At 37.7% G+C, this 72,089-nt stretch overlaps 2 protein-coding genes across 8 annotated transcripts; both read right to left on the bottom strand.

The window, feature by feature from the left end:
• Positions 1–44,103: 44,103 nt before the first annotated feature.
• On the bottom strand, positions 44,104–48,368 carry LOC136234205 (calcineurin B-like protein 7). Of its 5 annotated transcripts, XM_066023995.1 has the most exons (10): positions 48,160–48,368; positions 47,995–48,077; positions 46,543–46,691; positions 46,018–46,100; positions 45,824–45,883; positions 45,524–45,632; positions 45,334–45,386; positions 45,025–45,105; positions 44,833–44,945; positions 44,108–44,501 (listed from the first exon to the last, which is right to left on the bottom strand). In XM_066023995.1, the coding sequence occupies exons 3-10, from the start codon at positions 46,634–46,636 to the stop codon at positions 44,438–44,440; spliced, it is 657 nt and encodes a 218-aa protein (XP_065880067.1). In that variant the 5' UTR covers positions 46,637–46,691; positions 47,995–48,077; positions 48,160–48,368; the 3' UTR covers positions 44,108–44,437. The 5 variants fall into 5 exon arrangements, with proteins under 5 accessions (XP_065880066.1, XP_065880070.1, XP_065880069.1 ...); XM_066023994.1 differs by lacking the exons at positions 47,995–48,077; positions 48,160–48,368 and adding an exon at positions 47,734–47,804 and having other exon boundaries at positions 44,104–44,501; XM_066023998.1 differs by lacking the exons at positions 47,995–48,077; positions 48,160–48,368 and adding an exon at positions 47,409–47,591 and having other exon boundaries at positions 44,107–44,501.
• A 4,432-nt stretch (positions 48,369–52,800) lies between these two features.
• Positions 52,801–57,852, bottom strand: LOC136232496 (pentatricopeptide repeat-containing protein At3g49240, mitochondrial). Of its 3 annotated transcripts, none has more exons than XM_066021686.1 (2): positions 55,882–57,852; positions 52,801–53,431 (listed from the first exon to the last, which is right to left on the bottom strand). In XM_066021686.1, exon 1 carries the CDS (start codon positions 57,797–57,799, stop codon positions 55,901–55,903), a length of 1,899 nt encoding a protein of 632 aa, XP_065877758.1. In that variant the 5' UTR covers positions 57,800–57,852; the 3' UTR covers positions 52,801–53,431; positions 55,882–55,900. The 3 variants fall into 3 exon arrangements, with proteins under 3 accessions (XP_065877758.1, XP_065877759.1, XP_065877760.1); XM_066021687.1 differs by lacking the exon at positions 52,801–53,431 and adding an exon at positions 54,728–55,039; XM_066021688.1 differs by lacking the exon at positions 52,801–53,431 and adding an exon at positions 55,171–55,704.
• Positions 57,853–72,089: the final 14,237 nt, after the last annotated feature.

Raw genomic sequence — 72,089 nt, 5'->3', positions numbered from 1 at the left:
GGCATACAGAACCTCTGTAAAGACAGCAACAGGCGAAACACCTTTCTCGCTAGTTTATGGAGCCGAAGCAGTCCTACCTGTTGAAATCAAGTCGCCCACAGATCGGACAATTTATTATTGCGACACACAAAATCCTATCAACATCAGAGATGCTTTGGATTCTGTGGAGGAACGAAGAGAGAAAGCTTACATGCGAATGGCAATGTACCGCAATAGAATCAAGAAATACCATGACAGAAGAATGCGAAAAGTAATAACCAACAAAAACGACTTGGTCTTGAAAAAAGCGGATAAAATACAATCCAGAGATGGCAAAGGCAAGCTGGGCGTCAACTGGATCGGACCATACAAAGTATCTAAGAAGCTGGGACCAGCCACTTTTGAAATAGAAGAAATGAGCGGAAAGAAGCTCCCGCGCACCTGGAATCTAGAGAATCTACGCCTATATAGAAAGGCCGAGTAGTTCGAGGAAATGACGAGTACTCTTTTTCCTTTTATGAGTTTTTCCCACTAGGTTTTCTGATAAAAGGTTTTAATGAGGCTTCGATCCCGCACAATTGGTGTACATATGTAATAAACTTTTTCTCGTCATTAATAAAAGTTATTACATTCACTCAGTATGTTACAACAAAACGCGGATTCCTTACAAAAAACACATAAATGTGTTGCCTCTTAAAGAAAGGCGGATGCATGATTACGCATCACTCGCAAAAAACCTTAAGGTTAAAATAAAAAAACCTTAGGGTTAAAATCAAAAACACATAAACGTGTTGCCTGTTAAAGAAAGGCGGATGCATGATTACGCATCACTCGCAAAACCTTATGATCAAAACTTATGATTATTTTCGAAAGAAGAATTATAAGTTACGGCATAAAATTAAGCGGATAAACGAGTACTCAAAATTGCAAAAAGGGTCTGGCCACCCTAGCTATGAAGAAACACAAATATGGAGTCGGCAAAAAGACAAAGGGCACATATAAAGGGCAAAAAAGTGACAATCACACACATATGAAAACCAACAACCGAAAGAAAATATATATATCAGAGCGGTTTGTTACATGGTTTTTACATACAAACGTCCAAATATAAGTTAAGCTACGCTACAGCTTCCTCTCCTTCGCCCCTAATGCCCTCCTGGACTGCGGCAACTCCCTCATCTCCTCCGGTAGGAGGATCTACTTCAAGCGAATCCTCGACCCTTGAATCGGTAACCGCTTCAGTAACCTCTTCGGTGAGGGGTACCTCTTGCACAGGTTGAGAAACGGCTTGGGGTGCCTCTCCTTCCACGGGCTGAATAGGGATCTCGCAGCTAATCGGAGGATCCTGAAGACTCTTCCAATCTAAGAAGAGTACCTCATCCATATCAGCATCCTCGGCTTCCAGCTTATCCCACTCCCCAGTTAAATCCTTTTCAGGGATGGGAACTTTGGGGCGGTTAAGTACTAGACCCTGATGCCCGTGCTCATAAGCCGCATGAATCCGCTCCCCATACCAGTAGATGCGGGCGCCATCTTCAGCCAAAATCTCCTCAACCCTCTTCTTTTGGGCCTCCTTGAAAGCAGTTAGGTCTTCGAGGGCTTTTTGCAGTTCATCGGACTTGGCCTGAAGGGATTTAAGGGCCTCCTCCTTCTCGCCCACGGCCTTCTGACAGGTGCCCTCTAGGACCTTCACCTTCCCTTGGACATCATCATAAAGCGACTTCTGAGTCGCCAATTCCGTACCAAGACTTTCCAACTCCTGGGCTCGCTCTGCATCCCTTCGGAGAATGCCCTCAGCGAAATTGATAATCTGCATATAACACGTCTCACAAATAAAAATGGGCAAATAGAAATATGCGGTTACAATGAACACAAGATATTTGAAAGCGAAAGGACAAAGCAATAATATACCTCTACAGAACGCTTCTCGATCCCTTCCACAGCAGTAGGGAGCGATACTTGCTCGCGCACACGAGAGGCAGAGGGAAGTCGCCCGAGGACATTGCATATGGAAGATACAATATCCTTGCAAGAGAAGTTCACGGCCAGGCCGAAAGTCCTAGTCCACCATCCGCTAATATCGGGGATTGGCTGCAAGAGCATAAAGAAAAATATCAAGGAGTGGCAGATAGCTCATGAGGAAAAAGCAGCAATACGAGAGGGAGTAGATCAAGATACCTCGTGAATGGGGGTACTGCTCTTTCCTTTGGACGAGGCGGATACAGGTGCGCCGCCAACAGTAAGGGACACAGAAGTGTTCTTCTTTTTAGAACGAGAGGACTCTGTATCCGCACTTATCTTCCGCTTCCTAGTTAAAGGAAGATCCTCGGAGGCAGAAGCAGGACCTTGTGAAGCGGAAGCCCTAACCGGGGAAACCGCCCCAATAGAAGGAATCGTCCCTCCAGAAGGATCCGCCCCTACAACGGAAGCGGTTTCCGTCATCCGCTTCTTTCTTCTCGCCAGGGCTTTGGCCTCCCGATCTGCAGCGATTTGAGATAAAGGATCACCCCTGCAAAGGGTTAAAAGAAACCATCAACTTGGAAATAAAAAGTACCTTGCACAAAAACGCGATAAGGGATATAGACAACGCGATCCCCCTCGCGGTATGCAATCGCTACTCGGCTCCTTAGCATATGAAAGGCCTGATCGTATGTCCATACAAAAGGTGGAGTGCTCTTTAGGAACTTGATAACGGCGGATTCTTCCTGACTGGGATACCCGAAGTTCAAACTCTTTACGTTGGGTCGGCTCCAGCAATGAAGGAAGTTCAGGTTTTCCTCATTAAACTTGATAAAAAAGTAAGATCGATCCCACTCGTGGATCTTGTTCAGCTTCTCGTCAAAACCATAGTATCCGCTCTGGCGGATGAAAGTGAAATACCCCGCCGAGCTTTTGAAATGGTGGAGCTTGGAGAAGATCTTGAGCGAAAAGGGAACCTCCAAACAATCCACCAAAAATTTGTCCAGAGTCAAATCGGCCCAGCCGTTAGGATGCAGTTGCCCGGGCGCGATTCCATAACCGCCTAAGACGGAAGCAATCTCATCCGCCAGCGGATAAGTGAAGCCGCACATAATCTGGGCCACGAAAACAGTGAAGTACCCCTTTAGGTAATCGCCCGGCCCCCTATCCTCTCCAGGAATGATCGTCTCGAGACCTCGGAGCCAGGGATAATGCTCCCGCAAATCATCGATTGTCTCTTGACAAACCAGACTTCCCGACCTGTCCTTCTTGGGTAACAAACGAGGGGTTGGGACAGGTGGCGGAATCAACTTTTTGGGGTCAAAACCTAAACCCTCGTCGGTTGTATTCGCCAGATGAAGGAAGTCGGCGGGATGAGAATTACACCCAGGAGAGCTGGTTGAAGCTTCCTCAACCATCTCTTCGACCTCGTTAGAGACCTCGCGGACATAATCGTCGTCAAACGGCGCGAAATCGAGGTCTGATATGATCGATAAAAGGAAAACAGAAGCAAAAAGCCGAACAAGGAGCAAATGTGAAAAGAAAAACTTACATGAAAAAGACAACACAGTGAAGTGACGGGATTAAGAAGTCAACACCGGAAAAGAAGTAACGGAATTAAAAGGTCGACGCCGGAGAAAACGAAAGAGGGGAAATGCACAAATTCAAAAACTTTGAAATAATCGGACAAAGACGAAGCGTCCCCTATAAAAAGACCCTAAAAGGGCTCTTGCTAGACCAAGGGGGAGGCATGTGATAACCCGCGAAGCCCAAAACGGGTTATACTCATTTCGCAAGCCCAGCCCATATTAAAGCCCCATGGGCTAAGATTGGACGGGACCCGAATGAAGGAAGCGGGCACAGCGAGTAAACCGCCCCTAATTCCTAAACGGAGCGACAAGACTCCCACTCAGAACCACGTTCGTTGCCATGAAGACCATGAAAGGGACATGGCCTAAAAAGGGGGAACCGTCCTCAGAACGTGGCCCACTAAGGAGTAACCGCCCTTGGCGGTTACCCAAAAATACCTATAAAAGGCCTTAAGAATAAGGGGGAAGGTATGTTCACATTTTTTCCCACAGAGCTATTGCTAAATTATAGACTCATTCTTACAAAAACTGACTTGATCGTCGGAGAGTTTTCCCGGAGATCCTATCTCCGGTTTTGTTTTGCAGGTAACTCCGGCAAAGAACATCAAAGCGGATCCAGCAAGTTATCAAAATTACTCAGCACGACTTATCCTGGTTCGGCCTCTCCGCCTACGTCCAGTCCCCAGAATTCCTCCGGGCTTTTGAAATCCAATACTGAGCTCTTTAAAGGTAGAGCGCAAACCGTTTACAAGGCAGTTGAATATGCAAGAGTATCGTCCTCTATTCGTCTACTCAACTCCTACTAAGTGCTATAACCAAACACCTATATTTCTCTACCACTAAGCACTCAACACCGAGTACTCAGCACAACACTCTCAATTTTACAATTGATACAAATTGTTCTTTTCGAATGAAGAACACTTTAGATTATTACAGAAAATCAATCTAGCTTTTACACAAGAATAGAAATTTGGTGTAAGATCTCTTTTGGCTTTTGTGTGCTTTGTATGTATGCTTTTTGTTCTTGTTGTGATCGGCTTATGATCCAAGAATGATCATGTCCTTATATAGTTGAGGTCTGAAGCAGAAATGATTTGAATCTTTGTATTTGTCCGTTGATCCAAACGGCTCCTTTTTGAGACAAGTTCTGGTCAGCTTCAGTTTTGTAGGCCAATCCTGTCGTCTGAAATCCGCAGGCGTCAACTTTGTCTTCTTCTTGCAGGTTTCATCTTCTTGTGCCAGTTCGTCTTTTAGCTAACGAACATTTGACCCATGCATCTTGAAATTAGCTTTTGCGTAATTCCAAGGTTTCTATTATTGGTGCAGACAGTTGTCGAAGCTTGTCTTTTAGCAAACGGAACATTCATGCTATCCTGAAGATCACTCAGCTTGTCTTTGATAGCCGTTGTTTGTGATAGTTTGCTAATGCATATACTGAGTTCTCTTTTACTCAGCTTCCATGGTCAGCTTCGTTCTGTAAGACATAGTTCTAGGAAGACTTTTCTGCTTTTGATACTGAGTTTCGTTCCACTTAGCTTCTTGATCTTTAAGCTTCTGTTCTGAAGATGACTTATCTTCTCTCACGTTGAGTTCCACTCTACTCAGCTTGTGCTGTGATCTTATGCTGACTTCGCCCTGTCTTACTTTTTATTTCTATTTGTATTTATATTTATACTCATCATTGAACAAACATATTAGTACAATTAAATCAAAGCACTTAAATTTAATTGTCCCTTAATCATGGATTTATTTAAATAATTTTGTCAAATCAAAATCACGTGGAAAGGTGTTTCAACAAACTCCCCCATTTTGATGTTGGCAAAATATTTAATTGATGGAACTCAGCATTGAGATTCCCCATGATTGAAATTCTTTTTATGCTTCTGAAATTACTCCCCCGTAAGGGTTGCATCTATTGACTTGACTTAACTCTAAACCTTCTAAGATTTAATTGAGTAAAGTTAAGGCATGCTTATTCTGACTTAGTTCAGTTCTAGACCTTCCAAGATCTAATTCAGATGAGCCTAGGTCAGTTTTCAGAAGAGGTCAATATGTGGGATATGTTTTGACTCAGTTTTGATACATGGTTAGTTTGATATCAGAGTTATGGGAAACCTTTTTCAGAGCAAATGTATCAAGTCTAATGTGTACTGAGTATATTCCCTTTTTCGTTTGTTTGTTTGTTCAATTAAGACAGATCATCATAATACTTAGGTAAGCATCACATAAGATTAGTCAACTTTGAATAAAAGATGCACAGTTTTATAAATAGTCAGCAAGCAAGATACATCAAAAATACAAGTCAAGAAAAACTAGAGAAATCTAGCCAAGCTATTTCTTCCTATTGACTTGGGCAGGATTAACTTTGGCTTTTCCCTTTTGTTGCTGCTGACTACTGGATGCGCCGCCTGCTTCCCGTAAGTGGTGCTTGTTGAAACACCTTTCCACATAATTTTGATTTGACAAAATTGTTTAAGTATAATTAAAAACATATTCTAAACACACTAAGTTTAAATGCTTTGATTTATTCTACTAATGTGTTTGTTCAATGTTGAGTTAAAAATTGCTTATAAGACATGAGGATTAAAAGGCCCAAGCTCAATACAAGAGTCAAAGCCCAAGTCAAACTATTCAAGACAACTCGGCCCGTGAATGTCAAAACATTGTCGTTATGGACAAAACGCAACTCAGCGGAAGAAGGATCTAGAAGACCTTCAGGGAACAACTTCGGAACGAAGCTGCTGAGTTGATTCGACAAAGCGTACAAGACAGCAGCTGGCTAAGGAAAACTTCCAGACAAAGTGTTTCCACTTTGGGTAAAGTTCAGACAACACAGTATGCTGTCTAGTTGACATTACCATAAATGGAGAGACACTCTGCCGAGCTGACCAAAAGCTGACCGAGGACAGAAGATACTCAAATCTGATTGGCCGAGAGCTCTGAGCAAGTCAGGATGACAACGACAGGAAGCCGTTTCCCTCCAACGGTTATTTCGAAATTCGAAATGACCGATGCCTCAAGACATCTCTATAAATAGCGCCATCAGAAGCTTCATTCAATACAGAACTTGATCAAGCCATTACGCTGACCAAATTTCTACGTAAGTTCTGCAAGCAAAAAGCAAAGCAATCTTACACTAAATTTCATATCTTTTGTGTAAAAGTCTAGAGTGATTATTCAATCATCTAAGGTGTCTTAGTAATCATTGTTTAGGATAAACACTTATCATTTCTAGAGATTAGAAAGGAGAGGCTGAGTACTCGGTTATAGTACTCAGCGAGAGATTAGGATTGAGTAGAGGTATAGAGGAAGGTACTTTTGTTATACTCAGTTGCTAAGATTGTAAAAGGTTTGATGCTCTACCGTTAAAGAGCTCAGTAGAGAATTTGAAATCTCGGAACGTGTTCCGGGGACAGGACGTAGGCTTGGAGGCCGAACCTGGATAAATCTGCTGAGTAACATATTTCTAACCTTTAACTCCTTTATATATTTATTGCTTGCTTAAACAAAAACTGACCAAGTAAAGAGGTCAAGCTGAGTTGTGCGCGTTGAATATCCGAGCTCAGGAATAGACTCTAAGTGCTATCTCCTGACTCAAGTAAAGAAACTGACCTAGTCACTAGTTGACTAAGCCAGTATCTTGCTATTCACTCAGCGCCGCTGTCCAAACCTTTTTCTAACGAGAAATAAGTCTGCCCTAAGCTTAAAATTTTTTGAATAGTTCCTAACCCCCCCTTGGAACTATACTTGTAACGTTATAAGGGACCAACAATGCTGAGTTCTATCATCTTAGTCTTTCTCCCCTGTTTTGCCACCATCGGGCGGAGGAGGAACGAAGGTGTCGTTGAGAGCAGCACGAGTTAATCTCATGGAATAAGCCTTAAGTCTTTTCGTGCTCTCCCTCAGACCATAAAAAATGGGAATACCATCGTCCAAAGTATCTTGGGGAATTCGGATAGAGGCACTGAGCACACTCAATATATATTCTTGAGATTTTCCTACCCATGTGATAGTGTCAGTCAGCATGGCATAAGCTTGATGGTACATCTTAAGCAAAGCCGAATCATAGAACTAACGTTGAGTGTTTGTGTGGCGCACATGTTTGTAGGTGTCTCGAGAGTATTGCAATAATTCGTTCGTCTTGAGTTGATCAGTGTCCATCTCTTCCTTACTCAAGTTGAGTAGACGGACAGCTTCGCTAATTTGTTCGACCGAACATTGAGAAGTTGAAGAGATTAGCTCGCGAGTGCCGGTCAGCTCAGAATTCAACTTGGTAAAATGTTGATTCAACTCAGCAGAGGTAGCATAGCCCATGTTGACTGCAGAAAGAGCATTGATTTGGCCTTCAAGGGAATCCATGTGATTCACCATCATTAACTGCAGTTCGGCCAGCTTGACGATGGATTCTTGCTTGGGTTGCTGTGTTTGGACCGTTGTCATGACACTTATTAGATCTTTGAGACCCTTGATCTCATTTAGGAGCTGAGTGACAGACGAGATTGGTGGTGACTTAATATTTGCAGACCCAGCAGCATCGGCATGAGAAGTGTTCAAGTCCTGAAGAATAGTTTGAGCGGAGTTAATAATGCGACGCCCGGACTCAGTAGCATGAAGATAGGCATATGTTGCTTCAGGAATGTGCTTAGTTGCCGGAATTCGAGTGGAACCAGAGGGGCCAGCTTGATTAACAGTTGGGCTTTTACTTAGGTCAGCTGTAGGAACTGACTTCTCAACATTCTGTGATATTGGAGTGGAAGGAGGTGGATCAGCAGAGATATTGACCTGCCCAATGTTGGTTTGAGTTGGTGCAGGAGGAGGCAACTCAGTTTGAGCAGGATTTTCCTTTGCATGCTTTTTACTTTGAGCAGCTTGGACTTCGAGCTCTTGCTCGGCAGGGATTGGATTTTCTGGAGACTTGGCTTGTTCCTCAGGATGAGTAACAGAGGCTTGCTTTTTCTGAAGTTCCGTTGGAGAAGGCTCAGTGGGATTGGAGAAGAATTGGAACTGCATGTCCGAGAGATCAGTGATGGGATCCCGGAGAGGAGAATCACCCAGAAGGTCAATAATTAGGGATTTGTGAGCCTTTTTCTTAAGGCGCCTTAATTTCTTAGCCTTTGGAGGAGAAGGGTCAGCTTGGATGGAATCAAGAGATTCAGAGGGTGAATTTACCCCAAGGTCAGCATGTTCCTTTGTTGTTGGCTCAGCTTGTTCTTCAATCTGCTCAGTGCTAACTTCTTGATCATGCTCAGCAGCCATTGTTGGCTCATCATCCACTGTCTCATTTTGCTCAACATTTGCTGTCTCCTCAGTGTCAAGCTGACCTCCGAGATTACCCAACTCTTCTTCATCTTGGTCAGCAGGGATTTTCTCAAGATCAATGCATTGACTTCTTATAAAATGAGAATCTGCAGAGATGACAACGCCAAGTGGGGGTGCATCAATGGGACTCAACCCAGAAGAGATCTTCTTCTTCTTTCTCAGAGGCTGCTCGGGAGTATCCTCTTTTTCTTCTTCCTCAGGCTCAGCTTGCCTTTTGAGGTTTTCTGCTGACGTAGATTCATTCTGACTTGGCTCAGCACCAGGTTTCTTTCCTCTCGACACAATTTTCAGCTTCTTCGGAGCTGTGTTAACTTCCCTAGCTGCCTGGTCAGCTTTCCTCTTTTTATCCTGCCTAGTGCAATTAGCAGGTTTCTTTCCTTTTAGCGCATCCTGACCTTCTTCAACGGCGGCCCCTTTTCCTTTCTTGGGCACAATCGGTTGGTCAAAGGCCAGACCGAACAATACTGCAGCTGTAATCTCCGTACCCCAGACATTGATTTCCTCCACTAGGCTTACTCCATAGTCTTTGAGGATCCTGGAGATTAGAGAGCCTAACCTGAGGGTACCAGTACTACGTTGGAAGCCACCTATGAGAAAAATCGGCATATTGATAGGCCAGAAGGTCAACATGTGCCAAATGAAGCACTGCTCGAAGTTAGATGCTGAGGATGTGGAGTCGACCTTTGAGAAGAGGAAGTTGGTCAAGATGTAGTGTGCCATCTTCTGGTTCTGGCCCATGGAAGTGCTAGCTATCTCCCCTACATGACCCGCGGGTTTGCAAAACTCAGTGGGATAGTCGATTTTAGTGTGGTCGTTGGTGTTTCTGAGTTTGGCTCCGCTATTAGTCAGCTTGAGCAGTTTGGCGAGGTAGGGTGGATTGACAGAGATATCTTTCCCTTGAACCTTGGTGATCATATAATCCCTGTTATCATCAGCGGCTCTCAGATTTGTGTAGAATTCCTTTACTAATTCCGGGTAAGTAGCTTCTCGAACAAAGAATAGCTCGGTCCAGCCATTCTTAGAAATCCATTCACAGAATGGTTTTTCCGCGTTTACGAATCCCTCTGAAAACCAGCGTGAATGGTCAACTTTGTAGCCTCTTACACTGTTGTAGACCAGTGAGTACGTTCGCTCCATTGGTTTCTTCCCCTTATCCTTTTTCTGTTTCTTTTTCGATGAAAGCGTGGGGGTTCTTGCGTGGAGTTTGGTCATGCTGACCTTGTTCTTGAGACTTAGTGGGAGTCTCGCTGTATTCCTGCTGAGCAGGAGATTGTGGGTTTTCATCAGAGTGGTTGTCGTCGTAGCCGCCACCGGAGAGATTTTGGGAATCCGACATGATCAGAGGTTTTGAGATTTTTGAGAGGTTTTGGAATTTTAGAGAACGAGAGATTTGAATGCCAAAGAATTCGAGTGTAAAGAGAGTTAAGTGGGAAATCTTCCACTATTTATAGAGGTTTCAATTGATCCTATACGTTGAACTAGCCGTTTTACCTCGAGATGATCAATCGACAAAGATCCTGGCATTTATGACATGTTCGGCGTGTTCATTTTCTTCATTATTGCGATTACGTCACCCTAGGTGGCTATTTATGGAACGTGTGCTAGCATTAATTGGGCAAGTGAATTTTACTCAGTTTGTCAGAATACTGAACGTTTTGTGGTACTGAGTGCACAGATTTACTTAGAGGGTTTTTATACTGCTTTAGTAACTCAGCCTAAGATAATCACTCAGTATGTATGTCTTACTTTGCATAGGGTGACTTTCTATAACACATTTTAAGCTCAGCATGTAGAAGTTACTAAATTAGCACAAGTCACTCAGCATGGTAATCACTCAACATTCAATTAAGCACATAGTATTATTGAAGAGGATTAGACATACCGATAGCTTCCTTTAGTATGTTGAATTGTTCACGAGCCAAAGGCTTGGTGAAGATATCCGCAAGCTGTTCATCTGTTGGAACGTAGGTCAGCTTGATCTCACCCTTGAGTACATGATCCCTAATGAAGTGATGCCTTATGCTGACATGCTTCATCCTGCTGTGTTGGATTGGATTTTTAGATAGGTCAATGGCGCTTTTATTGTCGCATTTGACTTCAATTGTTTCTGTTTTGACTCCGTAATCCTCAAGTTGTTGCTTAATCCATAGGACTTGTGCAACACAGCTTCCAGCAGCTACATACTCAGCTTCAGTTGTAGACAAGGCAACTGATGACTGCTTCTTGCTGAACCAAGATACTACACAGCTTCCAAGGAAGTGACATCCTCCCGAAGTACTTTTACGCTCTAGCTTATCTCTTCTATAGTCAGCATCAGTGTATCCAATGAGTGTGAAGTCATTTGAGGTTGGATACCATAAACCTGCATTAACCGAGCTCTGCAAATATCTAAAGATTCTTTTTACAGCTATAAGGTGAGATTCCCTGGGGTCAGCTTGATATCTTGCACAATAACATACTGAGTACTGAATATCAGGTCTACTAGCGGTAAGGTAAAGTAGAGAGCCAATCATACCTCGATATAGCTTTCTATCTACAGATTTACCTTTCTCATCTTTGCATAGGACAATGTCAGTACCCATTGGGGTTGATATAGGTTTACAATCTTCCATATCAAATTTCTTTAGCATTTCTTTGGCGTACTTAGACTGACTAATGAAGATGCCGTTCTTACCTTGCTTGATTTGAAGTCCAAGGAAGAAGTTGAGTTCGCCCATCATAGACATCTCGAACTCAGGTTGCATCTGTTTACTAAACTATTTGCATAAGGATTCGTCAGTAGCACCAAAGATTATATCGTCTACGTAAATTTGTGCCAACAGGGTATGTTTACCCTTTTTCTTAATGAACAAGGTTGTGTCAGCTTTGCCTCTAACATAATTCCTGGTCAGTAGGAAGTTGGTCAACCTCTCATACCAAGCTCTTGGAGCTTGCTTCAGGCCATATAAGGCCTTCTTGAGTTTATAAACGTGGTTTGGAAGTTTTGGATCTTCAAACCCTGGAGGCTGACTAACATATACCTCCTCGTTTATAAAACCATTAAGAAAAGCACTTTTAACATCCATTTGATATAATTTAAAATTCATATAGCTAGCATATGCAAATAATATACGTATAGCCTCTAACCTAGCAACGGGTGCAAAGGTTTCACCGTAGTCAATGCCCTCTTGCTGACTATAGCCTTGGGCTATAAGTTGGGCTTTATTTCTGACTACGTTGCCTTGCTCATCTAGTTTATTCCTAAAGACCCACTTAGTTCCTATGGTATTTTGATTTCTAGGTTTTGGTACTAAATCCCATACCTCATTTCTTATGAATTGATCAAGCTCTTCTTGCATAGCATTGATCCAATATTCATCGTGCTCAGCATCAGCGAAGTTCTTTGGCTCATTTACTGAGACGAATGCAACATTCCCGAGATACTTTCTAAGCTGATCTCTTGTCATCAGCTTGTTGTCAGCGGCATCAAGAATGGACTTTTCCGAATGTCCTCTTGGAATTTTTATTTCTTTAGGTAATGTTGAGTTGTCTGGAATAGGTGTTTCTACAATATCTGCAGGAATAGATTGGTCAGCAAAGGTAATTTCGGGTTCATGTTTACCTTTGGTCAGTCTTTGTACTGATGACTCAGTGGCTCCTGTTTGGTCAGCGGAAGCTGAGCTCGGTTCATCTTCGGCGGACTGAGTTGTCTTTCCTGCAGGGTCAGTTTCATCGAACTCTATATGGACAGACTCTTCAACAACTTGAGTTCGTTTATTATACACTCTATATGCTTTACTGTTAGTTGAGTACCTGATAGGGGTATTTTACCCCTATCTTTTAGCGTGATTTACGGGTTGATTTTGGATAAAATAAATAAGTTTAATTACAAAAATAAAGTGTTTTGATAAAATAAAGAAATAAAAATAAATCTCGTACTTTCAGTTAATTTTCCATGATTTTGATTAGTTTAGAAAATAAAAACATCAAGCTAACTCGGCTCGCAAGATTTGTATTTCAGGTACGAGCTAGGAGCAAAAATCCACTCAAATACGCGGGGCATATCATCCTTTACGCGGGGCGTGAAACATGTTGTCAGCAATAATTGCCTTATCCGCAGGCACCATGTGGAATTGACTCAGTATACGCGGGGCGTATGCCACCCTACGTGGGGCGTATGATACATGTCGGAAATAATTGGCCTAATCCTGAAAGTCAGACTGCACTGTCTCCCTGAGTCAACTCTTCGTACGCGGGGCATATAACCATACACGCGAGGCGTACCAGGCAATTCCTCAATGATAAAAACTCAGAGACTCCTTTATGTGGGGCGTACTTCAGCTACGCACGGCGTAAAAGCTCCAATTCAAGCAATAAAACTTCAGAGACTCAAACACGCGGGGCGTACTTTAGCGACGCAGGGCGTGCTTGAGACAACAAGACACGGAATTGGTCCACATGCAGGAGATTTCTGACGGAATGGGCACTTACGCGAGGCGTAGACCACCTCACGTGGGGCATATCATGTGATTTCTGCACCAAATAATGTTGCTCCATACTTGTACTTTGTGAAGTTACAACATTGCCCTTGCTTGATGTCTATAAATAGCAAGCTCTTGAACTTCATTTGACCACGAGGAAACAATCACACACTAGAGAGCAAACTATACTTGTTTTGATTATTGTTGTAGTATAGATTCAGTTTTTGTAACTAAACTCTCCACCTCGAGAGCTTGTTCGGTTGTTCTGGCATTTCATCGAAGCTCCGCTCCACCATTCGTCACCAAGCTCAAGAGTTCCACCTCCATGACCTAGGAGACGGCTTTGAGTCCGGTTAGCTAGTTTCAAGGGCGGATTCTCCCCTTTTACGTGCTAATTAGCTTGTACTCTTCCTATGTACTAGGCTTGGTTGTATTCCATTTATATACATTTCATATTTATAATTTCATGATTTATAATCTCTATTTCCCTTTACGTGTTAGTGTTTGCTACTTGTTTTGATATTGATAATTGATTATTGTGTAGGAGAACGCGATTTCCGACACCATTCGGGCTATCCTTAGGGAGTTATATAGGTGTTGCCCTACCGGAAGTGACAAATCGGAAACCGTAGGAATTGACAAGCCACGGAACTTACGGGCCCTAGTTTCTAATTCCCCCGCATTAGACACGCCTTGACTAGGAATCACGTAGTCTAAGTGCTTCACGGGTCGGTCCTACTACACTTAGTCATCTTTGCAAGAGTAAACTATTATCCGTATACATTTAGAGTCGTTATTTATCGTGGTTATAACTTATCGATATTCATCCCACTTCATAGGGTTTTAGCTACACAAATCTGAGTCGCCAATAGTTAGGGATAGTGTGTAGTTGTGTCTTACTTTACCCCAAAGTAATCGCCGCTTAAATAACATACGAAACCTAGTCGTCTAATACTTGTAATTATAAATCCCGTGGATTCGATACCCGGTCTTAACCGGATTATTACTTGATACGACGGGGTACACTTGCCCCTAAGTAGTCGTAGCGTCTAGTAGAGTTAAGAGCAATTTATAAAGATCACATCCATAGATATAGAGTCCGCACTCATAATATAAATATTTCATCCTCGTGAAAACCACTACACTAGACGGTACGCCAGTCAAGTTTTTGGCGCCGTTGCCGGGGATTTATAATCTCCTACAATATTAGACAAAAACGTTTCATTCTTAGTTTAAGCATTCTTTTTGTATAAATTGTTTATATATACCTTGACTAACATTATTCTTTCTTGTTGATAACCTTTTATACTTCTTTTTACTTTATGCACACCCGATCTAAGAGTGTGTCACACCCGACCCTAAATGACCTCAATCGGTATCGGGCGTGAAATGGAAAGATAATAATCAATACTTAGGAGTCTCCAATTTATCCCAATATCATAATATCATATATATTACAATTGAAATACCAAAGTTCTAACCATAATTCTAACAATAAGCAGCCAACGTCCAAACCTCGCCTAATCGGTTGGTAACCTTCTCTATATCCTGTACTTTATCACCTAAAAACATTAAAACATTTAAAAACGTGAGACAAAAATCTCAGTAAGAAACTATCAGCTATAAAAACCAACTTTACTTAACATAGCTACATATATACGTTTATAAAGGGATTTAATCAAAACCTTATAAACTATACTCAAAACTTAAGTGTATAATATAATCATCAAACCTTATAAAATATATTCAAAACTTAAGTAGTAAACCAAAAACATAATAAATATATAATATTGTATCCATTCTTGAGTTCAAAACCTTATAAAATATTGTAATCAATAAGTGTTTTATCAAACCAACTCGTATTTAATCAAACGTAAAACCTGATATCAAAATCAATAATAACCGAAAACATAATCCAAATGAACTTAAAACATTGTATCCATCCTCGAGTTTTTCCCCTTAAGTATCAATCCATAACCACATATATAATCGAGACGTCTCTTAACATTGCCTATCCCATATGGTCTTACCCAACACTTCACTGCCATACCCAATAGGTCTTCAGACTGTGTACACAGGCCATGTCCCTCACTGAACATGGTCTTCAAATATGGAACCACCGATCCGGATAACTCTCGATGGATATAAAATCATAAAATCATAACGTGCTCAAATTTCCTTTCACAATCAAATTCCAAACTATTACATAATCATAAGTCATTTGGCTTCAATTAGCCCTTTTGTATCATAAAAATCATATTTGGACTTCAAAAATAATAACAACAATAACCTCAACAGATTTCTCAATCCAAAAATAATTCGTAATAAATCTTCAAATTCATTTTGTTCAATATAAATATATATCGAAACCAAAAACATATATGTATATATGTAAACCAACCAAATCAAGCCTTAAATCAACATAATCAAGTAAAATCCGATATTCACATAAAAGCATAATCAATAGCTTCATTTGAACCGTAAGTTCACAATAAAAAGCAAAATCATGAAAAACCCTAATTTTATAAAATTCATGCATAACCCTAAAATATCAATTTCTGAAAAATCGTTGATATATATTTATCTATCTACATCAAACTCAAAATATAGTTGATAGTTACTTACCTTGGCTACTAATTGAACCGTTCAATTCTCCTCTAAATGCTGTCTAAGACATTTCCCTCCACACACTGCCGAAACTCAAAAACTCTTCGGTTAGGACTTAGATCTATACATAAAGATGCTATGGTTTCAATTTCGAGTGATTCAGACGGTCGAATCTCCGTAAATCAAAGAAACGGTGAAGAAACGGTTCGGAATCGATAAATCTGCAGAAGAAGCAGAAAGAAGAGAAAAAGAAAAAGTAAAGATGATGATGGTGGTGGATCATACGGGAAGGTTTGGGATATATATCCCAAATCTGGCAAATATCCCTTTTGGTCCTCCATCTTTATATAATCTTTTAATAATTACCCTAAACTTTTAATTTACACCTAAACGCATCGAATTAACTCCAAATTTTTTCCTATAACACCAAATAAAAATCACATACCCCATAATTATAATATATATTACTATCTAGATATAAAGTCTAGAAATTTAGACACGGACGTGACAGAGTGATTCTCTCGTACCTATTGATCTCGAAATTGAACGTACTCTTTGTAGGCTACGTAGAGAAAGAATGGCAAACCCCAACGCCGAGGTCAACCAACCCGACGGAAACCAAAGGCCACACGTGAACAACATCCGCGGGGGCAATGATACGCGTTCGATGATGGAGATCCTTGCTCCGCATCGCCCCCAGAATCGTAATGGCATTGTCGCTCGCACGATCCCAGCCAACACATACGAGATCAAGACCGGCATGATCCAACTGATACAACAATGTGGTCAATTCGGAGGGGAACTCCATGAGAACCCCAACGAACATTTGGATAAATTTCTTATGTGTGCCGATACCTCTCGGCAAAATGGTGTTCCCGTTGAGGCTGTGAGACTGAAATTATTTCCTTTTTCATTGACAGGACAGGCGTTGGAATGGCTACACTCATTGGAGGCGGGATCCATCACGTCATGGGAGGAGCTCGAAAAGGAGTTCCTTTCCTACTATTTTCCGCCATCCAAAACAGTCAAGTTACAGACCGATATCACGTCCTTCAGGCAATTGGAATGCGAGGCCCTTCATGCAGCTTGTGCTAGGTTCCGAAAGTTGCTCCGAAACTGCCCCCACCATGACATCCCGAAGCACGACTTGGTAAGCACTTTTTACCACGGATTAACCCCCACTAACCGTGCGACTGTTGATTCCGCTGCAGGTGGGGATCTATTTCAGAAGTCAGCTAGTGAGGCCTACGAGCTCATTCATGAGCTCACAAGCAAAAGTGTGCAATGGCAAGAGGATCGGCTTGCCGGCCCATCGCGACACCAAATGTTTGCTGTGGAGAAAGAGGCTCCAAAGAGCTCCATAGCAGAAATGCATAAGAAACTTGACTCATTAATTGCCCAGCTAAGCCTCAACAAAAGTGCACAGGTCCTGATGTGCAATCACTGTGGTGGAGACCACAACGGACTCAACTGCCAAGCCGGAAGCCCTTTCATCGACGACATCGAAAGCGTAAGTTACATAAGAGGAAATCCAAGGTATAATCCTAATTCGAACTCCTATCACCACCATAGTAATAATAACAACGGTTGGCGGCCTCGGTACCAACACCCGAACTTGTCATATGGCAATAATAATAATGTGTTGAGGCCCCCATCCGGCTTTGAGCAAGAATTTCGAGAAAACGGGCTCGGGCAATCACAAGCCACGCCCAGTAATCGAAACGCTCCACCTTCCAACAATGTACACGACCAATCGGTCACGTCCTTGTTGAAGGACATATTAACCCGTCTTTCCGATAGCGAAGTGTTTTGCAGGGATCTTAGCCGCCAGGTGGCCCACCTAAACCGTCAACAACAAGAAAGGCCACTAGGAACCCTCCCGGCGAACACTGAACAAAACCCGCGGGGTAACAATCGGGTATCCGGACAAGTGATAACGCTCCTCAACAATAGGAGTTCGGACCCGTCAAGTTCCAACCCGGACATCTTGCCCTAAGCCGCGGCATATGAAAGTCGAGCTACATCGACTATAAACGTAGCATTGGTTTGAATTCCTCGAACCTTTTTGTTTATATGTATTATAAATTTTTGTTCTTTTTGTTGAAACACCTTTTCTACAAGATTTTGATTTGACAAAATCATCCATGATTAAGAGGCAATTAAATTTAGATGCTTTGATTTAATTGTACTAATATGTTTGTTAAATATTGAGTGCAAAAATATATAAAGTAAAGACAGGACAAAAGTCAGCACAAACGAAGCTGAGTAGACCGGAGCTCAGCATGACAGAATAAGAGCTGAGTGGAGTATAATTCAGAAGCAAAACGAAGCTGACTAAAGTTGAAGGCTTCTTCAGGAGCGGTTAAACAAAACGGAGCTGACCTAGAAGGAACTCAGCATGAACGACGAATACTCGAAGAGGACAAACGAAGCTGAGTGACAGTCAGGACAGCATAAAGGATCCGTTCACTGAAAGACAAAGTCTGCCGATCTCCTGCACCAATAATTGGAACCTCAAAGACACCTAAAAGACTAATTCCAAGAGTCATGGGACGTTGGATTATTGGAAACAGACAACTGGCATAAAAAGACAAACCAGACGACTAGAAGACAAACCTGACGCCTGAAGAAAACAGAGAAAGGGAATGGCGGTGAAGTCTGAAGCTGTCCAGAAATTGTTCCCCAAAAGAGCCGTTTTGATGTTAACGGTTAAGACATTTCAAAACGATCAAATCTACAGATTTCCTTCTATAAAAGGACAATCGAAAAACTTGGATGACACACACTGAAGTATTGAAAGAAAAATACAAGTGAGAAAGTTTCAAAAGCACTCAAATACAAAAAGGATCTTACACCAACTTTTCTATTCTATGTGTAAATGCTAGATTGATTTGTAATCATCTAAAGTGTTCTTTGGTTCAAAAAGGAACAAGTCTGTGATCAATAGGAATATTGAGAGTGTAAAGCTGAGTGCTTGGCTGTAAGCATTTCAGTGGTAGAGAAATCTAGGTGCTGGGTTGTAGTACTTAGTAGGAGTTGAGTAGACGAATAGAGGAAGGTACTCTCGCATATTCAACTGCCTTGTAATTGGTTTGTGCTCTACCTTTAAAGAGCTCAGTATTGGATTCAAAAAGCCCAGAGGACTCTGGGGACTGGACGTAGGCAGAGAGGCCGAACCAGGATAAGTGATACTGAGTAATTTCTAAACTCTCTCTTATAACTGCATGTGTTGTTTGCTTTATTTACTCAGCATATAAATTGCCTAAGCTGATCCTGAGTTAGTAAGTGGTGCTGAGTTAGAAGCTGACCTCCAAGAGTGTCAATTCCTAACTCTCAAGGAAACAACTTTGGTCAACATCTGACCAAAGCTGTCCTGTGATATATCTCACCAAGCTGACCAAAGGCAGAGTTAATAAACTCTCAAAATAACATCCAGTCAGCTTAATTAAAACGTGAAAAAGTTATATTAGTTCCTAACCCCCCCTTGGAACTAATTACCAAGGACCAACAAGTGGTATCAGAGCCTAAGCTCACTACTCAAAGATTTAACAATCTTGAGCTGATCCCTAAAAATGGGTGAGAATAGCACTCGGTTCCTTCCAGGAAACCAAACAACACAGATACTCCCTGAGGGACTATCAATCACTAGACCTCCCCTATTCTTTGGGTCAAATTATACATTCTGGAAGAATTGGATGAAAAACTTTATTCAAGCCACAAACATGAGTGCATGGCTTGCAATTGTTCAAGGTCCACATGTGCCATACAAAACAGTTAACGATGAGAAAATTGTTAAAAGTGAGGCAGAGTGGACAGAGGATGACCTCAGAAAGTTACAAAATAATGCTTCGGCTATAAACATGCTTCACTGTGCGTTAGATGCTGCAGAATACAATAAGATTTCAGGTTGTGAGTCAGCACAGGAGATTTGGAAGAAGCTTGAAGTAACCTATGAAGGCACAAGCAAAGTTAAGGAGTCTAAAGTCAATCAACATATGAGACTCTACGAGCTGTTTGAGATGAAGGAGAATGAAGACATCTCAGAGATGAACGCAAGGTTCACAAACATTATAAATGAGCTAAAAAGGCTTGGAAAGAACTTCACTGAACAAGAACAGGTGAAGAAAATTCTGAGAAGTCTGCCCAAGAGCTGGCAAGCAAAGAAAACAGCCGTAGAAGAAGCCCAAGACTTGACTACCTACAAGTATGATGAGCTGATCGGATCCCTGCTGACCCATGAAATCTCTATGAAAAACTTTGAAGCCAAAGAGAAAGAAAAATCAGAAGATAAGAAACAAAAATCTCTTGTCATGAAAGCTGACTCAACTGAAGCGGAGTCAACTGATGATGAGGAACTGGCCATGTTCACCAGAAAGATGAAAAAGCTATTCAGGAGAAATTATAGAAACGGCAAAAGATCATTCAGAAGAAATGATAAGTATAAAGCTGAGTCAAGTGACAAGTACAAGAAGGACAGCTCGAAATCTGTCACATGTTTTGAGTGTCATCAAACAGGGCACATCAAGTCAAGCTGTCCCAACCTCAAGAAAGAGAAGAAGGGAAGCAAAAAGGCTATGGTAGCCATATGGAGTGACAGTGATGAGTCAACATCATCTGAAGCTGAGCAAAATGAAACAGCCAACATATGTTTTATGGCAGATGATAGAGCTGACCAATCCCAATCTGAGCATGCTGACCTCTCTGATGAAACTGACCAGGAGAATCACAACAATGAGGTAACATCCTTACTTTTGCTTAGAAACGAAATGGTAAATGCTCTGAGTGACTTATATACACTAACTAAGAAGTGTAACAAAAAGATTAAGGCACTCAGCAGGCGCTGTGATGAGATTGAAGAGGTCAAGCTGAGTGACCTCCGATATCTTCTCCAGGACAACTCTGACTTGCATACCAACATGCAAATCTTACATAAGTTTGTCACGGAGGTTCAATCTGAGTCAAAGAAACTTAGAAAGGATATCACAACGTTACAGAGTCAAGAGAAGGGCTCAAAAAGAAATAAAGACCATGCTGAGTACGCAAATAATAGTCAGCATAAGCAAGTTACTAAATGTGAGTGTTGTAGAAAAATGGGACACACAAAGGATGTGTGTTGGCATAACAAGCGGACTGTCCAATGTGACTTCTGCGGAAGAAAAGGGCACACCACAAAAGTATGTTGGCATGCCCAACACAATAATGCTGACTATACTCAGTTCAACCCACAAAGGGTACCTTTTTGTGATTTCTGTGGTAAGTCAGGCCACACCATAAAAGTATGCCGTCATAAGTTAAAATATGATTTTGCACTTGTTTATACTAACAAGAAAGGACCCAAAAGAAATTGGGTACCTAAAAATGAATAGTTTAAACTACAGGTCAGCTTGACATGCGTGGAGAAGTCAAAACTATGGTATATAGATAGCGCATGCTCAAGGCATATGACAGGTGATGAAACTCAGTTCATCACACTAGAGCTTAAACGAGGTGGAAGTGTAAGCTTTGGAGACAACAAGAAGGGTAAGATAGTCGGCTCAGGTACTATCGGAGGTAACCCAACTATTGAGTCTGTCTCCCTAGTTAAAGGTCTCAAATACAATCTGCTGAGTGTAGCTCAGCTTTGCAAGAGCGGCAGAAGGGTTGTATTTGATGATACTAAGTGTCAAATACTCGAGGGAAATACAACAACAACAACAACAACAACAAAGCCTTAGTCCCGAAATGATTCGGGGTCGGCTAACATGAACCATCATATAAAACCGTGAAAATCAAGTCGTGTCAGCGACACAGATTCGCTCCCTCCACTCCGTCCTATCCACTACCATATTTTCCTCAATTCCCAATAAACTCATATCACTCTCGATCACCCTCCTCCAAGTTTGCTTAGGTCTTCCCCTACCCCTCACCACTACATCCCTTTGCCACTCTTCGGTTCTCCTAACCGGCGCATCAAGCGCTCTACGTCTCACATGGCCAAACCACCTTAGTCGGTTTTCTCTCATTTTATTCTCAATAGATGTGACCCGTACTTTTGTCCTAATTATTTCATTACGCACCCGGTCCTTTCTCGTGTGACCACACATCCATCTCAACATACGCATCTCCGCCACCGACATCTTATGGATGTGGCAGTGTTTCACTGCCCAACACTCCATACCATATAACAATGCTGGTCTAATTGCCGTCCGGTAGAATTTTCCCTTCAATCTATTAGGCATGCCGGGATCACAAAGGAAACCCGTAGCACTCTTCCACTTCGACCAACCAGCTTTAATCCTATGAGCAACATCTCCATCTACTTCTCCATCCGTTTGGATAATAGATCCTAAATACCGGAAGCAGTTCGAGGCCTGAACAACTCTCCCATCTAGGATGATTGTCCCTGCCTCCCTACTCCTACGGCCGCTAAACTTACACTCCAAATATTCTGTCTTACTTCGACTCAACTTAAAGCCTCTAGATTCTAGAGTTTGCCTCCATAGTTCCAACTTCATCTCCACTCCTTCTTTCGTCTCCTCAACCAACACAATATCATCTGCAAACAGCATGCACCATGGTATACCATCTTGAAGTGAACTTGTTAGTTCATCCATAACGATGGCAAAAAGAAATGGGCTTAGTGCGGAACCTTGATGCACTCCAATCGTAATAGGAAACTCTTCAGTCTTCCCAACACTAGTACGTACACTCATGCATACTCCCTCATACATGTCCTTTATGATGTCAATATATTTCCGCGAAATGCCTTTCCTTATTAAGGCCCACCAAAGTACTTCCCTTGGTACCTTATCATATGCTTTCTCCAAGTCAATGAAAACCATATGCAAGTCTTTCTTCTTATTTCGATAGTGCTCCATTAATTGTCTCATTAGATGGATGGCTTCCATAGTTGATCTTCCCGGTATAAAGCCAAACTGGTTTTCCGAGATCTTCACCGTCCTCCTTAGCCTTTGTTCAATCACTCGCTCCCAAAGTTTCATAGTGTGACTCATTAATTTGATTCCCCGATAGTTGGCATAATCTTGGACATCGCCTTTGTTCTTATACAAAGGGATTAAGGTACTTTTCCTCCATTCTGATGGCATCTTATTGTTTCTCCAAATTTTGTTGAAGAACGTCGTCAACCATTCGATTCCTCTTTCTCCCAAACATCTCCAAATCTCAATAGGGATGCCATCAGGTCCTACTGCTTTCTTCAACTTCATCTTACTTAATGCCATTTTGACTTCACCCTTTTGAATTCTCCGCAGGCATTCATGATTTATCATATCGTGATGGATACTTATATCTCCAACATCTTGTTGGCGATCTCCATTAAATAAGTCATCAAAATAGGACCTCCATCGTTCCTTGATATCCTTATCTCCAACTAGGACTTTCTTGTCCACATCCTTCACACATTTAACTTTTCCGAGATCTCGCGTCTTCCTATCCTCATCCGAGCAATTCTATATATGTCTCTTTCCCCTTCTTTCGTATCCAATCTTGTATACAGATCCCGATTCACCTTTGCTCTAGCATCTCGTATGACCTTCTTTACTTCCCTTTTAGCCTCTTTGTATTTTTCGTAGTTCTCGTCACTCCTACATTTCCCCAATAGTTTATAGGATTCTCTCTTACTCTTTACTGCTTGTCGTACTTCTTCTGTCCACCAAGATGTGTCCTTACCCGGTGGCATGCTACCTTTAGATTCCCCTAGAACTTCCTTCGCTACTTCCCTTATACTATGCTCCATCTTATTCCATATCGAATCTATATCTGAATCCATATTGCAAGTCCAAATATCTTTTTTGGTCATCTCATCCACAAATTTTTGTTGATTCTCCCCTTGCAATTTCCACCACTTAATCTTAGTCTCTACTTGAGGTGTTTGTTTTCTTATACATTTCCTACTTCGAAAATCTAGCACCACTACTCTATGTTGGGTTGTCGTACTCTCACCAGGGATCACCTTACAATCAATATAACTCTTTCTCCAAGCACTCCTTACTAAGAAGAAGTCAATTTGGCTCGCATTACCGCCACTCCGATAGGTCACTAAGTGGGATGTTCTCTTCATAAACCATGTGTTCATGATACTCAAGTCATAGGCTGATGCGAATTCCAAAATATCATTTCCTGCTTCATTCTTATCTCCAAAACCATACCCTCCATGAACACTCTCAAACCCATCTCGCCTAGAACCCACGTGTCCATTGAGATCACCCCCTAGTACCATTTTTTCATCCCTAGGAACCTGTTGCACCACTTCCTCTAAGTCATCCCAAAAAGCTTGTCTTATAGACACTCGAGGGAAATACAAATGAATTAATTTTAACTGCCCCTCGTGTAGAAAATGTATACATGTTAAACTTAGAAAAAGAGTTTTCTAAAAACATATGCTTAGTGTCTAAAGAGGACAACTCCTGGCTATGGCATAGAAGACTTGGGCATGTCAGCATGGACCTTCTTGCCAAATTAGCTAGAAAGAAATTAGTTGAGGGATTACCCAAGTTAAAGTTTGAAAAAGATCAACTGTGTAAAGCCTGTCAGCAAGGCAGACAAACTAAAAAGTCATTTCATAGCAAAAATATTGTCTCAACCAAAAGACCATTGGAATTACTACACTTGGATCTTTTCGGACCTATCCAGCCACTCAGCTTGGGAGGTAAGAAATTTTCCTTGGTTATTGTAGATGATTTCTCTCGGTACACTTGGATCATCTTGCTGAGTAGCAAGGATGAAACCTTTGAGATGTTTACCACATTGATCAAAAAGCTTGAAAATGACAAAGACCTAAGAGTAGCCCACATTAGAAGCGACAATGGTGGAGAATTCAAAAACCAACAGTTTGATGAATTCTGTGAAACCAGTGGTATTGACCACAACTTCTCTGCTCCTAGAACACCTCAACAAAATGGGGTCGCTGAAAGGAAAAATAGAACCATTGTCGAAATAGCTAGGACAATGCTGAGTGAAAATAGGCTTCCAAAGTACTTCTGGGGAGAAGCTATTCACACGGCATGTTACATACTGAATAGGGCTCTAGTTAGACCTATACTTAAGAAAACCCCATATGAACTTTGGAAAGGTCGAAAGCCCAACATTGGATACTTTCGTGCCTTTGGGTGTAAATGCTTTATACTTAACACAAAAGACAACCTTGCTAAATTTGATGCTAAAACCGATGATGCGATCTTTTTAGGGTACTCAACAAACAGTAAAGCATATAGAGTATTTAACAAAAGAACTCAGGTTGTGGAAGAGTCTGTACATGTTGAGTTCGATGAAACTGACCCTACAGGTAAGACAGCTCAGCCTGAAGAAGATGAACCAGGCTCAGCTTCCGCTGATCAACCAGAAGCCTCTGTGTCATCTATACAGGAACTGACTCAAGGTAAGCAAGAAATTGAAATATCATTTGCTGACCAATCTATTCATGTAGAGATTGTAGAAACACCTCTTCTAAACGACTCAACACTGCCCAAGGAAATAAAGATCCCAAGAGGACATACAGAACAAGTCATTCTTGATGCCGCCAACAACAAATTAATGACCAGAGATCAACTTAGAAAATACCTCAGCAATGTTGCATTCGTCTCAATACATGAGCCAAAGAACTTTGCTGATGCTGAGCAAGCTGAATATTGGATCAATGCTATGCAAGAAGAGCTTGACTAATTCACCAGAAATGAGGTATGGGATTTAGTACCTAAACCTAGGAATCAAAAGCCCATAGGAACCAAGTGGGTCTTTAGAAATAAGCTAGATGAGCATGGAAATGTGATTAGAAACAAAGCTCGACTTGTAGCCCAAGGCTATAGTCAGCAAGAGGGTATAGACTATGGAGAAACATTTGCTCCTGTTGCTAGATTAGAAGCTATACGTATATTGTGTGCCTATGCCAGTTACATGAATTTTAAACTATACCAAATGGATGTAAAAAGTGCGTTTCTTAATGGCTTTATAAACGAAGAGGTATATGTTAACCAACCTCCTGGGTTTGAAGATTCAAAATTTCCAAACCACGTTTATAAACTCAAAAAGGCCCTGTACGGCCTAAAGCAAGCTCCAAGAGCTTGGTATGAGAGGTTGACCAACTTCCTGCTGACTAGGAACTATGTCAGGGGAAAAGCTGACACAACCTTGTTTATTAAGAAAAAGGGTAAACATACCCTACTTGCGCAGATATATGTTGATGATATAATTTTTGGTGCTACTGACGAATCCTTGTGCAAAGAATTTAGCCAACAGATGCAAACTGAGTTCGAAATGTCCATGATGGGTGAACTCAACTTCTTCCTTGGACTTCAAATCAAGCAAGGAAAGAATGGCATCTTTATAAGTCAGTCTAAGTACACTAAGGAAATGTTAAAGAAATTCAGCATGGTAGATTGCAAACCAATATCAACCCCCATGGGTACTGATACTGTCCTATGCAAGGATGAGAAGAGTAAGTCAGTTGATAGTAAACTCTATCGAGGTATGATAGGTTCTTTACTCTATCTCACTGCCAGTAGACCAGACATTCAATACTCAGTATGCTATTGCGCTAGATATCAAGCTGACCCCAGGGAATCTCATCTAACTGCTGTAAAAAGAATTTTTAGATACTTGCAAAGCTCAGTTGATGCAGGTCTATGGTATCCAACCTCAAATGACTTCACACTCATTGGATATACTGATGCTGACTATGGACGAGATAAGCTAGAACGGAAGAGTACTTCAGGAGGATGTCATTTCCTTAGAAGCTGTCTAGTATCTTGGTTCAGCAAGAAGCAATCATCCGTAGCTCTGTCTACAACTGAAGCTGAGTACGTGGCTGCTGAAAGCTGTGTCGCACAAGTCCTATGGATAAAGCAACAGCTTGAGGATTACGGAGTCAAAACAAAGACAATAGAGATCAAATGCGACAACAAAAGTGCCATTGATCTATCTAAAAATCCAGTCCAACACAGCAGGATGAAGCATGTTAGCATAAGGCATCACTTCATCAGAGATCATGTACTAAAAGATGAGATCAAGCTGACCTACGTGCCAACAAATGATCAGCTTACAGATATCTTCACAAAGCCCTTGGCACGAGAACAATTCAACACACTAAGGGAAGCAATTGGTATGTCAAATCCACTCTAACTAAGTCTGTATTAAATAATTGTCATATGAGTGGAACTTTGAATAATTGTGCAAATGCCATGTTGAGTAAAATATCAACTCCTTACTAAACTTGAAAATGAAAAAGCCACCCTATGCTGAATTGACATATATATTGAGTGATGATACTGAGTAGGCATAAAAGCTGAGTAAACATCCTATGCTGAGTAGATAAACATATTGAGTAACCACTCTATGTTGAGTAAATACACATGCTGAGTGAGTAACGTATGTTGAGTAAATTAGTGATAGAGAAATTATCTTCACAAAAGTTAGGCAATCAATATCATGGATGCTTCGAATTCTAGCAAAACCTAGTAAAAACCCACTCGCGTAAAGAGAACCTACACGTGTAACCTCTGGCACCTTGGGAAGACGCACATTAATGGCAAATCACATGCGCCGAAGATGTCATAATTGATAGAATTTTTGTCGGTTGAACGTCCCTAGGTAAAAACGGCTAGTTAATGATTAAGGACCGCCGTAAATTTATATAAAAAGTGGAAGAATCCCCACTCTTCATTCCTTACGCCTGTAATCTCCTGAAAATCAAACTTCTTTCTCTCCTAAGAACTTCAAAACCTTCAAAAATGGCTTCCGGCAAAAACAAAACCCCTAAAACTCAAACCACAGACAAACCCACTGACCACGCGGGTCCTTCGACGGAAATAGAAAGGAAAATGATCAAGGTACATTCAAAGGTCAACAATCTGGAGGTTTTAAAATGCCGATGGTTTTCTTCAAGTTTTGTCTCGTCTGAGAAACCATTCTGTGAATGGATCGAGAAGAACAAGTGGAAAGGTCTCTTCTCTCTTTCAGGAACAACATATCCCAGGTTAGTACGGGAATTCTACTCGAATCTACGTGTTGATGCAGATGACTGTGACTATTTGGAGACCACTGTTAAAGGTCAGAAAATCGTTGTAACCCCTGCCTATCTAGCCACATTGCTAGATTTACCAGACGAAGGAATTCAATTTAGAACGACAAAGGAGAAAATACCAAAAGCCACAACTGAGAAGCTAAAGGGGTTTTGTAAACCAAAGATCATAAGGGGGAAATACCCAGCACCTGTATGGGTAAAGAACAAAAGATGGTCCACTTCATGCTGACCAACTTTATCTTCCCCAAACTCAGCTCAGCTTCATCCGCATCAAACTTCGAACAGTGCTTCATCTGGCACATGTTGACCTACACTCCGTTCAATCTTCCCGTCTTTCTAGTTGGAGCGTTCCAACGAAGTGGTAAGAAACTCCGCATGGGCTCACTCATTACAAAAATTATACAGGACAAGCAAATAGAGACGGTGAATGAAACAAGCACATTGGGAAGTGAAATCACTGCAGTCCTACTGGATGGACTATTGTATAATCAACCCTTGAAGGGATATGAAGGAGCTGGAGATGCTGAGGAAGATGAAGAAGCTGAGCAACAAGAAATTGAGCCTGAAGCTGAGCCTGCAAAAGATGTTGAGGCTCATACTGAGTCACCTGAGACAGCTCAGCCTGAGAGAAGGAAGAAGAGGAAGGCTGTAGAAACCTGCTCCAAAGACATTCATGCTGTCCCAAAGAAATTAAGGCTTTCATCAAGAGAAAAAGCTAAAGCTGACAAGGCTAAGGAGCAAGCTGAGAAAAGAAAGAGGCAAGAAGAGCCTGAGGATAAGGACGAAGAAACTCCAGAAACCCCTTTAAAGAAGAAGAAAAAGGGTAACTCCTTAAAGATAGTAGAAGCTGTCCCACTAGCCTCTACTCAACCTGAAGGTCATGGAACTGACCAAGAAAAGGAAGTTGTGGAAGAGACTGAGCAACATGTTGAACACCAAGAAGTTAATACTGAGCAGGAAGAATGTCCCAATGTTGAAGAACCTCAGGATGATACTGAGCAGAGAAAGAAAGAAAGTAATGCTGTTAAGGGACCTTTTGAGCAACCTGTAGAAGAGGAGACAGTTGCTACTGAGTCCAGTGAAGGTATTCGAACTGACCATTCACCGCCAAGAGCTGAGACACGACGAAGACTCAAAAAGAAAGCACAAAAGCAAATTGATCTCATGGACGACTTTCCCATTGATGAGCCTGAAACTGACCTCTCTACAATCCAGTTCCAGTACTTCTCCAATGAAACTGAGTCACCACCAGAAGATCCAGTGGAAAAACAAGCCTCTGTTACTCAGGATGAGGAACAAGCCAAAAACCCTGCAGATCCAATCCAAGATGCTCAAGGTAGCACACTTCCTGTCTCCACTTCACCACTTCAAGCTGAGCAGATTAACTTATCTAATCAAGTTCCACCCCCAACAAAACATGTTGATGATTCAGCTCAAGAAACCCATCAAAGTCCAGGTACCAATCAAGGTACTCAATCTGGCAGAGAACCAACTCCTCCACCACCATCAAATTTTGTACCAGCCTCTGAGTCCAATGCTGCTAAGTTTGCATACTTGAATGCTACTGAGTCTGGCCGACGGGTCATTGCTTCTGCTCAGTCCTTGCATCAAGATTTCCATACTACTCAAGCTGATGGTTACCAATCTACTCAAGCTGAGTCCTCTCACCTGACAGGTATTACTCAGCTTCTGAATGAACTTCGAGGGCTTAAGGATCTGGTTAGCATTATCACTGCGGTTCAAACTCAGCAACCAAATCAAGAACAAATTGCAAAACTGACTGAACTAGTGCTTACAATGGCCACCCATATGGATTCGCTTGAAGGCAAAATTCACCAACTGTCAGAAATCAATCCAGGGTATGTCACTTCCACTGAGCTTCAAAGCTACTTTGTTAAGCTAGCAGCGGAACTGACCACCTCGAGAGCACCTGCCAATCCTGAATCTGTTATGTCTGCTGAATTGCAAGACTGTTTTACCAAATTGAATACTGAGCTGACCAAATTAACTCCACTCGGTAATGCTGAGTTTGCCACCTCTGCCGAACTTCAAAAATGTTTCACCCAACTTCATACTGAGCTGACCAGTACACGTGATCTAGTATCCTCCTCTTCTCAGTGTACTATTGACCAATTGAGTGAGGCAGTCAGACTACTCAACATTGACCGAGCCCAAATGGATGTTGATCCCATCTCCAACACTGAACTCATGAGCTTTTCACAAGCTATCATGAAGGCAATGCGCATCAATAATGGCCAGCGCATGTTTTATGATTCTGCTCTGCTAAAACTGCTTCATCAAGCTTTTGGTCAGATCACAAGCTCCCTCACCTGCCTGAGCAAATCTCATGAATGCCTCCTCAGTATGATCAACAGCTCTCTTAGGGTTCCTCGGCATATCCAGGACGATAGTGTGCCAGTCATTGATGGCTTGGGTGAAAGCACCAAAAGGCTCCAGCGCTACTCTCAGTATCTCTCCTCCGCCGCACGGAATGAAACCTTCCTCTACAAACCCGATGATGGAAAAACGGGGGAGACAAGTCAAGGAGGAACTCAGCCTCAGCCTGCAGGTACTGCGTCTGGAAGCAAAGGAAAAGGCATTGCTCATGTTGATCCCTCAGCTCAAAGAAAGAAGAAGTAAAACTAGCTAGTCAGTGTCTAGAGACTTAGCTTCATATCCCGTTTCCTGTCTTTGAATACTTAGTTGTCTACTGTTTAGGTTAATATGTTTGTTTTTTGTTGTTGTTGTTTAAATCCAATATCACAAGTATCAATTTTCTTCCTGGTCTGACTAATCAAGGTTGACGAATGAAAAAGGTTAAAAACATTAACACTAAAACTAAACTGGGAGACAACATCCTTCCAAAACTGAGTCAGTACACACAAATGTCTTAAGTCTAATTAAATGAGATCTTGGAAGGTTTAGAATAAAGTTAAGACAAAATGAATGCAACCCTTACAGGGGAGTCATATCAAAAATATCAATCATGGGGCAACTTATAACTGAGTTCCGTAATTATGTATTTTGCCAACATCAAAATGGGGGAGTTTGTTGAAACACCTTTTCCACAAGATTTTGATTTGACAAAATCATCCATGATTAAGAGGCAATTAAATTTAGATGCTTTGATTTAATTGTACTAATATGTTTGTTAAATATTGAGTGCAAAAATATATAAAGTAAAGACAGGACAAAAGTCAGCACAAACGAAGCTGAGTAGAACGGAACTCAGCATGACAGAATAAGAGCTGAGTGGAGTATAATTCAGAAGCAAAACGAAGCTGACTAAAGTTGAAGGCTTCTTCAGGAGCGGTTAAACAAAACGGAGCTGACCTAGAAGGAACTCAGCATGAACGACGAATACTCGAAGAGGACAAACGAAGCTGAGTGACAGTCAGGACAACATAAAGGATCCGTTCACTAAAAGACAAAGTCTGCCAATCTCCTGCACCAATAATTGGAACCTCGAAGACACCTAAAAGACTAATTCCAAGAGTCATGGGACGTTGGATTATTGGAAACAGACAACTGGCACAAAAAGACAAACCAGACGACTAGAAGACAAACCTGATGCCTGAAGAAAACAGAGAAAGGGAATGGCGGTGAAGTCTGAAGCTGTCCAGAAATTGTTCCCCAAAAGAGCCGTTTTGATGTTAACGGTTAAGACATTTCAAAACGATCAAATCTACAGATTTCCTTCTATAAAAGGACAATCGAAAAACTTGGATGACACACACTGAAGTATTGAAAGAAAAATACAAGTGAGAAAGTTTCAAAAGAACTCAAATACAAAAAGGATCTTACACCAACTTTTCTATTCTATGTGTAAATGCTAGATTGATTTGTAATCATCTAAAGTGTTCTTTGGTTCAAAAAGGAACAAGTCCGTGATCAATAGGAATATTGAGAGTGTAAAGCTGAGTGCTTGGCTGTAAGCATTTCAGTGGTAGAGAAATCTAGGTGCTGGGTTGTAGCACTTAGTAGGAGTTGAGTAGACGAATAGAGGAAGGTACTCTTGCATATTCAACTGCCTTGTAATTGGTTTGTGCTCTACCTTTAAAGAGCTCAGTATTGGATTCAAAAAGCCCGGAGGACTCTGGGGACTGGACGTAGGCAGAGAGGCCGAACCAGGATAAGTGATACTGAGTAATTTCTAAACTCTCTCTTATAACTGCATGTGTTGTTTGCTTTATTTACTCAGCATATAAATTGCCTAAGCTGATCCTGAGTAAGTAAGTGGTGCTGAGTTAGAAGCTGCCCTCCAAGAGTGTCAATTCCTAACTCTCAAGGAAACAACTTTGGTCAACATCTGACCAAAGCTGTCCTGTGATATATCTCACCAAGCTGACCAAAGGCAGAGTTAATAAACTCTCAAAATAACATCCAGTCAGCTTAATTAAAACGCGAAAAAGTTATATTAGTTCCTAACCCCCCCTTGGAACTAATTACCAGGGACCAACACTTTTCTCTTCTCTTTAATTCTTCCTTTTTGAGCTATTGTTTCACATTTTATTTTCGCTTGTGTTTTAATTTTTACTTTCATTTTTATTTTTAGCTAAAAACCAAAAGAAAAACAAATCCCACAATAATCCAAATTTTTTTTTAAGGTACGCGGGACGTATAACCCCCTACGCCCCGCGTATCTTAAAAATAATCCTAATAAATGCCATGTAGAGGACACGCGGGGCGTACCCTAGGGTGCGCCGCGCGTACCCTCGGGGAGTTGTGAATCACAACTCCCCATGGCAGCTTTTTCTTCCTAACCTCCCATCATTTCTCTTCCCCAAAAATCTTTCCCACTTCTCCACTCCACCTCTTCTTCCATCCAATCAACTTCCATCCTTTCAAATTCAAATCCTCAACCTCCCTCCACAATAAATTTACATTAACTACCCTCTTAATTTCAAAATTAAAACCCCCAAAAACATTAATTAAACATAAAAACCATAAAAAAACATTAACACCTCATTAATAACATCATAAATCAAAACTCCAAAAAAAATTCAATATACCTCTAAAAAAAACCGAAAAAGATTTTTCACATTCCATTTTACGCGTGGCGTACTCCCTTGTACGCCCCGCGTCCCTGCCTTTTTATACCATCAAAAAGGGCAGGAGGTGCACTACGCGTGGCGTACCCCCATGTACGCCCCGCGTATCGCGCCCCTATTGCGTAATTTACGCTCAGGAGGTGGGATACGCGTGGCGTGGCCGCTTCACGCCGCGTGTATCCCTCCTGGGGATTCGAGTTTTGCTTGGATCCCCACTTCCCTCCTATATATACACCCTCCCTTTCCTCCTTTTTCTTCCTCACTCATTCCCCAACTCTTCACAACACTCATCTTCTACTCTTTCTATCTCACATTCCACCATGGTTAGGAGAAAGAACACCGCCGATATGCGTCCCCCACGAGCCACTCGTGCCCGTACCGGCCGCACCCAAAACCAACCACAACCACAACCCGAGCGGAAAAGCACACCCCCCTTCACCCGCCTATACCGAGCTCCTTTTCACCTTCTCACCGAGGAGGAGGCCACCCGGTATGAAGACCTTTGTGCCGCCACCATCATGGAGCTACCCTATATCCAACGTAGCGTGCTCGATCAACACGATCTAGGCACGCCTTTCGAAGATCGTCTCCGTGCCGTCGGGTGGTACGACATCTACAGTAAAGAATACCACGTATACCCCTCCTTGGTTATTGAGTTATACACCACCCTCACCTCCAACAACGTCCCCGGGGCCGCCCTCTTCAACTTCTGCCTCCACAACCGCCCCTTCTCCATTGACACTCAATGGCTCCAACACCATTTCACTTACCAAGCGGAGGGGGGCACATCCCATTGGCCCGACGGTGCTACCGCTCATGAGTTTTGGACCTCCATCACCGGGTTTGAGGACTATGATATCTCCAACCTCCGCCCATCTCTCATCCGTGACCCTATCCTCCAACTTCTCCACCGCTTCATCTCATTTTACTTCTCGGGGAAGTCCGAGTCCTCTAAGGTCAACAAGCACAAACTGTTGGCCCTCTACTTCTGTGCCAATGGGCGCACCTATGACCTTGCCTATCACGTGGCTGCTCACCTCCACGCCACACCCATCCGGACATGGGCCAAGCTCGGGTTCGGTCACCTCGTCACCATCTTCGCCCTCTCCACTCTCGGCTCCGGCGCCATTGAGCGCCTCCCGCGCCTTGTGCCTCGGCCGTTGGATAAAAACGCCTTTAAATCCTTAAAGCGTCCAACTTCTGGCCCGGGCGAGACTTCGGGGGCGGCTCACTCCAATGCGGAAGGGGACTCGGATTCAAGCATGGGTCTCAATTTCAGTCCTCCACCCCTCCACGACTTCAACGCCCTTTATGCTCGGTTGGATATCTTGGAGGATAATCAACGCCGGGATCGGGTTCATTATGACTCCCAATTCGCCACCCTCAACACCCGCTTTGACTCCATCGAAGCGCAACAACGGGAGGATCGGGTTCATCTCGATGCTCGATTTGATGCCCTCACCCACTCCTTCGCCTCCTACTTCAACCTCCATGGCAATCCTCCTCCGCCTCAACCATAGTTTCCCTTTTTATGATTTCCTTTATCTTGTGTTTTCGTGTTTATTTTAATTCGTTTTATTTTCGTTCCTTTTGTTTTAGTACGTTTTGCTTTCTTGTACTTTTGCTTTTTGTTTTAATATCTATGTAATGTCTTTTTATAGTTTCCGTTCATATTTTCTGTTTTAATATCTATGTGATAACATTCACGCAGGGCGTTCTCACCTTTACGCCCCGCGTGATCACCAGTTTCCGTGGTTCCCAGAGTTCAGACACTCAGACACGCGGGGCGCCCTGTTCCTGCGCCCCGCGTATTTGAGTCTCTGACTCAAAAAGCAATAAAAACGCTGCCCTACGCGGGGCGCCCCCCTAGGCACGCCTCGCGTAGGGCCCCTGACCACTAAGGGTCTTCTTTTCCTTCATTACCTTTATTTTTGTTTTTGTTTTAACTTCTTTTTGCGACGCCCTTGGAACAGGCATCATTTTAAATAACGCGGAGGGCCGTGCAACCCCGTACCTTCAGTTTGTTTTGCACTAACAAAAACAAAAATAAAAATCAAATAAACAACAAAATAATTAAACTAATTTATTGATCCCTAAAATTTTTCCCGACACACTAACCTCCCTCGGAAATTATTTAAATGTTCCGTTGTTTGTCCTTAAATGTAAATACCGTCGGAATACAAAGGATCGGTTTTAGTAAGAAATTTTAGTCTTAATTTTGAAGTTAGGGAATTTGTGCAAAGCTTAAGTTAGTACTAAACTAAGGCATTGAGTCTTAACCCTAATGTTATCTCCATAATGAATTTTGAAAAGGCAATAAAAACGGGATAGTTGAGAATTTAGCGAAGACTTGATAGTACACAATTTAAACCCGAATCTTTGTGAGGTATTTTTTGAGCCTAAAGGAGTTCATACGAGAACTCTAATTCCTTCACAATTTTTTTTTCGAGAGCTTTGACTTCACTCGACTTATAGAATTTGCATCCAATACCGGGTTAAGTACACTTATTTTTGGTAAAAAGGCAATAGATGATAAACCGAACCCACTTAGGCTAATTTTTCTTAATTTATTTTTCTTGTTTTCATCAAACATTAGGAAACCCCTTCGAGCCTATTAACCAACTTTTTTTGTTAATACCCTTTTAACATTTAACCCTTTTTCCTCTTGTTCGAATACCGACAAAACCAATTTGCACCCAAATCACTCGGAAAAAGTCACGGCCTTAACAAACGAGCACCATAAGCCTTCAAAATGTTGTTTTTGTGTCTCTATCAAAACAAAGGATACGATAAAAATAAAAAGGCATTCTCAAGCTCCACCCGAGCAATTTTGAAGTATATTTTGAAAAAATCGCCAAGGCCGAAATAAACAAAAACACGGTGCAAACACAAAACGGTATTTTCGAACTCGAGTTTCTTTAAACTAACCACTAAAGAAGCCACCCACATTACAACCCCCTCCGGGTTCATTTTTAATATTGCCTAACCATATTTTAGGAGGAAAAACCCGGATGAAAATGCAAATTCAGCATGATCTCAAGTAAGTGCAAAGAAGAGTGTTAAAACACCGACCCACCTAAAATTGAGCGTAAGAGCGAAATCCCTTGGTGAGGTACTATCAGGTTCTCAAAAGATATTCAACCCCCGTTAATATTGCCTATTAATCTTGATCATGGAGGTTTCAAACAAGTTTCGTACTCAATTGTTTGCGTAGGTACTTACCGAAACCTTTGCATAAAACCATAACTTTGAAATCACGCACTTGGCAAAACCAACCTTCGGTTTGTTTCTTAATTTTCTCAATCCCTTGTCTTTCGATTTCTTTTACTTGAGGACAAGTAAAACTTTAAAGTCCGAGGAGGTTTGATAGGGGTATTTTACCCCTATCTTTTAGCGTGATTTACGGGTTGATTTTGGATAAAATAAATAAGTTTAATTACAAAAATAAAGTGTTTTGATAAAATAAAGAAATAAAAATAAATCTCGTACTTTCAGTTAATTTTCCGTGCTTTTGATTAGTTTAGAAAATAAAAATGTCAAGCTAACTCGGCTCGCAAGATTTGTATTTCAGGTACGAGCTAGGAGCAAAAATCCACTCAAATACGCGGGGCGTATCATCCTTTACGCGAGGCGTGAAATATGTTGTCAGCAATAATTGCCTTATCCGCAGGCACCATGTGGAATTGACTCAGCATACGCGGGGCGTATGCCACCCTACGCGGGGCGTATTACACATGTCGGAAATAATTGGCCTAATCCTGAAAGTCAGACTGCACTGTCTCCCTGAGTCAACTCTTCGTACGCGGGGCGTATAACCATACACGCGAGGCGTACCAGGCAATTCCTCAATGATAAAAACTCAGAGACTCCTTTACGCGGGGCGTACTTCAGCTACGCACGGCGTAAAAGCTCCAATTCAAGCAATAAAACTTCAGAGACTCAAACACGCGGGGCGTACTTTAGCGATGCAGGGCGTGCTTGAGACAACAAGACACGGAATTGGTCCACATGCAGGAGATTTCTGACGGAATAGGCACTTACGCGGGGCGTAGACCACCTCACGCGGGGCGTATCATGGGATTTCTGCACCAAATAATGTTGCTCCATACTTGTACTTTGTGAAGTTACAACATTGCCCTTGCTTGATGTCTATAAATAGCAAGCTCTTGAACTTCATTTGACCACGAGGAAACAATCACACACTAGAGAGCAAACTATACTTGTTTTGATTATTGTTGTAGTATAGATTCAGTTTTTGTAGCTAAACTCTCCACCTCGAGAGCTTGTTCGGTTGTTCCGGCATTTCATCGAAGCTCCGCTCCACCATTCGTCACCAAGCTCGAGAGTTCCACCTCCACGACCTAGGAGACGGCTTTGAGTCCGGTTAGCTAGTTTCAAGGGCGGATTCTCCCCTTTTACATGCTAATTAGTTTGTACTCTTCCTATGTACTAGGCTTGGTTGTATTCCATTTATATACATTTCATATTTATAATTTCATGATTTATAATCTCTATTTCCCTTTACGTGTTAGTGTTTGCTACTTGTTTTGATATTGATAATTGATTATTGTGTAGGAGAACGCGATTTCCGACGCCATTCGGGCTATCCTTAGGGAGTTATATAGGTGTTGCCCTACCGGAAGTGACAAACCGGAAACCGTAGGAATTGACAAGCCACGGAACTTACGGGCCCTAGTTTCTAATTCCCCCGCATTAGACACGCCTTGACTAGGAATCACGTAGTCTAAGTGCTTCACGGGTTGGTCCTACTACACTTAGTCATCTTTGCAAGAGTAAACTATTATCCGTATACATTTAGAGTCGTTATTTATCGTGGTTATAACTTATCGATATTCATCCCACTTCATAGGGTTTTAGCTACACAAATCTGAGTCGCCAATAGTTAGGGATAGTGTGTAGTTGTGTCTTACTTTACCCCAAAGTAATCGCCACTTAAATAACATACGAAACCGAGTCGTCTAATACTTGTAATTATAAATCCCGTGTATTCGATACCCGGTCTTAACCGGATTATTACTTGATACGACGGGGTACACTTGCCCCTAAGTAGTCGTAGCGTCTAGTAGAGTTAAGAGCAATTTATAAAGATCACATCCATAGATATAGAGTCCGCACTCATAATATAAATATTTCGTCCTCGTGAAAACCACTACACTAGACGGTACGCCCATCAGTACCCTAAAAAGATCACTTCGTCAGCTTTAGCATCAAATTTTGCAAGGTTATCTTTTGTATTGAGTATAAAACATTTACACCCAAAGGCACGAAAGTAGCCAATGTTGGGCTTCCGTCCTTTCCAAATTTCATAAGGGGTTTTCTTGAGTATAGGTCTAACTAAAGCCCTATTGAGTATATAGCATGCTGTGTGGACAACTTCACCCCCGAAATACTTTGGGAGCCTATTTTCGCTCAGCATTGTCCTAGCAATTTCGACAATTGTTCTGTTCTTCCTTTCAACAACCCCATTTTGTTGAGGAGTTCTAGGAGCAGAGAAATTGTGGTCAATACCACTGGTTTCGCAGAATTCGTCAAACAGTTGGTTTTTGAATTCTCCACCATTGTCGCTTCTAATATGAGCTACTTTTAGGTCTTTGTCATTTTCAAGCTTTTTAATCAATGTGGTGAACATCTCAAAAGTTTCATCCTTACTACTCAGCAAGATGATCCAAGTATACCGGGAGAAATCATCTACAATAACTAAGGAGAATTTCTTACCGCCCAAGCTGAGTGGCTGGACAGATCCGAAAAGGTCCAAATGTAGTAATTCCAATGGTCTCTTGGTTGAGACAATGATTTTACTTTGAAAAGACTTTTTCGTTTGTTTACCTTGCTGACAAGCATTACATAATTGATCTTTTTCAAATTTCAATTTGGGCAATCCCTCAACTAGTTGCTTTCTAGCCAATTTGGCAAGGAGGTCCATGCTTACATGACCAAGTCTCCTATGCCATAGCCAGGAGTTATCCTCTTTAGATACTAAGCATATATTTTTTGAAAACTGTTTTTCTAAACTCAACATGTATACATTGTCAACTCGAGGGGCAGTTAAAATCAAATTGTTTGTTTTTCCCTCGAGTATCCGACACTGAGTAGCATCAAATATAACCTGTCTACCGCTATCACAAAGCTGAGCTACACTCAATAGGTTATATTTGAGACCCTTAACTAAGGAGACTGACTCAATGGTGGGGTTACCTCCGATAGTACCTGATCCTACTATCGTACCCTTCTTATTGTCTCCAAAGCTTACGTTTCCACCTCGTTTAAGCTCAAGTGTGATGAACTGAGTTTCATCACCAGTCATGTGCCTCGAGCATGCGCTATCAATATACCATAGTTTCGATTTTTCCACGCATCTCAGGCTCACCTGCATTTTAGATCATTCATCTTTAGGTACCCAATTCTTTTTGGGTCCTCATGGGTTAGCATAAACAGGTGCAAAGTCATGTTTTAACTTGTGATGGCATACTTTTATTGTGTGGCTAGCTTTACCACAGAAGTCACAGAATGTTACCCTCTTGGGATGACTTTGTTTTTGGTCAGCACCATTGTGCTGAGCATGCCAACATACCTTAGTGGTATGCCCTTTCTTTCCGCAGAAGTCACATTGGACAATCCGCTTGTTATACCAACACACATCTCTTGTGTGCTCCCTTTTCCCACAACAGTCACATTGAGTGAACTGTCTATGCTGACTAGTACCTGAGTGCTCGGTATGGGATCTATTTTTGTTTGAGCCTTTTATTTGGCTCTGTAGGGATGTGACATCCTTTCTCAGCTTCTTTGAATCTCATTGGACTTCCGAGACAACCTTATGCATGATTTCCATGTTACTATGCAGAGTTGAGTTGTCTTGGAGAAGATATCGAAGGTCACTAAGCTTGACCTCTTCAATCTCGTTACACCGCCTTCTGAGTGCTTTTATTTTCTTATTACACTTTTTAGTCAGTGTATATAAGTCACTCAGGGCGTTAATCATTTCATTTCTAAGCAAGTGTAAGGATGTTACCTCATTTGAGTATTCCTCCTGTTCAGATTCTTCAGAGAGGTCAACTTGCTCAGATCGAGTGTGGTCAGCAGCGTCATCAGCCATGAAGCATATGTTTGCTGACTCGGTGGCATCAGCTTCAGATGATGTTGAGTCGTCGCTGTCACTCCATGTGGCCACCATAGCCTTTTTGCTTCCCTTCTTGTCTTTCTTTAGATTAGGGCAGCTTGACTTGATGTGCCCAGTTTGATGACACTCAAAGCACGTGACAGGCTTGGAGCTGTCCTTTTTGTATTTTTCACTGGACTCAGCTTTGTACCTATCACCTCTTCTGAATGACCTCTTGCTGTTCTTTTCATTCTTTCTGAACAGCTTCTTCATCTTTCTCGTGAACATGGCCATTTCCTCATCATCTGATGAGTCAGCTTCAATTGAGTCAGCTTTCATGACATGTGATTTTTGTTTCTTGTCTTCTGACTTTTCTTTTGCTTCAAAAATTTTCATAGAGATCTCATGAGTCAGTAGAGATCCGATCAGCTCGTCATATTTATATGTGGTCAAGTCTTGAGCTTCCTCTACGACAGTTTTCTTAGCTTGCCAGCTCTTCGGTAAGCTTCTCAGAATTTTCTTCACCTGCTCTTCTTCAGTGAAGTTCTTGCCGAGCCTCTTTAGCTCATTTATGATGTTGGTGAATCTGGCGTTCATTCCTAAGATGTCCTCATCGTCGTTCATCTCGAACAGCTCGTATAATCTCATATGTTGATTCACCTTTGACTCATTGACCTTACTTGTACCTTCGTAGGTTACTTCAAGCTTTTTCCAAATCTCCTGTGCTGACTCGCAACCTGAAATCTTATTGTATTCTGCAGCATCTAATGCACAGTGAAGCATATTGATAGCCGAAGCATTGTTTTGTAATTTTTTAAGGTCATCTTCTGGCCACTCAGTTTCACTCTTAACAATTTTCTCATTGTCAACAGTTTTATATGGCACATATGGGCCTTGAACTATTGCAAGCCATGCACTCATGTTTGTGGCTTGAATGAAGTTCTTCATCCCATTCTTCCAGAACGTATAATTAGATCCAAAGAATAGGGGAGGCCGACTAATTGATAATCCCTCTGGGAGTATCTGTGTTGTTTGGTTCCCTGGAAGGAAACGATTGCTGTTCTCAGCCATTTATCAGGATCAGCTCAAGCTAGTTATATCTTTGAGTAGTGAGCTATTAGGCTCTGATACCACTTGTTGGTCCCGTATGATTAGTTCCAAGGGGGGGTTAGGAACTAATATAGCTTTTTTGTTTTAGTTAAGCTGACTTAATATATTTTCTTGAGTTAGTTAACTCAGCTTTGGTCAGCACAGCCGATTATAATGTAAGACAGCTTTAGTCAGATGTTGACTAGAACTATTTTACATATGAGTTGGGAATTGACACTTTTATGGTCAGCTTCCAACTCAGCACTCTTATTTACTCAGTGTCAATTTAAACAATTTTTATGCCGAGTAAATATAACAAGCAACACATACAGATATATATATATTGAGAGAGTTAGAAATTACTCAGCACGACTTATCCTGGTTCGGCCTCTCCGCCTACGTCCAGTCCCTAGAATTCCTCCGGGCTTTTGAAATCCAATACTGAGCTCTTTAAAGGTAGAGCGCAAATCGTTTACAAAGCAGTTGAATATGCAAGAGTACCGTCCTCTATTCGTCTACTCAACTCCTACTAAGTGCTATAACCAAACACCTAGATTTCTCTACCACTAAGCACTCAACACCGAGTACTCAGCACAACACTCTCAATTTTACAATTGATACAAATTGTTCTTTTCGAATGAAGAACACTTTAGATGATTACAGAAAATCAATCTAGCTTTTACACAAGAATAGAAATTTGGTGTAAGATCTCTTTTGGCTTTTGTGTGCTTTGTATGTATGTTTTTTGTTCTTGTTGTGATCGGCTTATGATCCAAGAATGATCATGTCCTTATATAGTTGAGGTCTGAAGCAGAAATGATTTGAATCTTTATATTTGTCCGTTGATCCAAACGGCTCTTTTTTAAGACAAGTTCTGGTCAGCTTCAGTTTTGCAGGCCAATCCTGTCGTCTGAAATCCGCAGGCGTCAGGTTTGTCTTTTTCTTGCAGGTTTCGTCTTCTTGCGCCAGTTCATCTTTTATCTAACGAACATTTGACCCATGCATCTTGAAATTAGCTTTTGCGTAATTCCAAGGTTTCTATTATTGGTGCAGACAGTTGTCAGAGCTTGTCTTTTAGCAAACGGAACATCCATGCTGTCCTGAAGATCACTCAGCTTGTCTTTGATAGCCGTTGTTTGTGATAGTTTGCTAATGCATATACTGAGTTCTCTTTTACTCAGCTTCCATGGTCAGCTTCGTTCTGCAAGACATGGTTCTAGGAAGACTTTTCTGCTTTTGATACTGAGTTTCGTTCCACTCAGCTTCTTGATCTTTAAGCTTCTGTTCTGAAGATGACTTATCTTCTCTCACGTTGAGTTCCACTCTACTCAGCTTGTGTTGTGATCTTATGCTGACTTCGCCCTGTCTTACTTTTTATTTCTATTTGTATTTATATTTATACTCATCATTGAACAAACATATTAGTACAATTAAATCAAAGCACTTAAATTTAATTGTCCCTTAATCATGGATTTATTTAAATAATTTTGTCAAATCAAAATCATGTGGAAAGGTGTTTCAACAGTATTCCCATATCTGGTGGTTGTTGTGTTGTAAATGTAATTGAGGCTCTCTCAATTCATTGGTATGGCCACGAAAATCGCAATAGGCTCAGTTTGTTGAGAACCGAATGACATCTTCATGGTTGTTAGTTTCCTAACTGGCGAGAACTCATCGAAGTCGGAACCACTTTTAGGATGCCTACTAGAGCTCTATCGAGAACTCTAGATTGGTGCTCCTTTCATGTTGCTTCAGGACCTTTTGCAAGAAAGGTTGCTCGATTGGTTGAGTCGAGAGAAAAAGTCTGAAGGTCGTCTAAGTAGCTATGCACACTTATTACACCAAATTTTGATTCTGATATAAGAGTTCAATCATTCACCTGGTCTTCAAAGGTGACCTGCGGCGAGATAAGCATTCTGGGTACACTCTGATACCAAAGCTAGTACGAATGTCACTAAAATATTAGTATAAAAGAATCTAGAATCTCTCCTAAGATGAATAGGGGTCCTAAAATGTGGTATTACCTTGTTGTCCCTAGACCTTGCCATGGGCCGATGAGCCCGCCCGTCCGGCCCGAGCCCAGGCCCATTTAGCCTGGCCTGGACACATAAAATTAGTGTCAGGCCCGGCCCGGCCCAAGCCCGATTAAGCCCGCCTAGTAAATGGACGGGTCTGGGCTATGTAAATACTCGGCGGGTCTGGCCTGGCCCGGCCCGTTATATATATATATATATATATATATATATATATATATATATATATATATATTTATAAATTTAATTATATAAATTTTAGATAGCTATATTTTATTGTTATGTTGTAATTTTAGATAGTTATTTTTTATTGTTATGTTGTAATTTTATTTCGAACTTAAGTATTAGTTTGTTATATTTTTTCAAGACTTATTAACTATTGTGTTTATTATTTTTTATTAAAAAAAAGTTAGTATTTTATTTTAATGGATTTTTTTTTTAATATAGATATGGGCTTGGGATTCATTGTTTAGGCCCGAACCCGGCCCGGCCCGAACCCGAATCTAATTAGTGTGGGCTTGGACTGGGCTTGAGCTTATCAGGTTTTATCACAGACCCGACAGGTCCGGCCCGAGCCCGGCCCAGCTTGATGTAAAGAGTGAAAGACTTCTAAATCCATAAAAAAAGGCCGACTCTAACATTTAGAATTACTTTAATAAAACAAAACCGTAACATAATATAATATAAAAATAAACTCAACAACACGAACTGCATGTCTGAAATTAAATTCATTGAGCCAACCAATAAATCAATTAACAATTCCCTAATTTTCTTAGTTTTTCACTTGTAAAAAGAAGTTTCAGAACTGAGAAGAATATTCAAATAAAAATAAAAACAATTCATTTAATTTATAGATATTTTTATCATCTCTCAACTCCATTTTGCAAGTCCAAAGCAGCCGAAGGAGAACACTCAGTAGTCTTCAAAAAAACGCTGAAAAACTTTATGAAAACTCCATAAAAATAAAAATAAACTACAGCAACTAGTTTCAGCCCAAAATACATTATTATATTTCTAACAAAAAATATACATTTATTTGAAAATTTTACCACAAAATTTTAGCTGCTTATTTGCTAATGTATGCTTGCAAAAACTATATACACAACAAGTAACCTTACTAAGCTCCCATTGCTTCATCTAATACCGCTTATTGGCTAGCTCTTCAGAAATTAGACTGCATCTTCTCTCATTCCATCTCCACTTTTCAGAATTGTATATTTAAATTTCTGAATCTTCAACTTCTGAATTTAGGACAAAACTCGGAAATGCCATCGTCATATCCCTACAGTGAATAGAAGGTCATGTTTTAAGGTTAATCAAGTTGATCATCCTTTAAAAGATGCCAAAAAAACTAGAGATTTAGTGTCCGAGATGAATATAAGATCTACGATTGGGCCTCAACTATCAGCTTGAGCTTTTAGTTCAAACGGTTTCATGACATATAGACAGAGTTCACTTTTTTCTTTTCTGCTTTAAATTGGATGTATAGCACAAAATTGTTCGATTGAGTCGAATTTTCTCATTCCGTAGATCAGAAAAGGGCAAAGTGCATAATAAGCCTCAAGACTTGAAGACAAACATTACAAAAACTCTGTTTGGGTTTAGCTACTTACTTTAAATATGGCAGAGTCATGTTCTTTAGGAGAGACGGATTCTTTGACACGAATTCTTTCCATTCTTCTCGATCAATCCTTCCATCGCCTTTCTTATCTGCATCTCTCCATGTCTGGTAATATAGCAGTCAAAACTTCAAGATCAAATTTGGATAAGATAGTAAGGTAATGCAATTTGAAACTAATTCGTACCTTCTCGACAATTGATTCAACGACATCATCCGACAGATCCAGATCCGATTCATGCAGAAGTGCCAACACCATCTCCTTTAACTGTCAGGCAATAGATAAACATGAAATTGAAGACAAATATGCAATCTTTTTTTATTTTTCAATACAACTCGTTTAATTCTACAATTGTAAATTTTACAGGTCAAAAGAAAAATTCAACAAATGCCATCAAATTTATCAATCTATATGAAAAAAGTAGAAAGAGAATGAAATGTGCATGATTTTGAGGAGTCTAATAATGTTAAAAGAAAAAATATTTGCAGAGCTCACCTCTTCTCGTTCAATAAAACCAGTTTGCCTTAGATCATATAACCTGAAAGCAACTGCAAAAATTATTTCCATAGTTCAGTAGAGAATAATGAATTTAGTATGATGCACTATTACAGAATATAACGGTTCGTATCGGACTAGATATACAGTTAAAAGGAAAAAGAATTTCCAGCTAGAAAATTCAACTTACATTCCACCTTGTCTTCTACAGGTGCATTGGGATGAAAGACACCTAATGATCGAACAAATTCTCCGAATTCGATTACTCCATTGCGCTTGATGTCAAATAAATCAAAGATCTACGAATAGTACCCACATAAATGCAGCTCAGAAAATGGAAAAACTTCATTGTACTACACTAAAGAATTTGAAAGAACCATGATCAATTAAAGTTCCAAATATCAACAACAGAAAAAAGATCTTAACTTCTAAGCGCATAATAGATTTAACCCTCCTAAAAGATAATTGAAACAAGGTTATTAGTGCACACCCTATCCGCAAAAAGGTTCCTTCTATTTCTGTTCCTGAAGAGCGCAAGCTGGAATTCTTCCTGATCACAGTAAAGCATGGAGAGTTGCAATTCAAGTTATATGGATAAAGATAAAACAACATGTAGACACGTGCACGCATACATATGTACAAAACCCAAGTCATAGACACAAACACACAGCATAATTTCCATACCTTATGGATAAGTCCGTCAGTAAATATTGAATTGCTTAATTTCTTATAAAGCTCATATAAGGCCTCTACTTCGCTAACAGTAACTGCAAGAGAGAAATATAGGTAAAGCCAAAAAGTTAATTTTCATATACAAAAATATAGCTATTATTACCATGACATATAATTATAATCCATTCAAACTAGATAATAAGACATTGAAAACATCTCATTTCCATAATTTATTCTCCAACTAATTATGTGGAATACCGATATTGGTTCAATTAAAATCAGATTAATTTTAGTTATGTCTCAAAACTACTGAAGTGTGAAATTTATCCTGAATTATTTTCAGTGCACATGATAGAGGGTCAGGTGTAAAAATAAACTGAAAAAAAACTACTTTGGTAATAAGTTATTGTCTTCAATCATTGATTAAACAGAATTACAGTGATGATACAAACTCGGTAGCTGGAATATTGCCAAAACAACACGATGATAATGCAAACTCGCAAGTTTTATAGACAGCAAGAGCAATTGATAACTCACAAGGTGTTTCAGAAGCAAGAATAGATGGTTTCTCATATCCTGGTACTTGTTTGGTCCTCTTTAAGCAAAAGCAATTCTTAAAAGGAAGTAACATGATTAACACACAGTATTTTGGACTAACAGTAGGATCATGCCACTCGAAATTCAACCTGCATCGCAACAGAAAAGAAATGAGCTAAACTTAATAGTTCTATCAATTTTTCTGTTTTAAAAAGCATAAGCCAATAACCAGAACAAATACAGAGTTACAGCCTAAATAATGACCAAAGAGGACAGTAAGTTTGGTAGTAAATGTGTTAACACCTCAAGATTTTCTAAAAAGCGCAGAATAATTTTGAAAACCAAGAGAATTTGAAGGCAAGCAGAATTACAATTATTGTAGCAGTAGTTTTTCAAGGACAAAACTGTTCCAGGAAAGTCAACGGTACAGTGTTTAAATAGATGTGAGTGTGTATGTCTCCCAGCAAACTGACAAAAATGATAAGCAAATGGACAGAAAAGGTTCATTTAACTGTAGTAAGCATTGGCTAATAGACCTAAAACCATATATGTATTTTCAACAAAATTGAAACATAACATCTTTACAACTTTTTGTATTGGTATGTATAAATAACAAAATTGAAACAAATCCAACTTATGAAAAATAAGGATAACATCTACCGCTATAAATATAAACCAGCTCATTTAAAATTGAAAATAGGTTCTTATAGTAGTCAAACATCATAGACATCATCATCTTGAAAGCTGTTTTAATATTTAATTCAAAGGAATAAAAATACAACCCAACAACTTTCTAATTCAGACAAAAACTACATAAATACCTAATTGGCTAATACTTAAAAGGCCTATGTAAGAAAATTTATTACCACTAATTAAGTCTAAAAAAAGATCTTCAAGATAATCTCAAGCTGTAAGAGAAGATTTTGTCAAATAAATTAACACAGACAGAAGTCAATGATGTTTTCTTTAATTTATTCATCAGGAAAGTAACCAGAAAGAACAAACTTGTGATTTTCAGCTGTCAATTTCACAGTCCAAACTAATGCATTAAAATAAACACAACATGACATTATAATAAAAGGATTCAGAGCTTTCATTTCTTGGGACCACATGATTACAAAAAAAGCATATTACGCAACTGAAATTAATTAATTGAATGCTGGGAAGCATAAGGGAAACTAAAAACTTCACTGTCTGTAATTTGTGGATTTCAAAGTGTAATCCATAAAAGCTTTGGTGTGTGATGTCCAAATTCAAAGATGTATAGGTTTGGCAATAATGCTAACATTGTGATAAAGTCAACAAAAACAGTTAATTGAAGACGAAAGAAAGTGATCGATCATCCAAAAAACACGGTGAAAATGAAAGATTTTAATGGCCACTTCAACTTGTTGAGCTCCATTTGATTTCATTGAAAAGTAAAAGGAAAATGTGAAAAAAATAAAAGAATACCTGTTTGGTGAATGAGAAAAAGCGGCAATAGGAAAGCAAAAATGATTCGAGAAACTACTTTTCCCTGACGTTGCTCCTTCTGCCTGTACGAATCAAAAGCGAAATAAAGCAAATTAAAAGCGAAAAAAGAAGAATCCAGTCAAACTCCATGAAATGGAGACGAACCTTTGAAAAGATGAATTAGTGCTCGTCGGATCGGAGGATTCAAAACAGAGAAAAGTGAAGGATCAATTGAATATTCCGAGGACTGATGAGATTTCCGAGTTTGAAAATTGAAATGCAGAGTAAAAATCAGAGAAATGGAATTTGATTTTCCCATCCACTTGTCTCTCTCGTATCCGACCTCTCTTCCCATCCCCATCCCCACCCCTTTCTATTTCTTCCTCTTGTCTTCATCAATACCATCCTTCATTGTTGTTGGATAAGTTCAAATTTAACCCTATTATTTCTGCAGAAGTGCATATTTATCCTAAAGTATGGAATGATATAATTTAAGCCCAATATTTTCAAACTATATCAATTTTAGCTTAACTAATAAAATATATGAACGGACTGAAGGATATTATCGTTACTCGCCGTTTATAACAAAAACAAATGAACTTTAAAAGAACAACCCATGTCGATCTACAGAGAACCACATCAGGGCCGGCTCTAAGGGAAGGTCGCATAGGCGGCCGCATACCGATTTACGGGGGGTTCCGATCGGAATTTGTTTCAAATTTGATAATTACTAAGATTTATGTAGTTAAAAATTATATAGACTTAGATTTATAACAAAAAATAGTACTAGGCTGTATGGTAAACGCACAATGGAGGTGTTTGTAAGGGTAAGAGTTTGATTTCCTAGATTAAAATTTTTTGTTCATATTTTCTCTTATTTTTTCTTTCTTTTGACAACACCTGTACTGATTTTTTTTATATTTATAAACAATGTATAAACTATTTTTTTATTGTAGTGATTTTTAAATTTTTTATTTTTTTAATTACAAGACGAAATTCACTTATGAATTACAATTTGTAATTTGGTGCAAAATATTATTTAGACTCTGATTTATTTAAAATTTAATATTTGGCCACTAATTTATTATTTGGTCACATTTAAATCATAAACTATTTAAATTGATGAAATTTTACTCAATTTTGATGATTCCTTGGATCAACATTTTTTGGTTCACATTTTCTCTTATTTTTTCTTTTTTTTTTTTACAACACTTATACTGATTTTTCCTGAACTTTTTTTCATATTTGGAAACAATATATAAACTATTATTTTTGTTATTGTAATGATTTTGAAATTTTAAATGTTTTATAAATTATAAGACGAAATGCACTTATGAATTACAATTTATAATATGGTGTAAAATGTTGTTTAGATTCTAATTTATTTAAAATTTTAATATTTGGCCACTAATTTATTATTTGATCACATTTGGACCATAAACTATTTAAATTGATGAAATTCCACTTAATTTTGATGAAGTCTTGATAAAATCGTTTCCTTATGATATGTGGTGATATTTTGACATATGGACTTAACATGCCGTAAGTTTTAAAGTTTATTTATCCAAATAATTAATAAAATTAAAACAAGAAAACAAATCTCTGAACTAAAATTTATCAAGTCTAGTTGTCAAAATATCATCATATGTCAATCATTCTATTAAGTTTTTATCCAAATTGGATGAAATTTCACCAATTGGGATAATTCAGTGGCCAAATGATAAAATTTTGGATAGATCAAACGTCAAATGAAAAGATTCCTTAGATCAATCGATATCCAAATAGTGATTTAAGCATGTATTTCATAATAAAGATGCGACTCAACCAATCTTTAATCACCAAGATAAATTTTTCTCTTTCTTTCTATAGAATATTACGATTAGGTTCAAGTTCAGTCATCCAAGATTAATTTCCAGGAATTAATAATTTATCGTCTGCTTGCTTCTCTCACGACTGATGAGAAGAAACTTGATTTTACATATATAAACGAAAACTCGATTTTACATATACAAAAAGAAGAAGAATAATTTCTTAGCATTAGCTTATTATTATATGACTTGAATGGTAGTTAATAATATATTGGTTTTACTATTTAATATTTATTATTTCTAAAATAGTATTAAATTTAGATATGAAAAAAAGTGCACAATGTGCCTAGGGCCTCCAAAATGCTGGAAACGGCCTTGAACCACATCTTTCAATAGATTCGTTTTGTACTGATAGAGCTAAGTTTGGAGGTCTGAGTTTCTATTATTAATTCTGTATAATCAAGATTTTATGATCTTCTGTTTGTTAGAGTTTCAAGCTTATTGCACCAATTGATAATCATGTAAATTTCTTTGACTGGAATCTCATCCCTATGAAGTCAGTATATTATTTGAGAATAATAAGATTAATTGACAAGAGTTTTAGGAGAATCAATAAGCATACCTAGAATAACTTAGATTGGAGGTATTTACAACCGACATATGGCTTCCACGTGTTGTTTTAATTAAATATAGGAGTTGAATAATGTTGGTGTATCGGGCATATCATCATTCTGATGTATTTTAACCAATGAAATCGTGACTCGTGAATTTAAAAACTACACATTACAACTATTAAACCTTACACTTGACTAACATTATGGTCCCATTTCAACGTGATCACTCCAATAATAACCCCTCTTGAAAATAATACTCTAAGTAATTTTAATTTTTACATTTTTAATTTTGAGAATCAATAGATATTTTTTATTAGTAGAAAGAAAACGTTTTTGGAGAGAAAAAAACTCTCAAAATGGTGATTGAAAATTAAAAATTATGGTTCCATTAGAAATATAATTTAATTCTTGAACTTTTACATTTTGAAATCATTATTGATTATTTTAACTTAATCAACAATAAATAAAAATGGGTAATTAATTTATTAGTCCCTATATTTTGACAAAACACACTGTTTAGTCCTTGTATTTTCAAAAACATACGGTAAAGTCCCTAACGTTTTTCTCGGTGAACTGTTTAGTCCCTAACGTTTTTCTTGGTAAACTATTTAGTCCCTGCCGCTAGACTCTCATGAAGATTCTGTTAGTCAATTTGGATTTGCGTTCTTCTTTTCCTTTATTTTTCATTTCTTTTAAACTCTAATTCATCTGAAATCAACTTTGAGTGTTATTATTCTTGATTTTCTTTTTAATCGTTCAAATTCGTAAGCATTGGGTTTGTTCTTTTTCTTGTTCTCCGTACAAATAGATTTTTCTTCTAAATCGGATTTCCTCTTTTGAAGTTTGAAGGTAAATAGTAAAGGGTAATTTAGTCATTTCCGAAGTCATAAACGGAAAAAAATCTAACAAACAGACGGAAGGACTAAACAGTTCACTAAGAAAAAGGTTAGGGATGTTACCATGTGTTTTTGAAAATACAGGGACTAAACAGTGTGTTTTATCAAAATATAAGGATTAATAAATTAATTACCCAATAAAAATCATAATATTCAATTGTCATAATGTTATATTTTGGAGTTCAAGAGCTAAAGGCCCTGTTTGGTAAAGAGCGTTTTGGGATAAAAAGAGCGGTTTTGACCAACTTTAGAGGTTTGACCACTGAAACCGCTAAAGTTTTGGGATGAAAACGCTAATTTAGAAAAAGCTCTTAAAAGGAGCCTTTTCAATTAGCGTTTTGCAATATTAAAATTAATGGACTTCTTTAACCCTAATAAATAGACTCCCTCTTCTCCTGCGCCAAAATTAATGCCCTTATTCATCTTTTTGCACAAACCGCTATTATCAATCAGCTAATTTTTACCAAACAGGTCTACACAAACAACTAGTCAAATCAGTTAATGTAATCAGCTAACAGCTAATTCCCAAATAGGGCCAAAATAAAATAAGAGCAAAGTTTGAGAATAAGTTACTCTCAAATATATAATTTATAATAGAAGGCACCAAGAGTAGACTCGACAAGTATATCATATTATACAGTGGTAATTTTTTTTATGATAGCTTAAAGTAGGGATAAAGTGCAAAAATACTCTTAACATTTATAGTCATGAGCAATTTTATCTTTAACATTTAGAATAAACATGCAGTTAAGCAATTTTTTTTCCAATATTGACAATTTGAATCAATTTCAGACATTACTATAAAACACATGTTTTGTTCCTTATTCCGCACCAATTGTATATCAATTTGTATTAAAAAAAGATTTTCATATTTTCTATAATTTAATAATAGAATTTGAGATTAATATTTATAAATTCAGTAAAGTATTTTAAATTTTTTTTATCCAATTCGTACAAAAGACTATATTTTTTAATTTTCTTAAGAAAATTTTCAAAAAATGATCAATTTGCATTGAAAAAAAGACAGGTTTTCTAAGTTTTTCTATCTCAAATTCTAGATTTTACAACATGATTAGTTGTTGTTACTACTGAGCGATAAAATGGCTAACATGTAAAATGTAGATGACAAAATTAATGATCAAAAAGATAATTTGATGAATTATTTCTTAAATTGATCCCATTTGATAATGTTAAGAGTAAAATTGTTTTTAATTGCTAACTTTAGAAGTAAAATTATATTATTTTAAACATTAAAAATAAAATCACTCCGTAATGTAAATGTTAGGAATATTTTTATACATTTTCCTTTTAAAATATCATTTTTGAACTAACTAAAGTATTGATATTTGATTTTGTTTGTCCATTAGCTTATCCAAAATATTATTTAGTCTTATTAATATTAGTTTTTAACGCCGACTTGTTATTTTTATTTAAAAAAAAAACACTAACTTATCATTTGATAACAACTTATCAAAACTGATAGAAAGGTTATTTATTATTGGAATGATCACCTTGTTTAAATTTCAATTTCAATTAATGTAGATAGTAAATTACATAATTCTATTAAAACTTTAATCTACTCTTATAGAAAAAAAAACCTTAACCTACCTAATAAAAAACACTATCCATACAAAATTTAATAAAATCTCCATCCATGGAATTTTGATAGATTAAAAAGGCAAAAATCTTGGCTGCTCCAGAAGCACTGCTGCACTCAGAAACTCAATGGAGACCTTCATATCAGCTAGAACTGACACCACAGATGGGTTACTGGAAGCAAGAGAGGGGGAAGCCACAGATGGGTTACTGGAAGCAAGAGAGGGGGAAGCATGGGCGTTAATTCAGGCTATTAGCTGGGTTTGTAGTCTGAGGCTTTCGAATGTTGTCTTTGAAACTGACTCATTATTAACGGTTCAAGCAATTAAATCTACCAAGGCGGATTTCTCGGAATTCGGCGATCTCATCTCTCAATGCAGAATTCTTCTCTCAACAAACATCGGATTCTCGGTCCGTTTTATCAGAAGGCAAGCAAATAGCTTAGCTCACGCTTTTGCGAGGGCAGCTTCACATCATGCTAGGCCTACTATCTTTGATTCTATTCCAAATTTTATTTCTCCTTCTGTATTAAACAATCAGTAATATAATCTCATTTCAAAAAAAAAAAAAAAAAAAAAAAAAGCAAAGATCTATTTAAAATATTTAGATAAATATTACCAACATTTTAGATATATCTCGTAGTAGGATTTAATTGTGTATTTCTTTAATCAAACATAAGCACCAATTAAAGTTGGTACCACAAGATATTTAAACTAAGGGCTAATACATCATCACCTCCCTGAACTTGTCCAAAATAATATATTGGCTCTCTAAACTTTGCAAATGTCTCACCAACTCCCTAAACTTGCTTATTTCGTATCATCAGCTCCCTAAACTTGTCCATAAAAATAGATTAGCTCCTTAAACTTTGCAAGTGTCTCATTAACTCACTAAACTTGCTTATTTTGTAACAACTGAATACAGAAGCTTATTAAACCTAAATTCTAAAAATACGTCTTCATCTATTCAAGAGGTAATTTTTTCGATTCTCCTACCTTTCAACCTATTATAAGAGTTAGTATTGCAGATTTGAGAGATTGACTGGATGATAATCAAGACTTAGTATTATGTTTTTTGTATTTAGTTGTTACAGAATAAGCAACTTTGGAGAGTTGGTGAGACACTTGCAAAGTTCAGAGAACTAATCTACTTTTATGGACAAATTTAGGGAACTGACGATACGAAATAAGCGAGTTTAGGGAGCTGGTGATACGAAATAAGCGAGTTTAGGAAGCTAGTGAGACACTTGCAAAGTTCAAAGAGCCAATCTACTATTTTAGACAAGTTCCGAGTTAGACCTTAAACTAAAGATATCGAGTTCTTAATGCACATAACAAACATTCATTCTGGGACAAATCAACTCCAATTAACAACTTCAAAAAGCAGTCCTTTTGTAAAATGTTCAAATACACATGTCGTACCGTTCCGAGCTGCTTAAGAGAACTCCTAAGACTCTTGTTATACACATATTCATATACCAAATTTCAGACTCAGATTCAAATTGGTTCTGCAACGTTTTGAAATAGAAAATTTTCTACAGATTGCCCAACTTATGCTGATAAATAGGACAAGCAGTGGCTAATATGCATAGTTATCTAGAAAGCACCAAGAAGTTAACCTACGAGTGTCGGACACTCCGGACACGCACCGTCGGACACTCCAGACACGCACCCGACACGCCAAATAAGTGTCTCCTCCTTTTGAGTTAATTAGGTAGAACATAGAGTTTTTTTATATAATTTTACAAAGAATAGGGGTTGATATATAAAAAATAAAATAAAATAGAACCCTGATAGAAACAAAAATTAAAATCTAAACAAAAGAATATAGTAGCCGCCCTTTTATTAAATAAACAAAAAATTTAAATTTAAAACTTCAAAAAACCCAAACCTAAAACACAAAAAGACAAATCAAAATTAAAACTAACCTAAACACATTTGATATGCGATTGAGAATCGCAAGTCGCAACACAGAGAAACCAAAAACAGACTTAACTCGATGATGGTTTTTCATGCGGATTATTTTCGCGGTGTATATATATATATATATATATATATATATATATATATAAACTTGGCGTGTCCTCACCGTACTCATGTCTCATATTTTTTAACAATTCTATTTTCCAGACCTGCAACCATACAAGTACCAGTGTTGGTACTTCCTAGATAATTATTAAAGGTGCATGTTACACTAAGACACAAGGGGATTTTTGAGCCTTGGCGCAAGCCGCAAAGGCACACCTCAAAGACAAAGGCGCAGTAAAAGAATAAAAATACATAAAACCATCAATGATGATGTTTAAAATATAAGTGATAAATTCTAAAATCAAAATGCAATAAATAAACCCATTATTCTAAGTTCAAGTGTTCATCTATCAACAATAAAAAAGGGGTAAAAGTTTAAGTGTTCAACTAAATAGTAAATCCTAAGTCGACTAATAGTTGCTTCTCATCAAAACTCTCCATATTCCATCAATCATCATCACTCCATCGCCATCATCATCGAAGACGAATTCTCTTTCATCTTCGTCATGCTAATCTACAAAGTTAGTTTCTCCTTGTGTATTTGCCTCTCTTCAAAGCCTTTATTTCTTTTTTGTTATCTATTTTTGACACCAAAAGTCTCTAATCCAATGGTGGAGATCACAATCCTAAAAAAAACGCATGTGACATATAGGTGCGCCTCTTATAACCCCGACAAGGCACACCTTACCATCGCCTTGGTGACAATGCTTGCCTTTGGGTGCTAAGGCACTCAGCCTAGTGCTTTGTGCACCTGGAGCCTTCGGCATGCCTTTAACAGTATGCCAATAAATACGGGCCAAATTATAGTGATATATATATACATGGATGAAAACAAATGTTTAATGAGGAAAATGTAGCAAATTCAATTGAATTCCATGTAAGAAACATAATCATTTCCTACCATACTTAACAACACAAATGAAAGAAGGAGCACAAAAGGATTTACCATTTCCTCATAAGCACATTCAAAGTGTTAGCTGCTGCTCCTGCTCAGTTGAAGCATCATTCTTTGCAACTGTCTCATCACCATTTAAAACATCAGCTTCCTCAACTGTTTCATCTTTGTTCTCACTTTCTTTGTTTCCAAACAATTTAGATGGAAGCAAAGAAGCTATAGCAGCTTTAGCACTTCTCTTAGAAGCCTCAGCAGCCTCAACCTCCTTAGCCTTAGCTTCAGCTTTCTCCCTCTCTTTTTTCTCCATAAGCTCAGTTAACTCCATTGCTCTATTCTCCTTTTCTAGTAATTCCTTAGCAAATTCCTGCAACTCCGAATCGAAATCAATTGCCTCATCTTCCAACATTGCATCAACCATTTTAAGCAACTCATCCAAACCCTTTTTATTAGCCAATGTTTCCATCATAAACTTATAGGTAGGATTATCCATTTTGAGCTTCTTCACCATCAAATCGTAAAACGATTTTGCCTCGTCAATCTTTTCGGACATAACCAATTTATTTATCAATCTATTATAAACTGCTAGGTTAGGTCTCAAGCTTGAATCCACCATGTTTCTAAAGTATGCAGCTCCATCATCAACTCTATCAGCTTCCAAGCAAGTATCCATTAGAAGACTAAAAGTATATTCGTCCGGCTTCACGCTCTTACCTTCCATTTCTCCATAGAGCTCCTCAGCTTTATCCAACATTCCATTTTTGCATAACTGGTCCATCAAGTTATTGAAGGACAGAACATCAGGAATGCATCTGTAATCACCCATCTTCCTGAAAACATCAATAGCAACCTCAAATCTCCCTTGTGCACAGTATCCATCTACCATAACATTAAAGCTCCCCAAATTAACAGCTAAACGACTAGGAGGATTATGTTCTTCTTTCATCCTATCAAATAACTTCAAAGCCTCATCAAACTTATTGTTCTTGCACAATGCATCCAATACAGAATTATAAGCAACAGCATTCATTTTAACAGAGGAATTGTTATTCTCCTCCACAGCTTCCTTATAAAGTTCCATTGCCTCTTTCTCCATTCCCTTCATGAAATACCCCTTCATTAAAGCCCCAAAAACCACTCCATCCTCAACAATTCCACCAGTCTTCTCCTTCAACTCTTCAAACAGCTTGAAAACCCCATCTGAATCTGAATTTCTCACGCAACCAACCATCAAATAATGATAAATAAGCGGGTCTGGAGAGAAGCCCTTAATACTTATCATCTCCTCTTTCAATTCCAACGCTTTCTCGATCTTACCATTGTCCACTAACCCTTTTATCATAATACGATAAGTGGTAGGAGAGGGACTGAAAGGAGCATCATTGATTAGCTGCTTATAGTGTTCAAGCGCCGTATCGGGCTTCCGGCAATCAAGATAAGTCTGAAAGATCAAATTGTGGGTAATTATATTGGGAGCGACACCAGCCTGAATGATAAACCGGTGGAGAGAAAGGAGATCGGAATATTTAGATTGACGAAGCTGAGCATTAAGAACGGCGTTGACAGTGTAGATAGTGGGGCGGCAATTGGAGTAGATTGAATGCCGCGTAAAAAGCGCGGCCTCCTCAAGGTCATTCTCGCGGATTAGGGTTAAGATTCGGTTATGGAGATCGAGGCGTTTGCCGGAAACTTCAGAGATGGGTTCGGGGAGTTTAGGGGCATTAGGGTTTTGAATAGGTTTTGGGGTTTGTTGGGTTTGTGATTGTTGTTGAGAACGGTGGAGAGACGACAGAGGAGGTTCAATGCGGAGACGGCGCTTACGGCGACGACGTTCTGCTGCAGCTTCTTCAGGGGATGCGAAAGAGAGGAACCTGAGAGAAATGAAAGAAGGCAAAGGACGGCGGAGGTTGTGGTGGTGATGGGCGGCGATAGCTTTGAAGTGGGAAAAGAAGGCTGGTTTAGAGAGCGCCATAATCGAATTGGACTCTGAAACCTGAAGATTGAAGGTTGTAGGGTTCAGGGTTTAGAAGATACAAGATAGATGGGTGTTTGGTTTCCGGTTTAGTCGCATCTAAAATTGGTTCATTATCATCCTGTTACAGAATAATCTCCATAACAGTACTAAGCTTGGACCAAGCCCAATAACTCACTATACTTAAGTATTTAATATTATAATTTTAAAATATAAAATATTTTGTAAATATAAAATTTATTTTCATTTTTTTTATAAAAAATGATAATATAGATATATTTGAAGAGTATATAAATCATTTTTTATATCTATTATTTCTCAAAAGAGTTCTCCGATTTTGGAGGGATTCTAATAATATATAGAATAGATATACAAACAATTTGAAGGGATTATAATAATATATACATTTGTAAACATTTGATTGAATTGAGCGTTTATTCGCATTTGATTGTTAAATCTTTAGTATCTTAAATTTTCATGGAAGACATAGTTGAAAACATAGATAGTGACGATGAATCTTCTTCATCTAAGAGGGATTCTAATATGAATTGAGCGTTTATTCGCATTTGATTGTTAAATCTCTAGTATCTTAAATTTTCATGGAAGACATAGTTGAAAACAAAGATAGTGACGATGAATCTTCTTCATCCAAGGAGGGATTCTAATTAGAGGAGGCAAAATGACACACGACCCGATTACACGACACGAACACGACACAAATTTTTAGTGTTAGTGTTGAGCTTAATAGGTAATGGGTCATTTTTGGGTTGACACGAAACTGACACGCAAATTTTTGGGTTGGGTTAGTGTTGATATGTGAACCCGAAAACGACACGAAATGACACGGATATTGGAAATTATTGTTATATTCTCTCGTATTTTTTATGTCACTTTATTAATAAAGATAATAAAATTATAATTATTAATTGCAAATATTGATTTGAATTTCCTAAATTGTTATAAACACATTACATGACCCTCTAACATGATATTATCGAACTTTTCGATAATTAGTGTTACCATACTAATCTAAAAATGATATAAAATGTTTAAAAACAGTACCATATCTTCTTATATTTTTAAGAGTTATTATTAATATATATGCATAACAAAATTACATGTAACCCGAAAACACAACACGAAATCGACACTAACCCGAACAGGTTAACACGACTTTGATACGAAAGTTTTTGGGTTGGGTTTGGATTTAGTCTTTTTGACACGAACCCGAAATGACACGATACGAACACGACTCGAACACGATAATTGCCAGGTCTAATTCTAATAATATATAGAATGGACATACAAACAAATTGGAGGGTTTCTAATAATATATAGAATGAATATACAAACAATTTATAAGCATTTGATTGAATTGAACGTTTATTCGCATTTGATTGTTAAATCTCTAATATCTTAAATTTTCATGGAAGACATAATCGAAAACATAGATAGCCACGAATGAATCTTCTTCATCTTAGTCTCTTAAAAGTTGAACAATATATGCCTTTTGGTTCTTTTGTCAAGCATTGTTCACCTGCAACACTAAATTTGGAAACTTGTCTCATCGGAAAAGGCCAAACTTCAGCAAAACTTAGGGATGAATATGGTAAAAATAATTCATCATACATAAAACAATAAAAAGATTTGAACTTTATGCAGCAAAATCAAAATCAGAGTGCTGAAATAATCTTAAATAGATTTAGAAATGATAAACAGAATTTCTAAGATTACATTAAAAATTTAAGACAACAGAAAATATAATCTACAAGTCTAAAACAAAACAGACTAAAGAAAAACAACACAAATAGAAAAGCAAAAGTAGAACTAACACCAAAATTATGTTGAAAATCATTCCGCCACTCCTCTGTAGGCTTTCTTCTCAGCTCATTCTCCTCTCTAGGTTTTCTTCTCGGCTCATTCTTCAAACCACATAGTTCAAAATCCGATTGAAACCGAAATACTCCTTCATGCCTAAAAAGACTATCCAATCTCACATCTTGAACCCCATTTCCATTATTGAACTTGAACCATGAGAAGCTATCATATCCCGGAACCAATGCAACGTCAGAATTACAAAAACCAATTGGATAATTTCCAATAGATTCAGTGCTAAGTCTCATCCTTTTCCTCCATTCTTTTTTCTGATACATCTCCAATACCCACAGCTCCATAACGTTACCTTCTTTAGCAATTACCCCCAGCTTCCCCTCATAATCTGCCAGCTGAATGCGTTCATAATCGTTAATGAAAGGGAGCGAAAATAAATCATACCTTTCACAATCAACATCAAATGCAAAAACATTTTTTTCAGATGTGAGCCAGTGCAATTTTCCACATGCAGAGACAGCTGGACTCCAACCGGGAAGATGCTCATCATATGGCAATTTGACTTGTTCTATCTGTCTCCATCTATTGACCACTGAATCAAACATCTCACATCGAAGACAGTAGAACTTTCCAACGAAACGTTGCTTTGGTTGGGATAAACTTACTATCTTATAGTGTAAAGGTTTTGATTTTACAACCTTAATAGCAATTGCTTCAGTGAAATATTTGGTTTTGGGGTTGGGAATATGTTGCCACTCTCCAGTGAGAGGCTTACAAACATAATATCGAGGAATTACTTTATTCTCGATACAAACCAAAATTCCCTGTACCGACGAAGCTTTAATCGTTACAGAAGAAACAGGTAAGAAATCGAGAGAGATGTGAGAATTCGGATTTTCATCCGAGAAAAAAGCAGCAGAAGTTTTATTAGATCTCATGGTTTGTATGAAAAAACCAGATACATTTTTGGTTCTTTCAGAATGGAGATTTAAGAATGACGATTCATAAGTAAGACGATTATACTCCTTTGAAAGGAGTCTACAACTTGCTAGAGTCTTCAATGATGAACGAGACAAAATCTCGAACACCATATCAGAAGTAATAACTTGGGTAGGATTAGAGTCCATTGAACTGGAATTTTTTGACATTGGAGATAGAAAAGACTTAGGAAAAATACTTAGATTGATTGATCTGGAATGAAGTATTGTAGTTGGGAAAATACTTAGATTGATTGGAAAGGCTATGGAAGATTTAGGAAAGGTAGTATAGGTATATATATATAGTATCCTTAATCAGTTACTCTTTGGTTTCCATAGGCATATTAACTCTTGTTCTGGCCTATTAATTTTTTTATTATTAACGTACCGTAAACGAAGGAAAAGTAAATATCAAGGAGTAATATTATACGACCTGTCGCATTAATTTGTAAGTTATAGCTTTAAAACCGGGTGGTTACTAGAGAATTAAATCTCATTAATAGAATTAGAGTAAGATTAACTATCTATTGTAAATCTATAATAGCTGAAATGTAATGCATTTAAGAATTTGTCATTTCATCTCAAAGAATGATGTGTCATTGACATTGTAACATAATTTAAAAATGTTCTAAAGTTCATTTTATTTATTAATCTGTAGTTTATAGTTTTAAAGTTAGATGGTTACTTATAAGTATATAATAGCCAAAAGTTATTGCATTTAAGAATTTGTCTAAGACATGTCATTACAATAGAATTTTCCATAACATTCTTTGGTTCTATTCTAAAATTGTTTTTAAATTAATTTTATTTATTAATCTACAATTTATAGCTTTAAAACAAATGGTTACCAAAAAATTAAATCTCATTAATAAAATTAAATGAAATTAACGTTCAATATTAATTCTGTAAAATATTTTAGTGGTTCAATATTAATTAACATTCAATAAAATATTAATTCTGTAAAATATTTTAACGTTCAATAAAATATTAATTCTGTAAAATATTTTAACATTCAATATTAATTCTGTAAAATATTTTAACATTCAATATTAATTAACGAAACGTTCAATAAAATTAACTTTCAATATTAATTCTGTAAAATATTTTAACCTTCAATATTAAAATATTTTGTTGCCATTAACATGAATTAATTCAATAAGATTAATTCTTATTTAAGTAAATTAATTGAGGAAAAAAACATCTATTATAAATCTAATAGCTGAAACATAATGCATTTAAGAATTTGTCATGTGATCTCAAAGAATGACGTGTCATTATCGTAGAATTTTCCATATCCATCTTTGTTTTTATTCTAAAAACTGTTTTTAAGGTTTTTTTTTTTTTGAAAGAAAACTGTTTTTTTGTTAATTTTATTTATTAATCCGTAATTTATAGCTTCAAAGTCAGGTGGTTACTAGAGAATCAAATCTCATTAATAGAAAGCGTGAAACTAATGTTAATTATTTTATTTTTTGAACAAATTAATGTTAATTCTTAATTCCGTAAAATGTTTTAGTGGTTATACTTGTTCTAATGTAGAGCCTTGTACATAAAACGTAGATAATTTAAGGACTGAATATGAAAATAAAAATAACAGTACTCACTTTCTTTGACTGTTCCACAGAGCCAATAAAGAACCTCATCAGCAAAAGCAAGGCGGACACCTCCCTGCAAATTTTGCACAAATAAAAATAACTGCATTAGTTGATGGCAAAATTAGGGTATAATAAACAAATCTCGCATGGATAATTTGGCCCTAAGTACCAAAAAGGATAAGGTGCGAAAATGCCCCTAATGTTGACAGCTAGGAGCAATATTACCCCTAACGTCAAAAATAGCTCAATTAAGGACCTAAGGTCCATTACTTGGACCAATTTTAGACATAATTAACAGATCTACTTATACTGTTAAGTACTCCGTTTGCCAATCTATCATCTCATTCACTTATCACGTGATTGAAAATTTTAATATACAAGTATGTCAAAACAGTCCTTGTAAAATTTTAAAACAATCCACACTCTTATTTTTTTCTTCCATAATTACCTTCTTCCTCTCTTATCCAAACATAAACCCATAAACACAAACAAATCTCTGAGAAAAAAAATGAACCTAAAAATCCAAATTGATTAGCAGAAATTAAAAAATCTAACTGCATAAATAAATCTTATCAAATCCATAAAACAATTTCATCAAACAAGAGAAAAAGAATCCAATTTTGCAAAATCATAGAATTCCCGTTCTCCTCCATTTCCCATACCACTGTTTTGGTTCGATCTTAAATTTATGAATGCAAGGACTCCTATTCCGGATTTTTGACACCCTAACGGATAGGTTGACTATCCTAAAATTTAAAAATATTAATAGAAAACCAGAATTTTGTAATTTGTTATCTCAACTACCCTATACTGATGACCCACGGAAATGCATTAGCACAGAGAAATAGAAATCAAGATATATTTGCAAAGACCGTCAACACCAACTTAAAATAAAAAACAATAATTGCATTAACATCAAATGAAAAGAAAGACACGAAATCCTTGAGAAATGAGAGGCCAAAATCCAAATAATTCCGAGATTTAAGAGTTTATACTTCAAATTAAAAGTGATGCATTTTTCGTACCGCAATGGAGTTAGATAGTATCGAGTATGTTTCATCAACGGATGGGTTGGACGATGATAAAATCCATCATCAAAACCTGCATCATCATCATGAACTTGCTTCCTCAAAGCCGCACAATGTCAACAACAACAATGGCATCAACAATGTTTTGGGTCAAACCACGATAGTGTCCACTACAAACATTCAAGCAACTTATAAACACTTGTAGCGGGCACGATCGCAGTTTGACCCAAAACATTGTTGATGTCGTTATTGTTATTGACAATGTGAGGCTTTGATAAAGCAAGTTGATGAAGGTGATGATGCAGGTTGTGACAATGGATCTCAGCATCGTCCAACCCATTTGTTGATGAAAAAGACTCGTTTGTCCAATTCCATTTCGCTACAGAAAATGCACCACTTAAATATCGGAATTATTTGGATTTTTCTATTCTCCTTTCTCAATGATTCTATGTCTTTCTTTACATTAACACAAGATTTCATGTTAAGCACGCCAACTGAAAATAAAAAAACAATAATTGCAAACATGTTGAGAGAATCAATGAATTGCAATGTCAAAGTAAATACAAGAAACTTGCCAACCTTATTACTAGTTGAACGTAAACGCATTATCACGAGCCATCCAGTATAGTAACAAACCTTTGCGGTGATCCATCGGACTTTTATTTAAACCTTCCAACAGATTTGGTTTCTCAAACAGATATATAAATGCATCATCATGGTCAATGGAATCAATTCCTATCTCCTCAATGAACTTCCACATGTCACAATCTTTAGTTAGATCTTTAGCTGTAATAGAATTCACCAAAACTCTAGTTGACTCAACTATAGCTTTAGCCACTGAGTTCACTGCATTTGACAAACAAACATAATAACTTCATCGTCAATATCAGATCTTTTAGTTTTCTTCTTTGCTCTTGATGAAGTTAAAACTTCAGAATTTCGTTTCGTTGATCCAACATCTTCAGCTTCATTTTCATGTACACCTGAATCCTCATGATCACTTATATTATCCGATCTTATCTTATTCCGACATCTACGTATTGCGTACCAAGAAGCCGCAACAAATACAACTTGAGCTGCTGCTAATATATGTAGACGATGCAATGCTATGATAGCTTTAACTTTATCATCCATCTAAAATCAAAAACTATGAGTTAAATAAGCATTCATAGATAATAAAAATGCAACCACACAAAAATATAAAATTGATTTGAAGGTTCCAATAAAATATATGACAAATAAGCAGAGCATATGATTACAACTGGTTTTGTTCTTGGTTTTCATTTTTTCCTTTTGTTAGGTTTGTAGTTCAATTGAATTGGTGGTTGTAATTTGGTAGAACTGGCAGAATAAAATACTTATTGTAGTTAAGAGTTATATTTTCAAAATCAATTATTCATGAGCTTAGACTTAGGGTTTATTATTTTATTTTTGTTCTTTCATCAATAAGATGTACATAAACTTTACAAGCACTGTTATAAAAATCGTATGATTCACCAGTGGAATAGTACGAGTCGAGTTGAGTCAGCTATATTTCGAGTTGTCTCTATAGGGAGAATCGAAATTGACGCGGTGAATCAGTTGAATCGGTCAAGTCATTCGAGTAAACCGAGTCATCCGAATCAGTTGAATCAATGGTTATCTAACATGAGAAATAATTGGAAAAAAAAAGGCTTAAAGTTCTAACCTATCTAAAATGTTGGTCTTTCTTTCACCTCTGACCTATTATTTTATAACAATTGATTTGACCCATGATCTATCCAAAATACTGGTCGTTACTCCTAATCTATTATTTGGTAACACTTGTAACTGGCATATCAAAATTAGTGAAATCTCATCCATAAAACTTAACCTACCTATAAATTTTGGCATAATGCTCCCCCGGCCTCCTTCACTTGTCCAAATTGGTCATTTGTGTCATTTTTGAGTTAGCATATATCCCTAATCCAACCTAAAAATTTATGTGTCAATTTCCAGGTCGACCATAAAATCACCTTTACTTACTAAGCTAAATCCAAATACTAAAATGATGTGACGGTTAGTAATTTTCTCACATCTATCTCAGTCAGCTAATACGGCAAATAGTAATTTAAGCCAAAGAATGTGAGAATAAGCAAAAAGAAACCAGAATCAAATCAGAACGCAATCTGAATTTTAAATATTCGTAGCATGTAACCCTAATCCAACTTAACATTTTGCTTGTGAGTTTATGTGTCGGTGTAATCAGATCGTGAGTAATTTTCTCATCTATATGCCAGTCAGCTAATACGACTAATATAATTTAAGCCAAAGAAAGTGAGAATCAAAATCAGAAAACAAAAAGAAACCAGAATCAAAATCAGAAAGCAAGCAGAACACAACTGAAGGGCGTAAATAACTGGAATTGTGATGAATCAAAATCAGAAGCTAACATTTCTGCCGGTGATTTTGTGGCAATAAACTCAAAATCAGAACAAAAACTCAAACAAAAAACACAATTATGAAGCAAAAACCGAAATAAAGCAATGAAATGATAGTAATATTTACCTGAAAACAGCTAATGGATAGCCCGATGAACAGAGTGCAGAAGACATAACAAAAAACGCGCCCCCTTGATCCAATATCTTCAGCATAAACGCACCCTTGACTGGTCGTCAATTTGTATCAAGAAAAGGGTTTGGGCCGTTTCAATGGCCGGCCCAACAGGTTTTTCGTTTAAAATATAGAGGAAACTAGCCCATGAGATATATAATATAATAATTTTCTATTCATTTATTACTCTAAATTTATTTTCATCTATTATCTATATATATATATATATATATATATATATATATATATATATATATATATATATATATATATATATATATATATATATATATAGGGCTATAATAATTAAAGAGTTATTTACGAGCAAACTTCACAAATATGATTAACGATTTACTCACAAACAATTTATGGTTAGATAATTTTCTTAATGAACTAAGTCCAAAGAGGATTTTGAGCTCGAAACAAGCTCGAAGCTCGGCTCGAGCTCGTTGAGCAAGCCAAAACTAGGGTCGGGCTCGAGCTCGATAATTTTATAGCAAGCTCAGCTCGGACTCGAGCTCATTAATTTTATAGTGAGTCGAGCTTGAGCAGGTCAAGGCTCGGCTCGATTATAATCCTATATATATATATATATTCTTTAATTCGTTAATTCATTAGTTGATTTAAAAAAAAATGATATCAAATATTTTTAATTTATCTATGTATAAAAGTTGCCAAGGACAGTGAAGAGCCTACTACCCAAAAAAAAAGTCATTGTGTTATGCTCAACGTATTTTCATGTGTTAGGTTACATAGATTACATAAAAATATATAACCAATCAACTATAACAATATAAAAATAGTGTAGTAGTGTAGATGGTAACACTCAGGACCGGCTCCTGATCATTTGAGACCCTAGACGAAATATAAATTATAAATTCTTTATACATAAATAAAATTTAAAAACTACATATATTTATATAATTTTAATTTGACGAAAAAATATATCTTTTATGGCTTTCCTTACTCTTTATAGTCTTTTTATTCCGTTCGTGAATTTTGTATTGACTTTAGTCTGTAGTTATATGACGTTTTATTTCTTACCGTTTTCTTATTATAGTTGTATTTTTTTCATCTAATGTATAAGCATTTTCATTATAAAAAATAATGAAAAAAATACCTTATAACTTTAGAATATGTAAAAAAGAGAAAAAAATATTAATATAAACATAAAAAATATTATCATCTAAAAACTACTTTGTCCTTTTAGACGTAAAATCACTAATTAAAATTTATTTCAATATCTTTTTAATTTTTTTATAACTATTCCATAAAATATTAATGATATATTAAGAAAATATTATTATACGAGGCCCTTATTTTTTTGGACCCTAAACGGCCCTCTCTATTGCGTAAGGACAGAGCCAGTCCGGTAACATAAAAAAACAAAATTTGCAAAATTAAGTTATATCAATTAATAAGCAAATAAATATGCCCTAAATATTGCTTTTATATACCTCCAGATAAAGATTCAAGATTTAACCTCTTCTCTTCGTAAGTTACTAACTAAAAAATATAGGGTTAACAAATTACGAAGACAATTTTTGTTGAAATGTAAAAACTAAAAACAAAAAGAAATCTAAAAAAAATTTAAAGTGAAAATTCTAAAAATTTGTAAAAATGGCACATAAGCATTTAAGGAAAATAGATAATTCAACAAATTTTAATTGAATAAAATGGTTTTCGGAAACTTAGTATACAGAAAGAAGCGGATTTTTGGTAGACTTGAGGGAATGTAGAAAGCTAAGTTCTAGCTGGCCGAATAACTGGTGGGCTGCTCCGTTTAGAACAAAGATTTTGCAAGCTGAGTTGGATGAAATTCTCCTATAGGATGGGGTTATTTGGCTACAAAAATCAAGAGTCAGCTGGCTGAACTCAGGAGACCGCAACACCTTATTTTTTCACCTCTCAACTCTAATCCGGAGGCGGCGGAATAAGATTGATGGGCTACGGGACTCAAATGGAGTCTAGGGTTGTCAGGTCGATGTGGTGAAAATTCTTATGGTTGAGTACTTTAGAGGGCTGAATGAAGAGGATACGTCTCCCCGACTGTGGTGAAAGGCTATGTCCTTTTTTGCTCTGTCATTTTCATCTATCCTCATACTTATTTATCGTTAAACAAGGTTCTTACAACCATTTATATAAAAATTGATGTTTATCCCCTGTGGTGAAAGGATATACATACCCATGGCGAGTCATCAAACCCCTTTCATATTCAACAAAAGTCGACTTATAAAGCATAAGAACAGTGTCCATTCTTACTGCATTTGAACCGTAAGAGAGAATCTTGCTAAATTCATGTTAGTCTTTTATTATGTAGTTTTCCTTTGCTTTTTGCTTTTTTCAATTGCTTTTATTGTGAATGCGTTAGGTTTCCATCTTTTAAGAAAAAGCTTAATTCTCTCATTTCTCGTTGTTGAGAAATACGCAAACTCTCTTGTTCCCTAAACATTTCTTAGACTAATGATTTTAGTTTCAGTCGAAAAATTATGAAATCTAGAAAAGCTTAAGGTTGTTAGTACATCATAGATTGCCTATTGCAACCACAATGGAAAAATTGTTGCTCGAACTACATTTCTTTAGCCAATTTCACATGATTTTTACTATTCATGTATATGATATGCAATGAATTTTACAATAGTTGCTTTTCATCTATTTTTTGGTTTTTTCATTTTTGATAAAAAATGCAACGATTACAATAATTACAACTTATCCTTGCTTTATTTGACTTTACAAATTAGCTAAAACATTATATCATTCGTTGCTTTTAATAAAAATAGAATTTTTTTTACATAGTTTTATACTTAAAAATAACAAGGGATAAGTACATAAAAAATGCATGTGGTTTACACGTTTTACAAACGCGAACCTGTGGGTTTTTTTATAAAAAAAAGTATGTGCTAAACGCCGTTAGCAAACAGAGGCAAAATTGACTAATGGTGTTAAAATTCAAAGAGAAAAGAGTTAATTTGGTCCTTATATTTATTTATTTTATAAATTAACCCCCCTAATTATCTAATTATCACAAATAAATCCCAAAATCAAAAATAAAAATAAAAAATACCATCTTCTCCATCTTTTTTAAATTTTTTTATTTTCCTTCTTCTTTCTCTCTCTTCTCTCTCTCTCATCTCTTCTCCTTCTTCTTCTTCTTCTTCTTCTTTCTTATTCTTCTTCTCTTCTCCTTTCTTCTTCTTTTTTTTTAAATTTTTTTTTTGAAATTTCCGTTCTTCAACATCTGGAATTTCCAGACGTTGAAGAACGTCTAGAATTTCCAGACGTGATTCATCATCACGTCTAGAAATTCCAGACGTTCTTTAATGGGAATTTCAAAAAATTTAAAACAAAAAAAAAGAAGAAGAAGGAAAATAAAAAATTTAAAAGAGATGGAGAAGATGGTATTTTGAAGAAATTTAAAAGAGATGGAGAAGATGGTATTTTTTATTTTTATTTTTGATTTTGAGATTTATTTGTGATAATTAGATAATTAGGGGGTTAATTTATAAAATAAATAAATATAAGGACCAAATTAACTTTTTTCTCTTTGAATTTTAACACCGTTAGTCAATTTTGCCTCTGTTTGTTAACGTCGTTTAGCACATGCCTCTTTTTGTAAAAAAAAAAAACCACAGGTTCACATTTGTAAAACGTGTAAACCACGGGTATTTTTTGTGTACTTATCCCAAATAACAATTAATGAATTTTAGCTCAATCATTTGAGAACAATATGAAGTCGCTTAAGCTAAAGATCTCGAGTTCGAGTTCAATTTTAATGTATGCAGAAAACCTTAATTGAAAGAGGATCAACTTAAAAAGTGTTTTATGAAACTCGAACCGAGTAATCAGATAAATTATAAAAATAGTCGCATCTCAAATTATGTAGTAAAAGTCTTCCAAAAATTATATTAATAAAGAAAACTATACTTAATAAACAAAATAACAAATTATGAAGGTTAAAAATTTCTTTTTACGTGACACTAAATCAAATAATATTTTCCTCCGATTTATTATGCTTCCCATTTCATGAAGGATAAAGTTGGATTTCTCTTGTTTATAAAATGAGATAAGGTCTAAAAATACCCCTAATTTTAGGGTTAGGAGCAATTTTTTAACGTTTAAAATTATGCAATTTTATCCTTAAAGTTGATAATCAAGAGCAGTTTTACCCTCAACGTTGATAAGTTGGGTCAATTTGAAAAATAAATTATCAAACTGTCTTTTCGATCATGAATCTTGTCATCTACACTTCATATATGCGTCATTTTATCACTAATTAGTAACAAATCACAAACATATGATTAGACGTAGGGGTGAATACGGTTCGGTATAATTCGGGGATTTGAAAATCCTCAGAATTGTATTGAATAAAGTCAACAATACAATTCGGTTCGGTCCTATAGAAAAAGTCAATGATTCAATCCGGTTCTGGATTTTTTTTTCCGGATATTTGTCCCGGTTCTGAATTAGCTAAAACAATATATCATCTGTTGCTTTCAATAAAAATAGAATTTTTTTACCGAGTTTTATACTTAAAAATAACAATTAATGAATTTTAGCTCAATCATTTGAGAACAATATGAAGTCGCTTAAGCTAAAGATCTCGAGTTTGAGTTCAAATTTTAGTGTATGCAGAAAACTTTAATTGAAAGAGGATCCATTTAAAAAGTGTTTTATGAATCTTGAACCGAGTAATCAAATAAATTATAAGAATAGTCACACCTCAAATTATGTTAGTAAAAAATAATACTTCTCTTCCAAAAACAATAGTACCTAATAAAAAATTCAGTCTCAAATTATATTAATAAAGAAAATAATACGTAATAAAAAAATAACAAATTATGAAGACACCAAATCAAATAATATTTTCCTCGTATTTATTATTCTTCCCCACTTAAGGAAGGACAAAGTTGAACTCCTCTTGTTCTTAAAAAAAACAAAAAGTCTAAAAATACCATGGTTATCAAAACCGGACATGTCAAAAAACCGGAAAGGACAAAAGGTCAAGGGTTAGAGGTTCAATCGGTGTTTAACCGAGGTTCAACCGGTATTAAAAAAATTATATAAAAAATAATATTTTATCCATATTTTAACTTATAAAAATTATATAAATAAAATTAAAAATATTAAATTTATAAATCCAATCATGAATTAAAAATATAATAAAAATTTAATTTATAAAAAGACTAAAAAATATAAATTACATATTTTTTAAAACTAAATAATTAGTATTATTATTAACATATAAGTATAAGTATATAAATTTTTAGTTAAACTGTTTTTTTGCTCCTGATGAGAGCTTTTCTCTCGAATGAGAGTTCTTGAGTAACACGTTTCTACTGCTAGGGTACTGCCGCCGATTTTCTCTTGCTCCTTCGTTGTCCGCCGCCCACTATTGATCACCTGCAATGGACACTGAAACACCAGAGGGGATAGAGATTGAGGATGGGTTCGAGTTTGGTGGAGTTCAAGGTGTCGAAGGCAACCGCCACTATGAATTATGCCTGGTTGGAATGTTGCTGACAGATAAATCTGTTAATTTCACAATTCTGAAGCAGAGACTGGCTGGTCTGTAGAGACCAGGAAGAGGTATTTCTATTACTGAACTCGGGCTGAAAATTTTACTCTTTCGCTTTTATCATATACACGATCTGTGATATTACACGAACTTAAAGAGGGGGAGGATCCACTAGCGGTACCGTTGTATACAGCTGCGTTTTGGGTGCAAATTCACGAAGTGCCAGTAGGTCTCTTCTCCGAAACAGTCGGTAAGACCTTAGGGAATTACATTGGCTCGTTCCTTCAATATGATACAAAAAACATCTGGTCTATCAGTAGACCTTTTATGAGAATCAGGGTTCAAGTGGATGTGAGAATTCCACTCAAAACAGGCAAGAAGATTAGGCGAAGTGGAGGGGAATGGAATCACTGTCAGTTCAAATACGAAAAACTCCCAACGTTTTGTTATATATGCGGTCTGATCGGACACATAGACAGAAATTGCGATAAATTCTATGAAGCAGCAGATGAAGAAGTGCTTAGAAATTGGGATTCCTCAATTCGGGCACCGCTGAGACGCACCTCCAACCTAGGCAGTGAACGTTGGTTGAAGGAGGAAGTTCAGGCTACTGGAGAAAGCAGTACTATGGGTGAGAAGCAGATCAAAGCTCCAGTACTGGAATCATTGGCCCGTAATTTGGGAGCCTGTATGTTGGACTCTGGCAAGTCGACCAATTTACAACATGAACCGCAGAAGTTAGCGATGAAGGGGCTGGAAGTTCAAGATGAGAGG

The sequence above is a fragment of the Euphorbia lathyris genome, chromosome 6, assembly GCF_963576675.1.
Source record: "Euphorbia lathyris chromosome 6, ddEupLath1.1, whole genome shotgun sequence".
Lineage (NCBI taxonomy): Eukaryota > Viridiplantae > Streptophyta > Magnoliopsida > Malpighiales > Euphorbiaceae > Euphorbia > Euphorbia lathyris.
This window is presented reverse-complemented; position numbering and strand designations above follow the sequence as displayed.

Coding starts and splice junctions, on each gene's coding strand:
- LOC136234205 (XM_066023994.1), bottom strand. CDS start 47,768: ATGGATTACACTTTGAAATCCACAAATTACAGACA. Junction 45,633..45,823: donor GGAACCTTTTTGCGGATAGG/GTGTGCACTAAT, acceptor TACTATTCGTAG/ATCTTTGATTTATTTGACAT. Junction 45,106..45,333: donor GTTTTATTGAACGAGAAGAG/GTGAGCTCTGCA, acceptor ATTGCCTGACAG/TTAAAGGAGATGGTGTTGGC.
- LOC136232496 (XM_066021686.1), bottom strand. CDS start 57,799: ATGGCGCTCTCTAAACCAGCCTTCTTTTCCCACTTCAAAGCTATCGCC.